The sequence below is a fragment of the Littorina saxatilis genome, linkage group LG12, assembly GCF_037325665.1.
Source record: "Littorina saxatilis isolate snail1 linkage group LG12, US_GU_Lsax_2.0, whole genome shotgun sequence".
Taxonomy (NCBI): Eukaryota; Metazoa; Mollusca; class Gastropoda; order Littorinimorpha; family Littorinidae; genus Littorina; species Littorina saxatilis.
Window position 1 is genome coordinate 14,707,955 of NC_090256.1, and position 51,784 is coordinate 14,759,738.

At 41.3% G+C, this 51,784-nt stretch overlaps 1 protein-coding gene across 1 annotated transcript; it reads left to right on the forward strand.

Moving 5' to 3' along the window:
- Positions 1 to 3,319: 3,319 nt before the first annotated feature.
- On the forward strand, positions 3,320 to 26,630 carry LOC138981315 (lanosterol 14-alpha demethylase-like). Its single transcript, XM_070354188.1, has 11 exons — positions 3,320 to 3,583; positions 4,210 to 4,311; positions 4,759 to 4,935; positions 5,537 to 5,663; positions 6,274 to 6,330; positions 7,602 to 7,719; positions 8,667 to 8,786; positions 10,265 to 10,394; positions 22,080 to 22,253; positions 23,340 to 23,449; positions 24,429 to 26,630. Exons 1-11 carry the CDS (start codon positions 3,461 to 3,463, stop codon positions 24,661 to 24,663), a joined length of 1,473 nt encoding a protein of 490 aa, XP_070210289.1. The 5' UTR covers positions 3,320 to 3,460; the 3' UTR covers positions 24,664 to 26,630.
- The last annotated feature ends 25,154 nt before the right edge of the window (positions 26,631 to 51,784 follow it).

Sequence of the window (51,784 nt, forward strand, 5' to 3'; positions counted from 1 at the left end):
CAACCATGTTGTGATAATTAAGAGAAAAAACTCTGGAAAATAAAGTCATTGGAAATGTATTTGTTTTAAATGTTCACTTTTATCTTCTTTGTTTTTTTACAAAAGGCGAGTAAAACTTTGTAAGACGGACATACGGTATACGTTGCTCTTTGTGTGGACCAATTGTAGCCGCGTAACGATCGTGGACACGCAAACATGTGTGGTGCTGTTATTCGTCATTAACTTCTTTTTTTTAATGCAAGGTAGGTAAATTAGTTAATGGAACGATTAATGAAATGCACTAATAAACATACACAAACACCTTCACCTGACGGTATTTGAAGTGAACGAACAAGATATACAAAAACAAAATAGACACATGACAAGGATAACGCCCACTGCTTCGGAAAAAAACATTATACCCTCTTTTGAAAAACTGTCGGCTGACCCTTGTGACAAATCTACACCTCGACACAATTTAAACGACCTTTTCGGCAAAAACATGTTGAACAAGAAATTCCTCCGATAGGAAAAACACCCCCGTTGGTCAAAGGGAAATAACCATTCTCACTGCTCAGGATTGAGCAATTTAGAACTTATCAAACAAACAAACACATCGACCGAAACCTATACACACCCCTATACCGGGGGTGTAATGAAACAACACGGATATAATTTGCTTAGTTGAGGTTGGTTGGTTGTTGGTTCAGTTTTAACGTGCCTTCAACCTAAACAAAACATGTTCTTGGTGTCGTTGCTTTAGTATTGGGTTTTGTTTGTTTGCTTTTGGGGTCAGCCGTTTATGCTTTATTTGAAGTTTTTTGTTTGCTTGCTTGTTTTTATTTAAATTGTGTTTAACTTAATTGGTTTAGTTTGGTTTGGTTTGTTTTATAGTTAAGTTTTCTTGCTTGTCTGTTTTTGTGTGGTATTGTTTGTCGTATGTTTTTATCGTTTTATAGTTCTTTAGTTTGCTATTGCGTATTTGTTTTCTAAGGGTTTGTGTGGGGTGGGGTTTTTTATTAGAAGGGGGGGGGGGATTTTTTTTCTTTGATAATAATGATGATAAAGGTACCTTTTCAAGAGAACACGTTATCCACAACTGAATTTGTCCGACAACAGTGAACTCCGAGCTTTTGAAAGCGTTGACACCGTGACTGAACTGATAGTGCTAGAGATCAGACGTGACTGACCTGAGTGTGTCAGTGTGTGTATGATGGGTTTGTGTGTGTGTATCACAGTGTTTGTATATGTGTATATATATAGATTCATTAGAAGTATAAATCCGCCTCTAGGGCGACCATTGTAAAAAGGGGTTTTATGGCTACCAGTACTATATCCGTTGTTTTAAAAGCAATATTAACTAAATTTTGTAATTACATTTGCTAAGTGACCTACACCCAACAGTCATGAATTGACTGTGAAAATCAATCAAGATTAAGATATAGGTGTTTAACATCGTCGCCTTAATGATGATGATATGTTTACACTCAGTTAAAAAAATATTTGTATAAGTATCGTGGTTGTCTAAAGACCCGTTTTTGCAAAGGACGGTCTGAGTCTCAAAATCGCTTATTCAATTTTGTGCTCAAACGGTAAATCCCAACTTCATGCGATTTACAAGCAAGATAGATCAAGATACGTTAGGTACTGTCTCCTCGATAGCGCATAGAGTCAATGTTGTTAGGCCAATGGAATTGGAGAAAAGCCGCCAAAACTTAGGGCGACCGACTAAATCGAAAGTGTTGTAAAATTGGGGCTTTAGGGCGACATTTGGTCGACGTCGGTTTAGGATTTGCCACGGTGTGTGTGTGTGTGTGTGTGTGTGTCAGCCTGTGTGTGTGTGTTTTACTGAGTCAGTGTCACGTGTCACTGTCATGTGTTTGCCGGTGTGTGCCGGTGTGACTGACGTTTTCATCTTCGCCGTGTTGATATTTCGCTTCTCGGCCTCGTTGATCTAGTATAAACTCTACACTGAACAAAAAAAAACACCCTTCGATAGTACTGATGAGCGACCTTGTGTACCTTACATTCATGGGGCCAAATTTGTCCAACCAATTTGTTTTATTTAACTTAGAAATTTGATTCATCCTAAAATGTTTTCCTTTTTACTCAAGGGACGTAACCACTCAGTACACGTTTTCGAAGTCGAAAAATGATTGCATTATACATGTGTTGTGTTTCGAATGAAAACAGGCACAAAAATCAAGAAAATCCGTTGTTTGCAAATAAGGTTCACTGATTTGGGCTGTGTCACAAGTCACTTACAACCAAGTTGTGCAGTGTCACCGGCGGCAGGGCTTTCCGCTGGGGGCTGCGGGCCGGGTGTCGGCCAACCTATGATTTACTAGTACTAGTCTTGAAAAAAAATGTAGTGGGCAATCTTGAACTTTAGCGTGTTAAATTCATAGCTCAGAATTCAGAGGCATTTAAGTCTCCAAATTTGTAGAACCAGCACTTGTAATCATAACAAGTCATTTTAGATCCTTTTGAAGTTACAGAATGAACTCCGATGAACTGTATCTCTGGTTTACATGGGTCAAAGAAGGAATTATCCGTGTGAGCGAACAAGGGAGACAACTCTTTCGTGTAAATGATGTCCCATAGTTGACAACGTACACCATTTTCGGTGCATTTTCGTCGATTGAACAACCAAATTAATTAATTATGCCGCAGTTTGAAGCTCAATCGGTCAATTAATTTCACGACTGACAAAGTTTGGCTTGCTTACATGGACTTGTATCAAAAATAAGTAAAGAATGTCACTGGATTCTGAGCTATGAATTTAAGACGCTAAAGTTCACAGATTGTGAATTTCACAGATTGACTTTGTGTATCTAGAAGTTGTTTCTTTTTCCATCTGTACTACACCGGGGCATTGAGTTCACGTGCGGCTGACTCGGCTGATTTCTAACAAGCATGATTGAGTTTTATTATGTACGGTAGAAAATGGTTAAGAAGTACAGACATGAACTTTATTTTGAAAAGCTGTTAAGCCATCGGTGTATATCCACCCTTTGAATGCCTACGTGCGTGCGAACACTGTTGGAGTTGTATTGGTACCAAAACTGAGTACCTTTGAATCGGCTGATTGAGTCCGAACACACAGCATATCGCCAGAGGAAGATGAACCAATGGAATTGCTTTGTTCATTTCGGCGATGCGTAGTAATATATTTTTGACGATTACTAAAGCTTTACAAATTATCTAATATTTATGTGAATTATAATTGGTTTATAATTAAGATGAAATTGATGAAACAAATATTACAACGTTTGTCCTTTTTGACAGCATTATGGAACCACCGCTGAAGAACTACTTAATGCGGAGTGTGTTCCTTCCGGCTGCGTTTAGGCACTGTCGTCTGCATGAGATAAACCGCAAATCAGGTGATGATATGTATAGATGTGTAGACGATTTTCATCGTTAATCTGGGTGATTGGGAACTGAATAATTGCAACTGAGTCTTCAATCGTAAAAGAAGATGACTTTCAAAGAAGAATCTGTTTTAGCAAGACAAGCAGGAGGCGCAACGTATGCACTAGCGAGTGCCGTTGTCATCTTGGCAGTTTCTTGGCTGATCGGCAAATGGAAGCATCGGTCAGAGGTAAAAGAAGCTTCGGGGTTCAGACATAATCTGAATTCTGAGCTATGAATTTAACACACTAATGTTCAAGATTACCATCTGTGTGTGTGTGTGTGTGTGTGTGTGTGTGTGTGTGTGTGTGTGTGTGTGTGTGTGTGTGTGTTTAAGTATGTGTGTGTCTGTCTGTCTCTGTCTCTGTCTCTCTCTCTCTCTCTCTCTCTCTCTCTCTCTATCTATCTATCTCTATCTATCTATCTATCTATCGATCTGCCGCTTTAAGAGACAGTTTTATTGTTGCGATTGAAAACAAAGTTGTAAAGGAGGGCCAGTACGATATGACGAGAATCCAAAATACTCTGAAATTGAAATCATGAAAATAGACACTATTTGTTCCTGTTTTTTTAAAAAAAAAATTTACATTTAGTCAATATTATAAATTATATCGCTTTACATACGACTTCTTTTCTTTTCTTTTGTGTGTGTGTGACTGTGAAATATGTGATGTTTTGTCATTTTGAGTTTGCAAACTGACAATGAACACAATCCATAAATTATACAAATATCAAGAAGTAACAAACTTGTACGTTGTTTTGGTTGTTGCTGTATCTCTGGTCTCTATATTTTATTTTTGTATTTGTATTTTTCAGGAGAATTTGCCACCACACATACCATCATCAATTCCATTCCTTGGCCAAGCAATCAGTTTTGGTCAAAACCCAATTGAGTTTCTGCTTGCAGCTTACCAGAAGGTTTGTTTTGATGTTAAATGGCTGACAGTTAAAATATTTTCAAGCAGACACGTATCGCAAGGGGCTAGAGTAATCAGATGCCTCATTACATTAACATCTGTTAGTTATATCTTCAAAAGCATTCAGAACAGTATCATTTTCTGAGAATGAATTTTCGCATTCTCATTGTTCAAAAGCATTGTGTTCAGAAGCATTGGATTTTGTGTATCAAACTCGTAAAGTGTTTCCTACACTGCATAAATGGAGATACTAACTACTAAGCAATTGGGAAAAAAACAAAATGTAGCAGACTGCAGAGGCATACAAACAAAATCAAAATGTGCTAATTTGTGACCTCATACACTTACAGGCTGCAGACTTGTTCACTGGTACTTGCCAAGCTGCGATGTGAGCAAAAATTACTGATGCTACAAATACATAAATCATTTTCACATTCTTTTCTTGCAGTATGGCCCTGTGTTCAGTTTTACCATGGTGGGCAAGACGTTCACGTACCTGATTGGTTCAGAATCTGCCGCACTATTCTTCAACAGCAGGAACGAGAATCTGAATGCAGAGGATGTGTACAGTCGCCTTACCACGCCTGTCTTTGGCAAAGGGGTGGCCTACGACTGCCCAAACTCTGTGAGTTTGTTGGTGTTCTGCACTAGGTTAGAGTTTGGACACTGCTGTCATAAACCATATTATTATATGTCTGCTGTGCATAACAGTTATAGGGAGCATGTCTGCTGCACACTGAAGTTATAGTGAGCATCTCAGCTGCACACGTACTATAGTCATAGTAATTTTGCTGCACACAGCAGTCATAGGGAGCATGTCAGCTGCACACTAAAGTGGTAGGGGGTATTTTTGCTGCACACTGCAGTTATAGGTAGCATGTTTGCTGCACACTACAGTTGTAGGGAGTATTTTTGCTGCACACTGCACATATACTTATAGGGAGCATGTACCTGCTGCACACTGCAGTTATAAACTTAGTTTCTGCTTGGCACTGCAGTTGCGGAAAGAGCTTTTGGCAAACGAGAGTGACTTGTCAGCAGCACCTACATGCTTAGTTATTGTAAAATCTGGAGACTGAGGAAGCATTATCTTTAAAAATATATCAGTATTTCTTCTTTTTTTGTTATCATAAAAAGGAATTGTTCCAATTATTTCAGAACTTTTTTTTTTCCATCACTTTGGCATTTGAAAATGTATTCCTGTTTTTTTCTCCCTTTTGTTTCAGTTGTTTTTGGAGCAGAAGAAAATGTTCAAAACAGGGCTGAACATTGCAAGGTTTAGAGAGCACGTGAACCTCATAGAAGAAGAGACAATCAACTACTTCAAGCGATGGGGCAAGAGTGGAGAAAAAAGTGAGTTAGCTCCCTTGTCAGTGAAATATTAAGTTGGTGAAATTCTACACAGCTGAGCTGGTGGTAAGTCAAAAGAAGCTTTACATTTTTTCAAGTTCTATTGTTCTGCTGCTGTAAATTCAGGACTGAGCTTGAAATATTTTGAAAAGTTTGTTGCTTGGGGTAAATTTAAAACACAGTTGTACACTGTATATGAACAAGCCTCAAGTAGTCTTTAACTTTAAGTGTTGATGTTTTTTTTTATCAAATTCTCAAAAATTATTTGATGCTACAATAAGATGTGCTCTGTCAAGCCTACCAGATGCCTGTACATGCAGGTGATATCAACAACATGTGTCCGGTTAAATTCAGGCTTTCCATGATAAAGTTGAATGTTGTTCGAAGAAAAATGTCTGTATTATCTTGTGTTCTAAAATCTGCCACCCATTAAGCAGAAGCAGAAGCGATTATGTATTTAAATTACTTGGAATTATCAAATGCAGTTTTGACTTCATAGTGGTAGTGATACAGTGTTTTGCACAAGCAGGAATTACATACTTCTTTTTCAGAGCGAGCGTTGCTTTGAGTTTGTTTTCATGATTTTGTTTTGTTTTGTTTTCCCTCTGAACAGATCTGTTTATGGCCATGTCAGAAGTGGTTATTCTTACCGCAAGTCGCTGTCTTCATGGTGAGTTGGGCAGTTTACATGTACTGCTATTGAGAACATTTTTCTTACGAAATGTGCTATAATGTAGAAAACTATTGCAACAAACAGCCACACACCATCAGTGAAAGAACATGAAGATTCTTCTTCTTCTTCGTCGTTCACTTAAAGAACATGAAGATAAATTGTAACAGTTGTGTGTGTGTGTCTGTGTGTTTGTGTGAGGGACACAGATTTTGTCGAACAAAGAACCACCACAGATAGGATGTTCTAACTGTTGAGTGCTATTTCTTGCTGTGAGCCATGAGATGGTGTTAATAGAAATACTTGTAGCTTGTCAGATGTGTGAATGGGATTATAAATCCAGAATCTTCAAGCTCAAAATTCTCATTTTTGACTAAACTACTAGTACTATGAATAAAATAAATAATGTGGCACTTTTCATGATCAAACTATTTTTTTTAAAGAAGGGCCCACCATGCAGCCCTGGTCCATAGTATACTCGCTTGGATAGTGTCTCTTGATGTGCGTCAGTGTGTGTCCCAACTGACCTCCCCAAGTCTCCTAAGCGGTTGAGCAAGTTATCAGCCTGATTTGCACACCATGTACCTTTAATTTCTATCTAAAGAGAGTGACGGTAAAAGATCTTATTGTGCAGTAAACAGTATGGTGACACAGTGTGCAGGAAAAGAAATCCGGGCCCAGCTGGATGAAGGCATGACAGATTAGCTTTACATATTATGCAGGGAAAGAGATCCGGGTCTAGCTGGATGAAAGCATGGCGTGATAGCTTTACATATTGTGCAGGGAAAAAGATCTGGGCCAAGCTGGATGAAAGCATGGCGTGATAGCTTTACATATTTTGCCGGAAAAGATATCCGGGTCTAGCTGGACGAAAGCATGGCATAATAGCTTTACATATTGTGCAGGGAAAGAGATCCGGGTCTAGCTGGACGAAAGCATGGCGTGATAGCTTTACATATTGTGCAGGGAAAGAGATCCGGGTCTAGCTGGATGAAAGCATGGCGTGATAGCTTTACATATTGTGCAGGGAAAGAGATTCGGGTCTAGCTGGATGAAAGCATGGCGTGATAGCTTTACATATTGTGCAGTTAAAGAGATCCGGGTCTAGCTGGACGAAAGCATGTCGTGATAGCTTTACATATTGTGCAGGGAAAGAGATCCGGGTCTAGCTGGATGAAAGCATGGCGTGATAGCTTTACATATTGTGCAGGGAAAGAGATCTGGGCCAAGCTGGATGAAAGCATGGTGTGATAGCTTTACATATTGTGCAGGGAAAGAGATCCGGGCCAAGCTGGATGAAAGCATGGCGCGCCTGTACATGGATCTTGACGGTGGGTTTACCCACGAGGCCTGGCTTCTCCCTGGATGGCTCCCCCTGCCCAGCTTCAGGTGACTTGTGACTGCATGGGACTTCATTGTGTATTTTGAAGAATTAAAAAAAAGAATGGATGTATCCTTTAATAAAAAAAATACTCAGGCCTGGGAATGATACACGTAAATACGATGAAGTCCTTTTCTAATTGTGTAAGAAAAGAGCCTCTGTGTGCCCTTAAAAATGCTTAAAACGCAACTTTTGCCCATCAGTACGCCCAAACCACTTTTACTCATTACCAGGCCCGATACTGCATTCCATTCATAAAACCTCCATGGTTAAACTGAAGGAACACACTCAAAATAAAATAAATATTGAGAGATGAACACTCAGCTTTAGTGAAGTTTGCTTCCTCCAAAAATGGCATGTGAGCAAGTGATGTCATAGTGTCAGAAATTAGGTCGCATAAGTGTCTGAGTGCATATGTTTTGTTTTGAACAGGGCAGTATCAAGTGAGTCAGCTTGGCTACTAGGGTCAGAGAAACAAATAAGTGAGGTTCTTATGCATTGTTTTCTCTCTCTCGCTTTTCAATTTTTGGAGGGTGTTGAATATGAGGCTACCGGTGGTAGTGATAGGGGGACGGTGTCGGAGGGCGGGGAGGCGGAAAGTTTGTACCTTTGGGTTATTCCTAGGATTTGATAACTAAATAGATTGGTACATGTCGCAGTGCGATCAAGTTTTGGTCAGAAAGTAGGAAATCATCGTTCTCTTGAAAATTATTCTACAAAGCTAGAGAAGCCAATATTTTGTTTTTAATTCGTATATATATATATATGTATGACAAAAGGTGAGTCATGTGAGCATTTGCTTTTCTGGTTGAATGCTTGGTTAGACAGAGTTAGACTATTTTTCTATTTTCATTGAAGACAGTTGGGTCTGACATAATGTATGATAAATCCCTTCATGTTTGGTACCTATGGTTATGTCTTGTGTTCATGATGAGTGGGATTTGCTGTGTTGCAGAAAAAGGGACAGGGCTCATCAGGAGGTGAAGCGCATTTTCTACGAGGTGATCCAGCAACGCCGCGACTCCAAGGAGCAAGAGGAAGACATGCTACAGACGCTGATTGACTCCACTTACAAGTAATGATCAGATCTAAACTTGACTCATTCCACTTACAAGTAATGATCAGATCTAAACTTGACTCATTCCATTTACAAGTAATGATCAGATCTAAACTTGACTCATTCCACTTACAAGTAATGATCAGATCTAAACTTGACTCATTCCACTTACAAGTAATGATCAGATCTAAACTTGACTCATTCCACTGACAAGTAATGATCAGATCTAAACTTGACTCATTCCACTTACAAGTAATGATCAGATCTTAACTTGACTCATTCCACTGACAAGTAATGATCAAATCTAAACTTGACTCATTCCATTTACAAGTAATGATCAGATCTAAACTTGACTCATTCCACTTACAAGTAATGATCAGATCTAAACTTGACTCATTCCACTTACAAGTAATGATCAAATCTAAACTTGACTCATTCCACTTACAAGTAATACTCAGATCTAAACTTGACTCATTCCACTTACAAGTAATGATCAGATCCAAACTTGACTCATTCCACTTACAAGTAATGATCAGATCCAAACTTGACTCATTCCACTTACAAGTAATACTCAGATCTAAACTTGACTCATTCCACTTACAAGTAATGATCAGATCCAAACTTGACTCATTCCACTTACAAGTAATGATCAGATCTAAACTGGACTCATTCCACTTACAAGTAATGATCAGATCTAAACTTGACTCATTCCGCTTACAAGTAATGATCAGATCTAAACTTGACTCATTCCGCTGACAAGTAATGATCAGATCTAAACTTGACTCATTCCACTTACAAGTAATGATCAGATCTAAACTTGACTCATTCCGCTGACAAGTAATGATCAGATCTAAACTTGACTCATTCCGCTTACAAGTAATACTCAGATCTAAACTTGACTCATTCCACTTACAAGTAATGATCAGATCTAAACTTGACTCATTCCACTTACAAGTAATGATCAGATCTAAACTTGACTCATTCCGCTGACAAGTAATGATCAGATCTAAACTTGACTCATTCCACTGACAAGTAATGATCAGATCCAAACTTGACTCATTCCACTTACAAGTAATGATCAGATCTAAACTGGACTCATTCCACTTACAAGTAATGATCAGATCTAAACTTGACTCATTCCACTTACAAGTAATGATCAGATCCAAACTGGACTCATTCCACTTACAAGTAATGATTAGATTCAAACTTGACTCATTCCACTTACAAGTAATGATCAGATCCAAACTTGGCTCATTCGACTTACAAGTAATGATCAGATCCAAACTTGACTCATTCCGCTGACAAGTAATGATCACGCAATCACTCATGCATGCACACATTCACACACACACACACACACACACACACACACACACACACACACACACACACACACACACACACACACACACACACACACACACACACACAATCTTAAGGCACTAGCTTGATGCAAGCGTCACATTCAAGGCTGTCACTGCACTGTTGTGTGGCAGGAGCGGCCGAAGCCTGACGGACGATGAGATAGCAGGGATGCTGATTGGTTTGCTGCTGGCCGGCCAGCACACCTCCTCCACCACCTCCACCTGGCTCCTTTTCTTCCTGGCTAAACACCAAGACATCCAGGTCAGTGCACGGTGTGCCATCCAGCAAAAGATACAGTGGAACCCCCCTAGTCTTCAAGAACCCCCAATTAAAAATAATATTAAAAATAATGATAATAATAACAGGACATTTTTAAGTGCCTAATCTATGGCTCTTGGCCCTTTACAAAAGAACATATACAAAATAGAACAATTAAATGTACAACCTACATAAAACAATCATACGGACAAAAATCACCACATGTACTATTCACACAATATTCATATATGCTATACACACTATATATACACACATACCCAGCGAACACTTTCAACAATTCTTCTTCTTCTTCTGCGTTCGTAGGCTGAAACTCCCAGGTACACTCGTGTTTTTGCACGAGTGGAATTTTACGTGTATGACCGTTTTTACCCCGCCATTTAGGCAGCCCTACGCCGCTTTCGGAGGAAACTTTCAACAATCATACTAACTTTAAGGGAGAGGAGTATGTGCAGACATGGAATGGAAAAGACATTAGGCCGGGTTGGTGTAATATTGTGTGAAAAAGACAAATTTCAACTGTTGTTTGAAAGAGCTGAGAGAGGTGCAGTGTCTGACAGAGAAAGGAAGAGAGCTCCCTTATAAGACCCTGTTTTCTGACTTTCTGTTCATACTCTCTGTAAATGTATCCCCCTTTTTACACCCCCGGTATAGGGGTGTGTATAGGTTTCACTCGATGTGTTTGTTTGTTTGTTTGTTTGTTTGTTTGTTTGTGTTCGCATATAGATCTCAAGAATGAACGGACCGATCGTCACCAAACTTGGTGAACAGGTTCTATACATTCCTGAGACGGTCCTTACAACTATTGGGACCAGTCAAACACACGGTTAGGGAGTTATTGGTGGATTAAGATTAAGAGTGACATATTAATGGTCAAAGGGAAATAACCATTCTCACTGCCACCAACCTCGACGTACCCTTTACGCGAATAAACATTCTGACTTCTGACTTCTGGCTTCTGACTTCTGACTTCTGACTTCTGACTTCAGACTTCAGACTTCTGACTTCAGACTTCTGACTTCTGACTTCAGACTTCAGACTTCTGACTTCTGACTTCTGACTTCTGGCTTCTGACTGTCTCTCTGTGTCTGTCTCTGTCTCTGTCTCTGTCTGTCTCTCTCTCTCTCTCTCTCTCTCTCTCTCTCTCTCTCTCTCTCTCTCTCTCTCTCTCTCTCTCTCCGCATGTAATAAAGTTCTGAGTTCTCTGACGGGGGTGTTTTTCCTACCTCGGAGGAATTTCTTGTTAAGACTATTTTTCAAGGCCTGATTTTCTCAGATTTGTGGAGGTCTTAAAAAAGGGGTTCCAGTGCAGTACACAGCATGTTTTTCTTGCTGCCAAATTTATATTAATGAAACTTATCATAAAGCAAAGATAACCATCTAAAACCTTGTTTATGTTGCCTTCAAAGTGTGTATAATTCAGAATGATTAGTCATTGTGTGTTGATCTGGGGGAGTTGGAACAAGGTTTGGGTCAAAATCAAGTCAGAAAATTACCACAGCGCTCTCTTCTCTCTTTGCAGTCTCTGAATTCTATATTAAAGATAGAGAAAATTAAAAAAACTCTGTATGATCAACAACATCCAAAACATCAATGAGACTAAAAATTTCATCAAAACACATGAGAACTTTTGTTCTGTGACTTTATGATGCGTCTCAAACGAATACAGTGAAGTGCACAAGTGTGCCATCTTTATCAGTGTGTGTGTGTGAAAATGTGTGTGTATGTGTGCATGCGGGTGTAAGTATGTGTACACGTGTGTTTGTGTGTGTGTTTATGATTGTGTATGCGCATGCATACGTGGGATTCATCGGCCAACCATCACATTTTCTTTCCCTTTTAACTTCCCTCACCACCCATCACACCCACAACCCTTTTCAAACACACACACACACACACACACACTCACCATCATCTTTACCCCTACTCCCCCCGGCCCTCCCCCCCCCCCCCCCCCTCCTCCCATTTTTAACATAAATGTTTTAACATAGAGGGGGAATCGAGACGAGGGTCGTGGTGTATGTGTGTGTGTGTGTCTGTCTATCTGTCTGTCTGTGCATGTGTGTGTGCAGAGCGCTTCGCAGTAAACTACTGGACCGATCTTTATGAAATTTTACATGAGAGTTCCTGGGTATGATATCCCCAGACTTTTTTTTCATTTTTTGGATAAATGTCTTTGATGACGTCATATCCGGCTTTTTGTAAAAGTTGAGGCGGCACTGTCACACCCTCATTTTTCAATAAAAATTGATTGAAATTTTGGCCAAGCAATCTTCGACGAAGGCCGGTATTGCATTTCAGCTTGGAGGTTTAGACTTTCTCTTAGACCGTCCACAGGTAGTCAAGGTGAACGGTTCATACTCTTGCTCAGCCACGCTGAACACAGGGGCACCCCAGGGGTGTGTGCTTTCTCCACTTTTATTCACACTTTTCACGAACGACTGTGTATCATCAGATCCATCTGTGCTGGTTCTGAAGTTTTCAGATGACACGACAGTTGAGGGGCTGATTTCCAACGATGATGAAAGTGTGTATAGAGAGGAGGTGGAACAGTTGGTTGGCTGGTGCTCTGACAACAACTTAGAGCTCAATGTCTCTAAAACCAAAGAAATGATTGTAGATTTTAGTAAGAACAAACTCGCACTCACCCCTTTAGAGATCAACGGTGTAAGTGTTGACCAGGTCGACTCCTTTAGATTTTTAGGCACAATCATCTCGAGCGACCTCACATGGGACAAAAACACAGAGCCCATTATCAAGAAGTGTCAGCAGAGGCTTCACTTCCTTAGACAGCTGAAGAAATTTAGACTGAACCAAGCCATCCAAAAGCAGTTCTATAGGGCCACTGTAGAAAGCATTCTGTGTTTTTCAGTCACCGTGTGGTTTAGCGGTTCCAGTGCTAGGAACAAGGAAGAGCTGGAGCGCATTGTCAGACAAGCGTCTCGTATTGTGGGTTGCGAACTTCCGTCAGTCGCCTCACTGTACAGCTCACGTTTAGCAAAGAGAGTTAGGGGTATAGTGGCAGACTCATCTCACCCAGCCAGCCATCTGTTCGAGCTCCTCCCGTCAGGCAAGCGCTTCCGCGCTCTGAAGAGCAGGACTTCTCGTTTCAGAAACAGTTTCTTTCCTGAGGCAGTCCTTGCGGCCTCAATGGTGGATCGTTCTTAATCTGTTAGATCTGTGATATGTGTCAGTTAAAGTTTTGAAATGGATCGAGTATCCTTAAATGAAATATCTTAATAGATGTAAGGGTTGTGTCCTGTGATTAACTGTGTTAGCATGTACTCGGATTTATTATATTGATGACTATATTTTTAGATATGATTTTTAGGGAATTCATTTATCTTTATCCATGCAACCTGGGATTGCTCCTGTCAAATTGGTGCTGGAAGAACAACCAGTCCGTTTTGAACTGTCTGGTTGGTGTGCGCACGTAGTAGGCTCAGTGGAATTGAACACTTTATCTGTACATAGTTGTTATGATATATGCGTGTGGAAGGAGTGTGAAGTTTTATGCATACACCATAACAAAATCCTGTGCTTTGCATTTGGTAAATAAACTGTTTGACTTGACTTGACTTGAAAAATTAATCAATGACTTTGGTCATTAAAAATCTGAAAATTGTAATTAAAATTATTTTTTTTATAAAATGATCCAAACTTACGTTCATCTTATTCTTCATCATTTTCTGATTCCAAAAACATATAAATATGTTATATTCGGATTAAAAAAGAGCTCTGAAAATTAAAAATATAAAAATTATTATTAAAATAAAATTTCCGAAATCGATTTAAAAACAATTTCATCTTATTCCTTGTCGGTTCCTGATTCCAAAAACATATAAATATGATATGTTTGGATTAAAAACACGCTCAGAAAGTTAAAACGAAGAGAGGCACAGAAAAGCGTGCTATGCAGCACAGCGCAACCACTACCGCGCTAAACAGGCTCGTTAATTTCACTGCCTTTTGCACGAGCGGCGGACTACGGTCATTGTGAAAAAATGCAGTGCGTTCAGTTTCATTCTGTGAGTTCCACAGCTTGACTAAATGTAGTAATTTTGTCTTACGCGACTTGTTTTATTTCCAGTTTTTGAACACACAATTTATTCTTATCTTATGTTCTTGCCTTGTCTGTCCTTAATTAATCTTTATTTTATTGTAAAATCAACCTTGTATTCACTGTGACCAAGATCCACTTCGATTATGTTTCATTCTATGATTCTATGATTCCTTTCCTTTGTTTGTTAATGTCTTCTGTTCCCAGAACAGCCTCCCTTGCTCATCTTTCCGTTTGTTTTGGTTGGTGAATAGTTAAATCTGTAGTTCTTCTTTCTGTTATGTTGTCTGTCTTCTGTTTTTTGTGTTTGTGTATGTGCCTGAAGAACTCTAGGGTTGAAACGTTGCTGTTATTAGTGCCGTATTCTTCGTTCACACGTGACGTGAGTACAGTATTTTTTTTGTCTTTTTATTTCATATATTTGCAATATGCTCAGCCACACCCCATCCCCACAATATTTCTCGCAAAAATCCAACTAATTTTGTAGATCTTCCCCATGCAGCATCCCGAGCCTGACTTAACCCTGAGCCCACCCCCTCAAATAATAATGTAGTGCGGGAGTGCGTGAGTGTGTGTGTGTGTGTGTGTGTGTGTGTGTTAAATTGTATGTTGTTAGTCTTAAACTGTCTTGATGTTGTTGCTTTTGCATATGTATTTTGCTTGTCGATTTTTTCTCCGTTGTTTTCCCTTCTACAGTTCCCCGTATCGTTCGCCAAACCAAATATCATATTGCTTTTTAAGAGCACGTCTATAAGCTTTGCTTGTTGTGCTCCATTTATTAATTGATTGGATGCGGCTTTGTTGTATGTAATTTTGCTGAATAAAATTGTTTAAACCAAATAATAATAAGGGGAAGGAAAAAGCTGACAGCTGAGGGGAGAGGATGTTAACCGTAAAAGACACAGTCCTTCTTGTGATAATAGTTTGATTCACCATCTCAGATCTTGTCAGGCTTTTACATAGAATATGGCCATCCCTCCACTTGCTCACATACAACAAATCAACATCCTTGGTTCTCTCTGTGCAGAGTGACATTTGGTTGATGAATCTGTTTCACAGATTGCCACCAGTTTTAGTTAGGAAATCAGTCCGTACAAAATTCCCACTCTGCACACACAGCACCGAAGTTGTGGATATTGTTTATACGTGTCCGGGTGGAAGGATGTTCTTATCCCACGTAAATAGCCTGGCCAGTTCTGAGATGATGAGTCCAACTGTCATCCCGAGAAGGACTGTGTCTTAATGGTTAACCTTGACGCCAAAGACCGGCCACGTACTTAGTCCAATATACGTCAAAATCATAACCAGTTATCATTTTTTCCATCAGCACAGACATGACAATCATAACTACACTTATCATTTCTTGTCACCTGCCAGCCATACACCACAGCCAGCACAACATACGTACGTACAAAACACCATTTCTTGTCACCTGCCAGGCTTACACCACAACCAGCACCACATACGCACGTACAAAACATCATTTCAGTTCTGAGATTGTGAGCCGAACTTTTGTCCCGAGAAGGACTGTGCCTTTTACTGTTATATTACGCAAGAACCATTGAAACACTGACGTCGTTGAAGTTGTGCGGGCATCACAAGCATTTCAAGAACATTAGCCTCATGCTGTCGTAGCTTATCTGATGATTCGCGGTTATTCTATCTCTGAAGGCAACAAGCAAGCGATTTGGATGAGTGGCCCCGTGGTTAGCAACGTACATACCGCAAAGTGGTCTTTGTCCAGAGCAATTACGATTGCAATCAATGTCTGAGTTTAGGGCAGCTTAGCCTTACCTGCTAATAATACATGCGTACGTTAACGTGCGGTGTCCGGGATGTAAAACTGTGCAAACAAGTTTAAACAACTTTCGCCTTGATGGAAGTGTCCATAAATGCGGGCACCTGTAATCAGTGTCATTTGGACTGGCTGCTACCTGTTGTCATTTGGACTGGCTGCTACCTGTTGTCATTTGGACTGGCTGCTACCTGTTGTCATTTGGACTGGCTGCTACCTGTTGTCATTTGGACTGGCTGCTACCTGTTGTGATTGGCTTTGTTTCTTCTTGGTGGCCAAACACATTATTGCGACAACGTTCGAACCCCAACTTCAAACATTCATTCCCGCGTCGACGGGCGAAGTGGCGCAGTGGTAAGACGTCGGCCTCCTAATCGGGAGGTCGTGAGTTCGAATCCCGGTCGCTGCCGCCTGGTGGGTGGAGATTTTTCAGATCTCCCAGGTCAACTTATGTGCAGACCTGCTTGTGACTTAACCCCCTTCGTGTGTACACGCAAGCACAAGACCAAGTGCGCACAGAAAAGATCCTGTAATCCATGTCGGAGTTCGGTGGGTTATGAAAACACGAAAAAACAGCATGCCTACCCAACGAAAGCGGAGTGAAGCTGACTATGCTCTCAGAGTATAGTGTGGGGAACCCAAATGGGCAAACGAGCTCACACGTCACCAGAATTTCTGGAACGCTGAAGAAGAATTCCCGCGTCATTGTATTCAAACTCTCTATGCTATCTAAGGAATTTGACTTGACCATCCGGCACATTTTTAGGATCAAGATTGTTTCTACAATGGTCACGTGATCGCCGCTCAAATAAGGGTTACCAATTAAAAAATCGACGAAAATTCAGAAGAGACACAACTAAGAAATGTGTACATACGAGGAGAAAATAATGATCTATTCGGAACAGCGTGTTTTGTTTAGTTATCTTGCGTATTTCTTGTGTTATGCCATTCCTTCTGATGCAGGTGTCGATCGCATGAATGGTCAAAAACGGGAAGTTTTTTTCGTCGATTTTGAGGGGTACCATGAAAAAAGCGCTGTATTTCAGCAAGGACTGGGTTGATTGCTCTGAAACTTTCAGGGTCTTATGCCTACATACGAGACTTACTTCAGGTAAAATGTTTTGCACAGTTTGGTTAACTAGACGATGTCGGGGGCTGTGGCCACCACGTGAACACTTCTATTAAGGCCGCACAAGAAACGTGCTAATCGGCGCTAAGTATAGCGTTAACCGTGCAGTGTGCGTGATGAAGTAAAACCAGACAATCTCGGGGATTGTGTCCATAAATAGCAGAACAATTGTTAGAGCAGTGAACTTGTGATCCTCGGGTCACAGGTTAGAATCCAGGCCAGGGCGGACACTGTCATGTGACACAATTTGATGTGATGACTCAAAGACGGTATCCATTTCCCACTCTGTGTCAACCAGGGCTGGACCAGTGGGGTTTCGGGTTCCTGAACCCCCCCCCCTCCACCCCCACCGTGGACGAACAAATTAACTTAGAAGTTTTCTCGAATGTTCTTGAAGATAGACCTTTAAAACTTACAGTTCAGGGTTTGATGATCTTGATCCCGACATGACGCACTGACATCTGGCGTCGTCAAATTTAAAGATGACAGCAAGGTCATGTTCGTGTAAAAATATGGAAAATGGTCAATTTCTTGAACGTTTTTAAAGCTAAAGCTTTGAAATTTCAAGTACTTTTTGGGTTTGATGACCTCGAAATATTACCTAAGTCCGGTTGACCTGCCATAAGTTTCAACGTCACAATGGGCTAACATTTCGATCAACAACAACACTTGAAAGTCTTGAACGTTTGTGAAGCTAGATATCTTTGGGACTTCCACGCTTCTAGGGGTGAATTCTGGACAAGTTTGGAACAGGAAAGCTCCTCAAAATTAGTGTTTGAGTCCACTGTCTCAGAATCTCTTCTCTGACCTTACGTTGGTGTTCACGGCACATCTTCTTTCTGTCTGTCAGACTCGTGTATGCCAGTCCTGTCGCTGTCTCTAGTCCTGCCATTAAACATTCTGTTTAGGTAACTTTCTTTCATATGAGAGAAGAATATATTTTCACGGCGCTTGATATATGTAAGAGAGGCTTAACGGTGGCTTCCTCTTCGTCTAGACTACCACGAACACTACCGCAGATCAAATTTCAAGGTCAAAGATGGGTCATGTTCGAGCAAGTAAAAACTACTAAATGAAATTGCCACGTTCTTCAACGTTTATGAAGCGAGAGCTTTGAAACTTCACACAGCCCTATGGTGTGGTGGCTCGCAGGCATGACCCAAATGTGGTTGACCCTTGTCCGTTTATTCGTACTGAGCATGTTTGTGCAAATCGTCGTGGCATTACGAACGGTAATTCTGAATTATACACTAAGGCGGTAATGCTGACCCAAGCTGCTGCTACTGAGCACGACAAGCACATCTTATTCACATGTAAGTCCAAACACATTATTTTCTCGGAGTGACCCCGATAATTACCACCATGCCGTTGAATAATGACCAGGCTCCGTTGTGCTTAGAACACCCACCAGGACTTGGCCTTCTTTTGTTGGCTGCTCACTGCGAACGTTGCTGGAATTATGCGGTCTTTTCATTGAAGTATTAAGACATGGCGTTGATGAGATAGCGATGCCGGAGCTTGCCGTGGTTATTATCCACTAGGTTATATATAGCATGGTATTATCACGTTGGCCGCCTCTCTCAGCTGAGTGGCCGGGAGACCATCCCCTCTGTGTTCGCACAGACTCCCAGCTGACTGTTATCAACCTTGACGCTTTTACCTCTCCTGACTAGCAGCGGGGAACCTTTTTTTTCGTTGCTGTCTGTCATTCCATCCGCACATCGGATGTTCATTTTGTCTAAAGATTGTCCAACTACATGAATGGGAGCTTTTGTTATGCAAGTATCATTGTGTGTGGCTTGTGCCTATAGAAATTACGTTTCTACGGTCAAGAATCATATCTAGAACAAAAAAGTTAGTTTAAAGACATATGACACCGATTGACCCCAAAACCCCCCGCGAGTTCGGGGGAAGAATTTACCCGATGCTCCCCAGCATGTCGTAAGAGGCGACTAACGGATTCTGTTTCTCCTTTTACCCTTGTTAAGTGTTTCTTGTATAGAATATAGTCAATGTTTGTAAAGATTTTAGTCAAGCAGTATGTAAGAAATGTTAAGTCCTTTGTACTGGAAACTTGCATTCTCCCAGTAAGGTAATATATTGTACTACGTTGCAAGCCCCTGGAGCAATTTTTTGATTAGTGCTTTTGTGAACAAGAAACAATTAACAAGTGGCTCTATCCCATCTCCCCCCTTTCCCCGTCGCGATATAACCTTCGTGGTTGAAAACGACGTTTAAACACCAAATAAAGAAAGAATTGACCCCAAAAATCGACTGCGCTAATAATAGATTGCCTGTGATATTTTCAGAGTGTGTTGAAACAAGTGTAAAATAAATGAGAGAAATCTATTTTATGGTGACATGCCAAGCATCCTGTAAACGAGGGTTTGGTTGTTGGATTGGGTATCTGACCAATTAATTACAATACCAGAACCTGTTTTTTAAGTGATGTAAAACCTGGTATGCGTTTGTTATAATGACGTGTTTTTATTTGAATTACTGTCTCGTGTCTTTCCGATACGGCTGATAACAGCAAGAATACATGACGTTTTTGTAGACTAAAATTAGATCCCTTTCTCAATTTACAAAAACATACTTCCTTAATTAACTGCACGATTTACAACAACAAAAATGGACACTATGCAAAGCAGAGTCTACACAATTACCTATTGAACGAAGATGTTTTTAAATTAACCGCACATGTTTGCATCTGTAAGAAACACGTGCCAATTGCCCCGTTTTGAAATAATGGCATCAGAAATGGTAAACGTGATCGTACTCTGACAAATAGGCATGTTGAGTGATAAGTAAGCGCTGTTTCAAAGAGTTCACAATCCCCGATTGTCAAAAAATAGATATTAATGTACCTTTATAAAGTAAAAACTATGGTACTATGGTGAAACTAAAGTTGGCCAAAAAATTATTGCAACAATTTTCGCACGCTAAGAAAAGCATTAAAACGCAATTTATTTTAGTTCAACTTTATATGCCCATAAAGGTAATTATGTCAGCTGTACTTTCTTTCATTCATCACTTTCATTACTTTATTGTCCCATCGCTGGGAAATTCGGGTCGCTTCCTCCCAGTGGAAAGCTAGCAGCAACGGAGTCGCGCTACCCAGGTGTCTGCGTATTTAGGTGTATTCAGCCACCTGCACTTATGGCAGAATGACCAAGGTCTTTTACGTGCCATTGTGATGACACGGGGGTGGGACATGGCTTCCGTCTCTGGGTCTGCACATAAAGTTGACCCGTGTCCGTCCCGGCCCGAATTCGAACCTGCGACCTTCCGATCACAAGTCCAGTGCTCTACCATCTGAGCTACCGGGCCCCCTATACATATCATTTGTCCGATTGATGGTACTTTGTATAGGCATCCCGTGACAGCCTGTCAAACAAGGTCACCCCTAAAATCGACCTGACAAAAACCATAGCCCCGTATTTCAAAATCTGCAAAAAATCAGAATATGCACAAACCAAACACTTCTAACAACCATTGGAAAGGCCGTTCAAATTGCTGTTCAGAACATTTTGTTTTGTATCTGACTGCTTTAGTCTTTATGTAGACTTTTGTAAAAGGCGGTAGGTGTCAACCGTTTCAGAGGCCAAACAAGGCACGTTTTGCGGCCATTTTTGAGGGGGTCCTCCGGCCAAAGAGCCATATCTGCTCAAGTTCTCAATGATTTCCTTTGGAAATTTCAGAAGTTATTACCAATAGGCTGACCAAAATTTGTGTTGCTTTTTGCGAATGTTTATACTTAGCGTGTTGTATTAAGTAACTTTTCCGAAAGAACTAAACAAATATTCATATTAATTCAGGGTTTTAGGTTAAAAAATCGTGACTTTGCATGCTAAGCAAAAACTGGATGAGGCAATAGGTGCCAAAGTTTGAGGCAGATCCGAGTGCTGGTTTACATTTGCTGGAGATGGGAACACGCATGTAAAAATTATCGATCACTGTCAGTGGTACTGAGTACACTACCCATGGAGACTAACAGTCCTGGGCCTGTGCTTACCAGCCTGTCTCGGATCTCTGTGGTCTCGGATCGCTGTGCTCGCTGTGTTGCGCTTTTGTGACCCGCAGCGAAGGAAGCACAGGCCAAGGACAGTTTATCTCCACAGCTACTGTACGCATTACCAAGGACGGTGATCGATACATTTTCTTGCGCGTTCCCATCTCCACCTTTTCGAGCATATAAAGTTCAACTAAAATGAATTGCGTTTTAATGCTTTTCTTAGCGTTCGAAAATTGTTGCAATAATATTTTGGCCAAGATTATTTGCACGAGGACGTAAACGTGCGCGCGTGTGTGTGTGTACATGTACTAAAACACATAAAACACGTGTGTGTCTCTCTCTCTTTCTCTCCACAGATTTGAATCGCACAAAGAGCTACAGAGTTCGGTTTGGGGGTTGAATAGATGACAATACACACGAGGAATGCCTTAGAAATAGTGATAGAGAGTTCTATTTTTCAAATGTAAATGCTGTGTTGGGTATTCGTTCGTAAAAGACCTCGGTCATTCTGCCATAAATGCATGTGGCTGATTACACCTAAACACGCACACACCTGGGTAGCGCGACTCTGTTGCTGCTAGCTTTCTACTGGGAGGAAGCGACCCGAATTTCCCAAGCATTGGGTACAGTAAATGAAATGTGTTGTTGCACGTGCTGTCTGTGTGTTGCAGGAGGCGGTGGTGGCGGAGCAGCGCCGTGTGTGCGGGGTCAGCGAGGGCGAGGAGTGGCCGGAGCTGGACTACGACGCGGTCAAGGACATGCAGCTGCTTGACCGCTGTCTGAAGGAGACGCTGCGCCTGCGACCCCCCATCATGACCATGATGCGCATGTGCAAAACCCCTCAGGTCAGTTGAAGTCAGTGTGTTTTGTTGTCATTACAAAGTAGTCCTACCACTGTTGACCGTGATAACTGGACAGCTGAATTTCAGTTCAGCTAGTTAAACACGCAAACTATGTTATTTCTTATGTGTTATTTAATTATTTATGGTTGCTTTACGACTGTGTTATGGTTGCTGTTTGTTATTACGTGTTATAACTTCTGTGTGTTATGACGTTTTATAACTGCTGTGTGTTATGGCGCTTTATAAATGCTGAGTGTTATGGCGTTTTATAACTGCTGTGTGTTATGACGTTTTATAACTGCTGTGTGTTATGACGTTTTATAACTGCTGTGTGTTATGACGTTTTATAACTGCTGTGTGTTATGACGTTTTATAACTGCTGTGTGTTATGACATTTTATGACTGCTGAGTGTTATGTCGTTTTATAACTGCTGTGTGTTATGACGTTTTATAACTGCTGTGTGTTATGACGTTTTATAACTGCTGTGTGTTATGACGTTTTATAACTGCTGTGTGTTATGACGTTTTATAACTGCTGAGTGTTATGACGTTTTATGACTGCTGTGTGTTGTGATGTTTTATGACGGCTTTGTTTCATGATTGCTGTGTGTGTTATGATTGCTGTGTGTGTAACGATTGCTTTGCGTTATGACGTTTTATAACTGGTGTGCGTTATGACGTGTTATGACTGGTGTGCGTTATATGACGTGTTATAACTGGTGTGCGTTAGGGGGCCCGGGTAGCGCAGGTGGTAGAGCACTGGACTTGTGATCGAAAGGTCGCTGGTTCGAATCCGGGCCGGGACGGACACGGGTCAACTTTATGTGCAGACCCAGAGACGGTATCCATCTCCCACCCCCGTGTCACCACAATGGCACGTTAAAGATCTTGGTCATTCTACCATAAGTGCAGATGGCTGATACCACCTAAACACGCATACATCAAAAGCCGTGAGGGCGTAAAAACTCGAATCGTATAAACCAATTCATGTCCAATATAGGCAATTAGGACCTGACGAACAATAAGCCCCTTAAAATTTACTTTTTACGTGTTATTACTGATGTCCGTTATGACGTGTGTATGCAACAGACGCTGATGGGCTACACCATCCCCCCCGGTCACCAGGTGTGCGTGTCCCCCACCACCAACCATCGCCTGCCCGACACGTGGAAAGACATCCACACCTTTATGCCAGATAGGTAAGGGGCGCGCTTTGCCTGTGTCTGCGGTGTTTCAAGCTCTCTCTCTCTCTCTCTCTCTCTCTCTCTCTCTCTCTCTCTCTCTCTCTCTCTCTCTCCTCTCACTCCTCTCTCTCTCTCTCTCTCTCTCTCTCTCTCTCTCTCTCTCTCTCTCTCTCTCTTTCTCTCTCTCTCTCTCTCATATCTACACATCCCATACTGTGAGTTGTTCCAACATATTTGCCAGACGGTCCCTCGGGGATTTATCTCTTGTCACTTTCCCTGGACGAAGACTCTTTTTACATTCGGTCAAGTAATGACTGAAACTTTAAAGAGAGCAAGGTATACCGATGTACGTCTGTCTGTCTCTCATTTCTCAAAAAACGGATTGTTATGAAACTTGGTACAGACATTTTTGAGAGTATTTGCATGAAACGTTTTTCGCCGATTGTTGATAAGGCTATTGGATGACGTCATATTTAACCGTTTGCAAAAGTTGAAGCGGTACTATCACGGCTACATTTTGTCATCAATGTGTTTGCATTTTTCGTTGCATGATTTTTGACTTAGTGCAAACTATGGGATTGTATTTCAGCTTGGTATCCTTAAAAGATCGTTTATGAAATGTTCACTCAAAATATGGGTTAGGGTTAGCCGATTTTGTCGATTTCCTAAACGTCGATATTTGAATCACAAAGTTGATATCGTTGTATTCTGTATTGCCTCATGTATCCAACAATATATAGTTGTGTTGTGTTCGATTGAAAAATGGGCGTAAAATGAAGAAAACCGTTAAATAATGATTTTCTTTATTGTTGGAAGAAGACACATAAAATTATCATTTCTCTTTTCATTATCATTTGCTGATTCCAAAAATATATATATTTTATGGTGTTTGGCGATGAAAATGTCCTTTAAATGCAGAGCATGACGATGTTAAGAGTGTGACAATAACGTGTAACGCAAAACGTAACAATAACATGTGATTATGGCTGTGCAGGTTTCTGGATGGCGACGTGGCCAACAGCGAGAAGTTTGCCTACGTGCCGTTCGGGGCTGGGCGCCACCGGTGTATCGGCGAGTCGTTCGCTTACGTGCAGATCAAGACTCTGGTATCCACTCTGCTCAGGTCCTACCGCCTGGACCTCGTGGACGGCTACTTCCCCGAGGTGGACTTCACCACCATGATACACACGCCCAAACGGCCCATCATCAGATACTCCCCGAGGACCTAAAACTGTCGCTAATACGCTGCACTTCCAAAATAATGGCCCATACAACTACACTCTCACATAGAACTACACTCACAAACGGCCTGTAAAGCTACACTCCCTAACGTTTTATAGAACTACAGTCCCAAACGTCCCATTGAGCTATGCTGACTAACGTTCCATAGAACTACATTCTCTAACGTCCCATACAACTACTCTCTCTAAAGTTCCATACAGCTACACTGACTGACGTCCCATACAAATACACTCCCAAACTTCCCATACAACTACACCCAAACGTCCCAAACAACTTCACTCCCAAACGTCCCATACAACATCACTCCAACACGTACCATACACATATCAAATCAGTGGAGCCGAGTTTCCTTCTTTGGCCCATGCATTAGGATTCAGCAAGCTGTATATATACAAGATGTCAACAACCACCACTGATATAGCAGTATCCCTTCCTTATTAGCCCTCAAGCAATCCATTTAGGGAAAGCTGATGACAAGCCCTCTGCTGCCTTTCCGAGCTCTAAAACATCGCAGAACACAACCCTTGGCAGGAGTGTTTATGTTATCGCTCGGCCAGGAAAGAACAAATTTGCAAGCAAGACAAGGAAGAGAAATGAATTTCTGGCTGAAAATGTGCACAGTTAAGAAGTCACACACTGAGTCAGTTTAGTAGAAAGAGACATAGTCAGTACTATCAGGGCTGCTTAATAATAATACACACATTTTAAATCATCAGAATACACTCTCTGCAATCTTCTATACTGATTGCACAAAGAAACATTCAATGCGGAAGAAATCAGTTAAATACTGCTGTTTCCTACATGTCGAACCGGTACATAAGAATCACATTACACCGCCAACCGAAAGACCAAACTTGTCAAAGTTTTGTAAGTGAACACTACATCTTACAAGCAACAAAATATGCATGTTAGTGCATTTACACCTCCAGCATACATACAGATTAAACTTATTACGCTTAAAACAATATTTATGCTGTTTTCAAGAAAAAAAAGTGAGTGTGGTTTAAGCTTTTTGAATATTCCGCGCAAATTTCGATGCTCCGCCTTGCAAGGTCACGGCGGCCGCTAGCTGCTGAAATCTGTGGCACCATGCATAGGCGGTAAAGGCGCCTTCCTGTAACATTTACGTGGTTTTAAGTGTGTTTAACATTTCTCAGTTCCTGGAGCCCTTGCAATGATTATAATGATGACAAGAAGCAGAAGTTTCAAAGTAGTGTTACAAAATGTGGTTGTCTTGAAACAATTAACACAGGGTTTTTTCCATGTTGAGTGCAGCTGAGAATAGTTCTGTGTGAACTCAGTTATGCTGGTCCGCAGTAACCGAGCCGCTACTGTCGGAACTCGCGATAAAAGATAGGCCTAACCACAAAAAACACAATCGGCACTTTCTTGAAAAATCTTCCTTAATCTATTGGTATATATATGATATTACACTGACTAACCTTTTCATCTAAACCCTAGTTCGTCTTTACAAATGAATGTATTTTCTACTTTTGACGAGAAAAAAATAAAATGTATTCAGCTAGAGCCTATGCTTTCTTACTGCTGGGTCGGTGTCTGTAGCAGACGATACTTTGCCGCTCTGACAGAGAAACTGAATACAAGTCTAGAGTAAAGATAATGCAATGAACTTCGATATTTATCAACAGAGACAAAAGGTTCCTTTGGATATGCTTTCAAATAGAGATATTATATTCAGCAAGTATTTGTGTTGTTGAGTCAGTAGTGCATGATAACAGAGATATAATATAGCCTACATTGATCAGTCATCTAAGTTATGTCTGATCACTGATGATAAGTTGGAACTCCATTTTGACAATTTTAACACAGATGCATATATTTTCGGGAAAGTGGGTGAAACACTGTACACTTTTCTTGGCAGTGCGGCGGATCTATCCAATTATAATTAAATTCCAATCTTTAATCCCCCCCCCCCCCCCCCCCGGGCCTCTCTCCGGCTGCTGTTTCTAAAATCATCTTCTTTTATTTTGTTAATCTGTTTGGGGGGCTGGGGAGGAGGGGGGGGGATTGTGTGCTTAACAGATTGCTATTTAACCTGTGTTACGGCCACTTCAGTGAATGCAACTCGGTTCATCCATACTGTGGCATACATAATCCCGTTTATTTAAGACGGAAGCACGTGACCATCCTGGCAATACTCTCTAGATAGATAAAAGAAAGTGTTAGCAGATTATATTTCACAGTTTTGGTTTTAATCAATAAGTGCTTGAAGCGATTTTAAATTAGCATAATGATTGACCTTGCTAAAATGTGCAACTGAGATACTTTATCGAAGTTTTTAATACAACATTTTGATGCAGTCATGGCAACGCGTATGCTTCAAAATGTCGTCTGCAAAACCCCCACATACATAGCAAAAAAGCTCTGGTCTTCGCTTTGCAGACTTCTCCAAGAGTTTTTACTGAGACTCGGTTCCGAGATTCTGAATTATAAACAGTGGCCACCAGAGATAAACAACGCCAACTCGCCTGCAGGCTAGCGGCGAAAGACAAACCGTTTAACGCTTGACGAGCAGGGGCTAGTGTTTTGTCAGCACACGCTAAACAAAACAAGGCAGCTATAACACAGGACTGTGAGCTCTAATACTGAATTCGCCTCCACTGTTTTGATATGAATACACTCCCAAACTTCCCATTCAACTGCACTATCTAATGTCCCATAGAGCTACACCCAAACGTCCCATACAACTACACTCCCAAACGTCCCATACAAGTACACTCCCAAACGTCCCATACAAGTACACTCCCGAACGTCCCATACAAGTACACCCACACGTCCCATACAACTACACCCAAACGTCCCATACAACATCACTCCCAAACGTCCCATACAACTTCACTCCCAAACGTCCCATACAACTTCACTCCCAAACGTCCCATACAACATCACTCCCAAACGTCCCATACAACTTCACTCCCAAACGTCCCATACAACATCACACCCAAACGTCCCATACAACTACACTCCCAAACGTCCCATACAACATCACTCCCAAACTTCCCATACAACTACACCCAAACGTCCCATACAACTTCACTCCCAAACGTCCCATACAAGTACACCCAAACGTCCCATACAACTACACCCAAACGTCCCATACAACTACACCGCCCAAACGTCCCATACAACTACACCCAAACGTCCCATACAACTACACCCAAACGTCCCATACAACTACACCCAAACGTCCCATACAACTACACTCCCAGACGTCTAATAGATCTACACTCTCTATAAGTACTCCCCAAGGACTTCAAACCGCCCTCGTGACGTCCCATTATCAAATAGTCGTTGTTAATGATAAAAATCATACACTCCAAAAAGGCCCCCCCTCAGAAACTCGCTCTGGCCCAAAGAGCACTGCTCTTCACAATTATCTTGTCGTCACACATCATCTGATCAGGACCTCATTCAATCCTCGCATCAGCCACCTCTTACCCCCTCATTGCACAACACAAGACGTGTGTGTGTGTGTGTGTGTGTGTGTGTGTGTGTGTGTGTGCCTCTGTGTGTGTTCATCTGTGTGTGTGCCTCTGTGTGTGTGTGTGTGTGTGTGCCTCTGTGTGTGTGTGTGTGTGTGTGTGTGTGTGTGCCTCTGTGTGTGTGATGAAAGAAGAGACAAAAAGGTATTATTCGCACAGTTGTCAACTTAAAACATATACAACTGATGATTGATGTTGTGTTTATCGTAACGTGTTCTAAGTCTCGTTTGTCAAACGCTATTGCATTTAGAGGCGCTCCAAACTGATCATACAATCAAAATCTTGGTGGTTTTTTTTATCCAGTTGAAATGGACGAGTTCAAATTTGTTGACAGATTGATTTTTGTATTTTATCTTTTTACATTTAGTCAAGTTTTGACTAAATGTTTTAACATAGAGGGGGAATCGAAACGAGGGTCGTGGTGTGTGTGTGTGTGTGTGTGTGTGTGCGTGCGTGCGTGCGTGCGTGCGTGCGTGCGTGCGTGCGTGTAGAGCGATTCAGACTAAACTACTGGACCGATCTTTATGAAATTTTACATGAGAGTTCCTGGGATTGATATCCCCGAACGTTTTTTTTCTTTTTTTCGATAAATGTCTTTGATGACGTCATATCCGGCTTTTCGTGAAAGTTGAGGCGGCACTGTCACGCTCTCATTTTTCAACCAAATTGGTTGAAATTTTGGTCAAGTAGTCTTCGACGAAGCCCGGACTTCGGTATTGCATTTCAGCGTGGTGGCTTAAAAATTAATTACAGTACTCCCCGGTTAACGTCACTACCGTTTAAGGTCACACCTCTGATAACATCAATCAGGGTGTTGGTCCCGACCTAAAGCCTTCTTTGTTTGACTAAGAAAACCTCGCTTAGCGTGACCTCGGATACGGGAACACCTCTTTTTAGGTGACCCCCGTAAATGCAGAAGACCACCGCTTGAGATCAAGCGAAACTGAAACGGAAAAAAATCTCCCAATTTTGCGGCCTTGACAGAGGTTTTTTTTTCTCCATATGACGTCAAAAGAGAAGTGACGCACAAATGTAAACGTCATCAGATTATTTGGCCCGATTATTTAACCCCAAAGAGAAGGATGAGGAAATCTTTCGCAAATAAAACTTGGAAAATAGTTCCCACCAAAAAAGTCGCTGAACCAATCAAATTGCCAACGGAAACCACTTTGACAGAGCATAGATATCTATGGACAGAGTGAGACCCGTGGATGATGACAGATGTAAAAATTGTAACTGCAGTGTGCCCGCTCCCCTTCTGCAGAGGCATGAGGCTAGAATTGACCTGTAATTCATGTCATAAACGATATTTGAGTAGTGCCAATTTTAGGCCAAAATAAAAGACATTGTTGAAGATTTGAGATATTTGGAAGCTCTCTCTCTCTCTCTCTCTTTTTCAAATCAAGCCTTCTTTATTCAGGTGCGGTCCTATGGAACTCACTGCCTATTTTTCTTAAGCATAAAACAAACACAGACAGCTTAAAAAAAAGTATATGTCGCACATAATGCAACTAAACATGTGCTGAATGGTTCATCAATTCATGTAAAATGTATACATGTGCATGTTAAACAAAATTATAATGATATGCAGATCTAAGTTAAGTTATGTTAAAAATTGACACTTGGAAATTGTACTTAAAATGCAGCATGAAAATTTATTTTTTAAATTTGTATCTGTATATTATACAGTTATAATGTATTAAGTTTGATGTGATAGTTCTTTGATTATATTGTTTTCTGTTCTTGTTGACCCTATATTAGGGCGAGGGCTGGATGTAAAAAAGCAATATTCTTGCTTATCTATTACCCTCGATAATAAAGATTTTGTCTTGTCTTGTCTTGTCTCTCTCGAGTCTCTTTCGTTCCCCCTCTCTCTCTTCTCTCATGGTCTCTGTTTCTGTCTGTCTGTCTCTCTCTCACTCTCAGTCTCCGACCCCTCTCCTCTCTCTCTTTCTCTCTATATTTGCCCCTCTGGCCATCTCTCTCTCTCTTCTATTATGTCTCTTTCTCTCTCAGCCTCCAATCTCTCTCTCTCTCTCTCTCTCTCTCTCTCTCTCTCTCTCTCTCTCTCTCTCTCTCTCTCTCTCTCTCTCTTCCTTTCAATTCCTCCCCCCCCCTACTCTCTCTCTCTCGATCTCCCTCTTTTTAACTCTATGTCTCTCTCTCCGTCTCCTCTCGTTATCTCTGTCTGTCATGATCAGTTTGTCTGTGTCTCTCCTCTCTTTCTATGTCTGTCTGTCTTACCTCACCTCCTCTCTCCCGTCGCGATATAACCTTGAATGGTTGAAAACGACGTTAAACACCAAAGAAAGAAAGAAAGAACCTCCTCTCTCTCTCTCTCTCTCTCTCTCTCTCTCTCTCTCTCTCTCTCTCTCTCTCTCTCTCTCTCTCTCTCTCTCTCTCTCTCTCTCTCTCTCTAATGCAGCTGATGGTCTCTGTGTCAGTGTCAGTATGTATGTCATTGTGTGTCTCTCTCTGGATCTGCCCATTATCACGTCATTGACTTTCAATTGGCGGGAAGTCTTTTATGGGGTCTCAAACTAAACTCTGATCTCCTCGGATAAGATCAATTTTTTCTACTGAAATTGATCTTATCCGAGGATTGGTTAACGTGTCCCTCGGATAAGATCACGAATTTTTTTGGTCCCAAGGGGGGTCACCTTATCCGAGGAGTACTGTAATGACTTTGGTCATTAAAAATCTGAAAATTGTAAAAAAAAAATTAAGAAAATTATAAAACGATCCAAATTTACGTTTATTTTATTCTCCATCATTTTCTGATTCCAAAAACATATAAATATGTTATATTTGGATTAAAAACAAGCTCTGAAAATTAAAAATATAAAAATTATTATCAAAATTAAATTTTCGAAATCAATTTAAAAACACTTTCATCTTATTCCTTGTCGGTTCCTGATTCCAAAAACATATAGATATGATATGTTTGGATTAAAAACACGCTCAGAGAGCAGGGCCGGACCAAATGAGTTGTAAGGGGGGGGGTTCCTCCTTTTTGGGGGGGGGGGCAAATCAGCGAAGTGGCGAAGCCACAAGTGCGCGCCTGCAAAGCAGGCGCGCGAACTAGGGGGGTCCGGGGGCATGCTCCCTCGGAAAATTTTTGAAAAACGGTTAAAATCTGTGCAATCTGGTGCATTCTGGGCCTTGTTTTGAGGGTTAAGAGCAGCATTGTGGGGGGGGGGGGGGGGGTACCTTTTTCTCATCGGATTTCACATTGAATAAAATTTGTTAGAGACACACACAAAATTTATTTAAAAAAAAACAAAAAAAACACTCAAAGCAAGGTACATGCTTTTTCCAGGGGTGGGGTTCCGGAACCCCTGGAACCCCCCCCTGGGTCCGGCCCTGGAGAGTTAAAACGAAGAGGCGTGCTATCCTTCTCAGCGCAACTACTAAACCGCTCTTCTTGTCAATTTCACTGCCTTTGCCATGAGCATGAGCGGTGGACTGACGATGCCACGAGTATACGGTCATTGCGTTCAGTTTCATTCTGTGAGTTCGACAGCTACTTGACTAAATGTTGTATTTTCGCCTTACGCGACTTGTTTATCTTTTATTTGTATTGAAATGGCGAGTTTTTATATTTAGTCAAGTTTTGACTAAATATTTTAACGTAGAGGGGGGAATCGAGACGAGGGTCGTGGTGTGTGTGTCTGTCTGTCTGTCTGTCTGTCTGTCTCTGAGTGTGTGTAGAGCGATTCAGACCAAACTACTGGACCGATCTTTATGAAATTTTACATGAGAGTTCCTGGGATTGATATCCCCGAACGTTTTTTTCTTTTTTTTGGATAAATGTCTTTGATGACGTTATATCCGGCTTTTCGTGAAAGTTGAGGCGGCACTGTCACGCTCTCATTTTTCAACCAAATTGGTTGAAATTTTGGTCAAGTAATCTTCGACGAAGCCCGGACTTCGGTATTGCATTTCAGCTTGGTGGCTTAAAAATTAATTAATGACTTTGGTCATTAAAAACCTGAAAATTGTAAAAAAAAAATAAAAATTTATAAAACGATCCAAATTTACGTTCATCTTATTCTCCATCATTTTCTGATTCCAAAAACATATAAATATGTTATATTCGGATTAAAAACAAGCTCTGAAAATTAAATATATAAAAATTATTATCAAAATTAAATTGTCGAAATCAATTTAAAAACACTTTCATCTTATTCCTTGTCGGTTCCTGATTCCAAAAACATATAGATATGATATGTTTGGATTAAAAACACGCTCAGAAAGTTAAAACAAAGAGAGGTACAGAAAAGCGTGCTATCCTTCTTAGCGCAACTACTACCCCGCTCTTCTTGTCAATTTCACTGCCTTTGCCATGAGCGGTGGACTGACGATGCTACGAGTATACGGTCTTGCTGAAAAATGGCATTGCGTTCAGTTTCATTCTGTGAGTTCGACAGCTACTTGACTAAATGTTGTATTATCGCCTTACGCGACTTGTAAGTATTCTTGCCGGAGCATTGTTTTGTGTGTGCTGCCGTGTGTTTCGCTCGATGATTGTAAGTCAAGTTTGTAAGTTTTGTGATTTTTGCTCAGTTGCATGTATCATATTTTGTGTTGCGTGAGAAGTCGAAAATGAACTTAGAATGGAAATTGCACGTGTACGTGGGTGTGTAAGCTCAATGTTGGTGTGTGTGTGTGTGTGTGTGTGTGCGCGCGCTCGCGCGAAGGCATATTTAAACGTTACGGTTTATATATTCACTCGCTACAATTCGAAAAATTAATGTGGAACGTAGAGCTCAAAGACAGCACAACACACCCACACACTCTCTCTTTCTCTCCCTCACACACACGTACACACACACATTCACACACACACACTCTCTCCCCCACACACACGTACACACACACATTCACTCACACACACTCTCTCTCTTTCTCTCCCTCACACGCACGTACACGCACACACATTCACTCACTCACACACAAACACACACACACTTGAAAAATGGATGCAACACTTTGTGGCAGCAGCTCCGGCAACGTCACAGTTTCTGTCAGCATTGTATCATCTATACATATAATAAAAGAGAGTGTCTGTCTGTCTGTCTGTCTGTCTGTCTGTCTGTGGTCGCCATACCTCTGAGATGGCAAGAGGCAGGAACAAGAGTGTGCACGTACACTCCCTAGGTGCCGCAGATGTGCACCTGGGTTTTAGTTTCTTGATTCACTGTTTCCTTTCTCAGAATATGGACCTCCCATTTATTGAATACAGCCTATATGGTGCAAGACCAGTTCAGTGCGTACTGTTCACCTGTAGGAAGCACATCATGCCAGTGATATTAGAGACTCGCTGTTGCTCCTATGAGGGGAAGAACTTAATGAAGAAAAATTAACTGGACAGTTCCGGAAATTTCTAGAAGGTAAGGGAGATAACTGTTCACCTGTAGCAAGCACATCATGCCAGTGATATTAGAGACTTGCTATTGCTCCAATGAGGGGAAGAAATGAAGAATGAAAAATTAACTGGACAGTTCCGGAAATTTCTAGAAGATAAGGGAGATAACTCTTTTTTGTCTGTGGTCGCCATACCTCTGAGATGGCAAGAGGCAGGAACAAGATAGTAGCACGTACACTCCCTAGGTGCTGCAGATGTGCACCTGGGTTTTAGTTTCTTGATTCATTGTTTCCTTTCTCAGATTATGGACCTCCCATTTATTGAATACAGCCTATATGGTGCAAGACCAGTTCAGTGCCTACTGTTCACCTGTAGCAAGCACATCATGCCAGTGATATTAGAGACTCGCTGTTGCTCCTATGAGGGGAAGAAATGAAGAATGAAAAATTAACTGGACAGTTCCGGAAATTTCTAGAAGGTAAGGGAGATAACTCTTTTTTGTCTGTGGTCGCCATACCTCTGAGATGGCAAGAGGCAGGAACAAGATAGTGTGCACGAAAACTCCCTAGGTGCCGCAGATGTGCACCTGGGTTTTAGTTTCTTGATTCATTGTTTCCTTTCTCAGATTATGGACCTCCCATTTATTGAATACAGCCTATATGGTGCAAGACCAGTTCAGTGCCTACCGCTGTTCACCTGTAGCAAGCACATTATGCCAGTGATATTAGAGACTCGCTATTGCTCCTATGAGGGGAAGAAATGAAGAAAGAAAAATTAACTGGACAGTTCCGGAAATTTCTAGAAGGTAAGGGAGATAACTCTTTTTTTCTATCCAAACAAAGGAGGTAAAGCTAATGATAATGGGATAGCGAGCGTCTTAAATTGCTACAGGGCTCCGCTTACTCCCGGGCGAAGCCGGGCTTAACTGCTAGTGCTGTTATAAAAGTATCCATCCTACAGTAACTTATAAACATCCCCTTGATAATAGCTTCCTACCAGCCGAGTTGCCTGCTTGCTCCAGCCCAGGTTGATGACGAAGGACGTTGGTTTTGTTTCTTGCAGCGTGGGGCTGCTATACATTACCTGACACTGACAACTGAAGAAAACCGGAATGAAGTCTTTGTTGCTAAACATGTTTAGACACAATACCCGGCTTGTTTGTTTCCTGTGATGTGGGCTGCGTACTGAGAATGGTTCATTAGTTAGGCTACCACAAGGGGAATCTCAGTGTGTCGATCCATAGTTTCCCTCCCACCACACGCAGCCCCGCCTCAGTCTTCCGCCTTATTAGCCCTTTCTAATCATCGGTGCTGAAGACCTGGCGAAGAGACAACCTTGACTTTTGCAACGATGCTGCGATTACTTCCCTTTGTTTCTTAGATCCTAAAATAGAACTAGCCGGTTCAGGTCGACTGCCCTTCTTTTTTACACTTAGTCACGTTTTGACTAAATGTTTTAACATAGACGGGGAATCGAGATGAGGGTCGTGGTGTATGTGTGTGTGTGTGTAGAGCGATTCAGAGAAAACTACCTGACCGATCTTCACAAAACTTCACATGAGAGGTCCTGAGTATGATATCCCCGGACGTTTGTTTTTATTTTTTCGATAAATATCTTTGATGACGTTATATCCGGCTTTTTGTGAAAGTTGAGGCAGCACTGCCACGCCCTCATTTTTCAATCAAATTGATTGAAATGTTGGTCAAGCAATGTTTGACGACGTCTGGACTATGGGATTGAATTTCAGCTCTGCAGCGTCAAAATTAGTTAATTAGTTTGCTCATTAAAGTTGTCATTAAAATTGAATTTTCACAAACAGATTTAAAAATGAGTGCATCGTATTCTTAAATTTCTCCTGAATTCAAAAACATATACATATGTCATGTCTACTCTAAAAATGTGCTAAGAATTACAAGAAATAGGTATTCGCAAGCTACGGGCGGAAACAAGCGTGACCCGTCTCGGTCTTTGGGGTTGGTTAGTCGAGACTGTCTGAATATAGTCTCGGCGATTACTTTTCATGCCGACAAATTTACTAAATGTTTTTATATCGCTTCACGCGACTTGTTTTCTTTTTTGTGTGCGGTGTGGTGGGAATCAGCTTTTCTCCTGAGATATTAGGGCTTACAAACGGAGATGTCTTATTTTACAATCTGAAAATAACAACAACAACTTATTCATAATATATCTATATCGTGTAAAATAAATACAATAATCAATCAATCAATCAATCAATACTTAAAGGCACACACAGCCTCCCGTAAACCATCCGTTTCAGGTCACAGACACTGTCAGGCTTTTACACACAGTACAAACACCATTTCGTTTAAACAGAGACATACATCTATGTCTCTGGTTTAAAGACTCACCGCTTGAGAACATCCTAGGCGCCCTCCGTAAAGAGCGAGCATTTTTCAAAGAATTTATTTTTGCGTGGCCAGCCGGATTGTCTAGTACCACAATCGGACGCCTCGCTTTGGCGCTAGAACTAACTTTTAAAATCTAAATAATAAATTGACAGCTTGTTACACAAATATTCTTAATCATACAAGAATTCTTTTTTCATCAAGACGAGATCAGTACAATTCGAAGTTTGAAAAAAGGGAGACCGGAATCAGGTGTCGGGCAAGGTCGTGTTGCCCAAGCAGACGAAGTTTCTGCATAGCGCGCTTCTTTGAAGCAAACCGCCGCCTATATAAGGTCGTGTGACTCGCAGTCGTTTGTTGCATTTTAGGTTCAGAGGTACACAATAACGTCACTGATATTGCAGATACAGCGAATCGCATTGAAATCACGAACTGACCACTACATTGTGAAACAAAAGGAAAGTGGATCACACGGGTGTACGATGGCTCAAGGGTAAAACAAACCACGAAAATTAATCTGGTGTGTGGTTTACGTAAGCTAAATGGCCATTCAAACGAATTGTGTCATTGAATGCTATTAAATGCTATTGCATGTGTGTTCCGTAAGGTTAGAACTACTTTTTATATTTAGTCAAGTTTTGACTAAATATTTTAACATCGAGGGGGAATCGAAACGAGGGTCGTGGTGTATGTGCGTGTCTGTGTGTGTGTCTGTGTGTGTGTGTGTGTGTAGAGCGATTCAGACTAAACTACTGGACCGATCTTTATGAAATTTGACATGAGAGTTCCTGGGTATGAAATCCCCGAACGTTTTTTTCATTTTTTTGATAAATGTCTTTGATGACGTCATATCCGGCTTTTCGTGAAAGTTGAGGCGGCACTGTCACGCCCTCATTTTTCAACCAAATTGGTTGAAATTTTGGTCAAGTACTCTTCGACGAAGCCCGGGGTTCGGTATTGCATTTCAGCTTGGTGGCTTAAAAATTAATTAATGACTTTGGTCATTAAAAATCTGAAAATTGTAAAAAAAAATAAAAATTTATAAAACGATCCAAATTTACGTTTATCTTATTCTCCATCATTTGCTGATTCCAAAAACATATCAATATGTTATATTTGGATTAAAAACAAGCTCTGAAAATTAAATATATAAAAATTATTATCAAATTTTTTTTTTCGAAATCAATTTAAAAACACTTTCATCGTATTCCTTGTCGGTTCCTGATTCCAAAAATATATAGATATGATATGTTTGGATTAAAAACACGCTCAGAAAGTTAAAACGAAGAGAGGTACAGAAAAGCGTGCTATCCTTCTTAGCGCAACTACTACCCCGCTCTTCTTGTCAATTCCACGGGCACTGCCTTTGCCACGGGCGGTGGAGTGACGATGCTACGAGTATACGGTCTTGCTGCGTTCAGTTTCATTCTGTGAGTTCGACAGCTACTTGACTAAATATTGTATTTTCGCCTTACGCGACTTGTTATATTTAGTCAAGTTTTGACTAAATATTTTAACATCGAGGGGGTCGTGGTGTATGTGCGTGTGTGTGTGCGTGTGTGCGTGTGTGTGTGTGTGTGTAGAGCGATTCAGACTAAACTACTGGACCGATCTTTATGAAATTTGACATGAGAGTTCCTGGGTATGAAATCCCCATACGTTTTTTTCATTTTTTTGATAAATGTCTTTGATGACGTCATATCCGGCTTTTCGTGAAAGTTGAGGCGGCACTGTCACGCCCTCATTTTTCAACCAAATTGGTTGAAATTTTGGTCAAGTAATCTTCGACGAAGCCCGGGGTTCGGTATTGCATTTCAGCTTGGTGGCTTAAAAATTAATTAATGACTTTGGTCATTAAAAATCTGAAAATTGTAAAAAAAAATAAAAATTTATAAAACGATCCAAATTTACGTTTATCTTATTCTCCATCATTTGCTGATTCCAAAAACATATAAATATGTTATATTCGGATTAAAAACAAGCTCTGAAAATTAAATATATAAAAATTATTATCAAAATTAAATTGTCCAAATCAATTTAAAAACACTTTCATCTTATTCCTTGTCAGTTCCTGATTCCAAAAACATATAGATATGATATGTTTGGATTAAAAACACGCTCAGAAAGTTAAAACAAAGAGAGGTACAGAAAAGCGTGCTATCCTTCTAAGCGCAACTACTACCCCGCTCTTCTTGTCAATTTCACTGCCTTTGCCATGAGCGGTGGACTGACGATGCTACGAGTATCCGGTCTTGCTGAAAAATGGCAGCTTAAATATTGTATTTTCGCCTTACGCGACTTGTTTCGTGACTCGAGAAGACTTAACTCGTTCTGTAAACCATTTGAGGCAGACTGGGACTTTAAACAAATAGATAGGTATGTTAATTCATAAACAAAGAAATAAAAATAAAATGAATATAAAAAAAATGTAAAAACACAAATATAGCGGACGATACAACTCCTTATTTGGATGGCAGTAAGGAATCGTTTGTCGAATGTGTTAAAACTTTACAGAGATTTTCTAAATTTTCCGGATTAAGATAAATAATGAAAAAAATCAAATTGTCTGGATCGGAAGAATGCGAAATTCACAAGAAATATATGAGGGATATGAACTTTTGTCAGGAACCTGGGCTTTTTAAAGTATTGGGAGTCAAATTTTCGACAAACACCAGCAACAATTTGGAAATTAATTATGAAGGAAAATTAAAAGAGATTAAAAGAATTTTAAACGATTGGAGCCGAAGACAGTTAACTCTATTCGGTAGAATTATAATGTTGAAAACCTTGGTCCTTTCAAAATTGGTTTATTTATTAACTGTTTTGCCAGACCCACCCGAAGATTTTTTACGAGAAGTTAATGCAGCCTTTTATTCCTTCCTGTGGAATGGTAAACATGCAAAGATTCGGCGAAATGTCGATTGCAGACCTTATTGCCATTGTGGTTTGAATATGATTGACATTTATACTTTTGTGGCATCGGTAAACATAAATTGTATTCGCAGGTTCAAGATGTTGGAATTTGATGCAAAAACGATTATTTTTGATAGGATACCTGGAATGAAAGACATATTTAAAGTGGGTGCCGAGTAGGTAAATGTGTTAATGAAACGATGTGGTAACCCTTTTTGGAAGGATGTTTTGAAACATTATAAGAAAAACTGTTCCTTATGCGAGGTAAACCGGCACGGTTGGCCTAGTGGTAAGGCGTCCGCCCCGTGATCGGGAGGTCGTGGGTTCGAACCGGCCCCGGCCGGGTCATACCTAAGACTTTAAAATTGGCAATCTAGTGGCTGCTCCGCCTGGCGTCTGGCATTATGGGGTTAGTGCTAGGACTGGTTGGTCAGTCCGGTGTCAGAATAATGTGACTGGGTGAGACATGAAGCCTGTGCTGCGACTTCTGTCTTGTGTGTGGCGCACGTTATATGTCAAAGCAGCATCGCCCTGATATGGCCCTTCGTGGTCGGCTGGGCGTTAAGCAAACAAACAAACAAACAAAATGCGAGGTAACTGATATGAATGATTTTGTTTCCGAATGTATACATTACTTCTTCTTCTTCACAATTTGAACATTATACGAGATCACGGGGCAATTGTAAATAAGGAATGGATTGAAAATGATGTATTGTTTGTCCATCAGTTGTTACATTTTAAATAGAACTTCACCGCACAAATGTTCTTTTTACAGAAGAATTTATTTTGTTTGGTTGTATGAAAAATGTTAACGTAGATGTGGTTTTGGATTTTATTATTTTGTTTGCAAAGTTTTATATTTATAACAGTAAGTTACAAGAGACAAAGCCACTGTTAGAAATATATTTCAGGAATTTGAAATAATTATAGATTTGCAATAGAAAAATATTCCAGTTTCAATGCTGTAACATTAAAAAAAATTCAGAATTATGGTCTTCATAAAATTATGAAGAGTTGGTCAGGTAATAAACTAGATTGTGCAGAGATGTGATGATTTTGTGTGTATGTCTTTGTTTGTTTTTGTTTTTTGTTGTTCTTTGACTGTAAACTTATTGTCTTTTTAAGCAGATAGAACGTTCATAATGTCCATATTGTTGTTCTTGTTGAATGTTTTTTTTTAAATAGATGAACAAATGCGCCTACAAAATAAATCAAACGTTAACCTTAACACCTATTTTATCAAAAACTATTTCTGATATGTTTTATTTTCCCGTAACAATTATTTCTCAATCTAATACACACCGAAATTTTCCTTTTTTAATTTTTTTTTATCTTAATTTTTTAAAATTATTACTTTATCATCTTTTATACATCACAATTATATATTTTTGAGTCACTTGAGAAAAAGTGACTCTATGTAATTGGTCAGTGTTAGTCTGTCCGGCCGGCCGTCCGGCCGGCCGGCCGTCCGTAGACACCACCTTAACGTTGGACTTTTCTCGGAAACTATCAAAGCGATCGGGCTCATATTTTGTTTAGTCGTGACCTCCAATGACCTCTACACTTTAACGATGGTTTCGTTGACCTTTGACCTTTTTCAAGGTCACAGGTCAGCGTCAAAGGAAAAATTAGACATTTTATATCTTTGACAAAGTTCATCGGATGTGATTGAAACTTTGTAGGATTATTCTTTACATCAAAGTATTTACATCTGTAGCCTTTTACGAACGTTATCAGAAAAACAAGGGAGATAACTAGCCTTTTCTGTTCGGCAACACACAACTTAACGTTGGGCTTTTCTCGGAAACTATAAAAGTGACCGGGCTCAAATTTTATGTGAACGTGACTCATTGTGTTGTGAATAGCAATTTCTTCCTGTCCATCTGATGCCTCATATAATATTCAGAACTGCGAAAGTGACTCGATCGAGCGTTTGCTCTTCTTGTTAAAAACAAAACGTCACAACATTTTATTAAATTAACAAAAAAATGTAATACAAGGACCACTATTTCCACTTTGGGATGAAGAGATGTCAAACCAGCAACGACCAAAAAACAAAAACAAAAAACAACCGGGGACAAAAACAGGATTATTTTCACCTATCACTCAAGACTAATCCTGCTACCTGGGTAAACCACGACCGGCACAATCGGCACCTCTCATCTCATAACTAGCTTAAATAATGAAAACTGGACATGTGTAACGGTTTGGTCGTGTGCAAGTTATCTAGAGACGGTAGCATAAATGCGGCGAACGGAATAAAAAAAATATATATAAATAAACACCCACGCCGGGGTAACAGTTGCGATGAACAAGACAGATAAGAAGACTATCCTTTATTGTCTTTCCACCAATAGCGAGCGAGGAGGGGCGGGGCCCGTGCACAGACCGCAGTGAGTGCGTGTCTTGCTGTCAACTCACGAGCGGCGCGTGCCTGAATGCACTGACAAAGCGACTGACGGACGTCTTGCTCCGCTGGCCTTGCGGGACTGCGCCAGGTGTGGTGTATAAAACACCCCGACATCTTCCACGAGCTGTCTGTTAGCGAATAACCATTGCAGTTCCCAAATAGGCAAAGAACCATCATCATTGTCATCACAAGCTGTCACGTCGCTTGTCGCCGTCCACTTACCCTTTTTGGAACTACGTTCTTTATTTTCAGTCAGTGACGTCGTCGGACTTCGATTTTCAGTCACATTGCCGGACTAGATTTTTAATCACGTTGCCGGACTTCGATTTTCAGTCACATTGCAGGACTCGATTTTCAGTCACGTTGCCGGACTCGATTTTCAGTGACGTTTCCGGACTCGATTTTCAGTCACATTGCCGGACTCGATTTTCAGTGACGTTGCCGGACTCGATTTTCAGTCACATTGCAGGACTCGATTTTCAGTCACGTTGCCGGACTCGATTTTCAGTCACGTTGCTGGACTTCGTTGCTCTTGTGCAGAGGATTACTTCTTGGAAGACACTCAGTGACAACATGCTGGTGTGCGCTGCTTGAAAAGCAACGATAGGAGCTTGTCTCAACAAACTTTCAAACTGGCTTTCTCCCTGTAGCTTTTCGCTTAATAAACGTGTCACTTTTACTCGAAGAAAATCCATGAAATGTGTCCACAAAATCTGCATTTTGACAGTACCGAATGAGGCATCAGCAAGGACAATTGATACGCCGTTTGAGCAGTGAACGAATAACAGAAAAACAAATAAAGCAAGCAGAATAAAGAAGGAAAAAAAAGAAAAGGTTCACAAAATCATACAGATTTGTATGAATGAGGCTAGCAAGCAGACGCGTGTTCTGTGTGACAATGAGCGTTGTGAACGTGCAGTGGCTGATGTTCTGTGTCTGCCTCGTGGCCCTGGTCGACACCATCACTGTGACAGCGAGCACGCCCCTATCTCCCCGACCGTCACAGGTGCCTGTGCAAAGGTCACATGACAAAGAATACCAAAGTCATTTTGCGCATCATTCGCAACAACGTACTGGTCGAGAAATACAACTCAACAGACTCAGATTATTCAGGACTGAAGAAAAGACGTCTACTGTCGATGAGCAAAAAAATCCTGAATCTGTGGCAACAAGAGCAAAAGTGCCTGAAAGTGTTACGTGGCTTGACTTTTTAAAATATGAGTACGCCATGCGCAGAACTGCCGTTGGGCGTGTCGCAATTCCACCCCGTGACGCAATATCGGTGAATTTGTTTCCGAGAAAAAGTCAAACCACAACTATATTAAATGAAGTGAAAAAGACCTTTCGCACTAAATCCTTACAGTTCCCGAAGTCGGTACCTTCTCTACTGGAATCAAAAATCAATACTGACAAACAGACGATCTCAGTGGTCAAACCCATAGACAGAAATGACGTCACTCCACAGGACGAGAGAAACGTCAAGCTGAATATGACGTCATCGCAAGGCCTTGATGACACGGGACACGCGGAGTGGTCGATGCAGCAGGGGCAGCCGTGGTGGGCCAGTGAGTGGAAAGTCGCGAGCAGTCTGCCTTCTCTGCCTGCCCGATCGCCCCACGCCATTGCCGTCAACACAACGACCACCGTCTTCCACCTTACCCATCAATCACCGGACACAATCCATGATCGGGAGCAGGCCGCCGCAACAGTTTCTGCGTGGTCATCAAAGACTGCGAGAAGCGAAGGTCTTCATCAGGCCGAGGCAAAAACGGTCACCTCCTTGTCCTTCTCCACATGGGGGAGTCGTGCAGGGCGAGAACTAAACACCTTCACCGCAAGCGGCTCTGCGGAGCCAACACTCAACAACACCAGAGTTGGCAGCTCTACGGGGCGAACACTCAACACCTCCACAGCGAGCGGCTGTAAGGGGCGAACAATCAACACCTCTACAGCGAGCGGCTCTACGGGGCGAACACTCAACACCTCCACAGCGAGCGGCTCTACGAGGCGAACACTCAACACCTCCAGCTCTACGAGGCGAACACTCAACACCTCCAGCTCTACGGGGCGAACACTCAACACCTCCAGCTCTACGGGGCGAACACTCAACAACTCCAGCTCTACGGGGCGAACACTCAACACCCCCAAAGCGGGAGGCTCTGGGGGGCAGGAAACGTGGGGTGACGAGTGGAGCCGGGTGCGGCGCGGGACGGGCTCCATGACCCAGGCGGGGCGAGGAGAGTGGTTCTCGGCGAGCGAGACGTGCCAGCAGCTAGAGGTGGTCAAGGTGCTGCAGCCTCCAGACTGTGTCCGGCGCGTGGTCCGCAGCCAGTCGTGCCAGGGCACGTGCCACTCACGCTCCGTGCCGCAGTGGGACGTGGAGCGCCAGGAGCTGAGGCGCGTGGCCTACTGCACGTGCTGCAAGCCGCACAGCATGACCTACCGGCGCATCAGGTTCCGCTGCCCGGGCCGCGACAAGAACCTCGTCATCCACGTCGGGGTGGCCACCCAGTGCGCCTGTCGCCCGTGCTCTGACGGCACTGCCAGTCTCCGCCAGCCCTACGACTATTGATCACAAACGACGTCGACTGAACAAACTTTTTCAAAGACTTTTCTTCTTGACCCTGTATTCCAAAGTGACATCTCTGACGTCATAAGCGACTGAGAAAAGGTGGAGAAGACGTGACAATGCGAAGCATTACGTCACGTAAAACATTGTGTCACACCTTGCAGGAACTGACAGAGAATTTTGAAAAAGAAGTCTGTCTCGGTGACTTCGTCATATTAGCAGAAGAAAATCAATGGTAAGGTCACCGCTAGGCTGTGCATGTGTCGGTGTTGGGTCTCATTAAATGGAGCCCGAGTTTTGGCGGTGACAATACAAGCTTCGGCCCATCGGCTATTTCTGTAAGTAAGGCCCAAAAAAAAAAAAAAATTAGGTGTGGTTACGGTAACATAGCCAAAAAAAATAGGGTAGGTAGGTAGGCAATAACTATTTTTTTTTTTTTACTTTTTTTTTCTAATGTGTACAAATTAAACCTACTTGACAGGGAAATAAGTGTGCGATACGGGCGCTTTTGCTTTCATTGCGTTTTTTGCACTGTTTTTTTTTTTGTTTTTTGTTTTTTGACAAATGTAATAAAAAGTTATAGGATCGGCCCCTAAAAATAGGGTAGGTCGGGTTACCGTAACCACACCTATTTTTTTTTAGGCCCAAGAAAAGAGGTCCAATTGAACAATTAGAATGAACTTTCCATGGAGTGACATACAGAAAGTACTGTGACCTAGCGGCCAGTGAACAACGCTCGATCCATGACAGCCTTGGGCATCAGTTGCTGTTCAGTTAAAGATGGACATGACCGTGCCAATATCAATTTTACAATGGACCGTTAACTCCCATATCACTATTTTTTTCTGTCTGCCAAACTGCTTTCTGTTGACATAACCAAGCTAAGGAAAGGTCACTCTCGCGGAATATCGGTAATCCCCCAAACAGGGAGACAAAATAACACGCTTTCACCTTCTGCAGTTAGGCAGTTCGAACGTGTCTTTTGCGTTGTTCGGTTGGTGTTAAAAACTGACCTACGATTAAAGAACAGACATCGGCCTCGAGGTGCACCGCAATTTTGAAGAATTCGTAGCCTTTTTTTGTTGAATATCTTTTCTTAAAAAAATACTCACGATCATTGAGACTTGAAAAATAGTGTGCCCCCTGCTGATAATACGATTTCTTGGTGGTTCTTTCGTTAATCTTACCGTTCTGATCACTTACATTAGCACCAGAGTGTTTGTTTGTTTGTTTGCTTAACGCCCAGCCGACCGCCACGAAGGGCCATATCAGGGCGGTGCTGCTTTGACATATAACGTGCGCCACACACAAGACAGAAGTCGCAGCACAGGCTTCATGTCTCACCCAGTCACATTATTCTGACACCGGACCAACCAGTCCTAGCACTAACCCCATAATGCCAGACGCCAGGCGGAGCAGCCACTAGATTGCCAATTTTAAAGTCTTAGGTATGACCCGGCCGGGGTTCGAACCCACGACCTCCCGATCACGGGGCGGACGCCTTACCACTAGGCCAACCGTGCCGGTCACCAGAGTGAGCGAAAGACTCCAAAATGCAGATCAAACACACCAACCTCGCAACTTCGCAGCCATTTTGAACGATCTCGGTCACCAACAATTTTTCGAGCAAATGCTTACGTAAACTCATGCCGTCAGAGGATGGTCGAATTTGTTTTGCAACAATGTTTATCAAGTGGATTTACAAACAATAAAACCACTGTAATCCGGAAAATGTCTTACTTCGCTGAATAACAATGGATTCTTTCATACGTTAGATTGGGAAAGCCATATCTAGCATCATACAGAATTTTCCATAAACCTAAAAAGCGTAAAAGCGTATCATTCCTGTGGCCTTAGCTCCAGTCACCAACTCATGTCCCAAATAGAAATAGTTTCTGAGAGGACGTAAACTCCCCCCTTCTAGTTCATTCCTGTGAGGACGTTAAGGACCCCTAGATTCAGCAGTCCGTTTCAAAAACTGTAGTCTGTTTCAAAGATTTTCTGCAATTTTCAACATTATAGGGGAAGGGCTCCTAATATGGACCACTTTTTGTTTATTGCTGATAACTAGCTTGTTTTCTTGCGAAGAAGTTTCATTTTGTGGTTGGTAGTCCTTCTCTCTTAGTTGAACAGTTGGGCCTAATTAGAGCGAAATAGCTTTGATAGACCTTCAGCAAAAATTAAATACAGAAAAAGTCACAAATGGTCCATATTAGGAGCCTGGGCGCCCAATAAGGACCAGTGAAGCGGCCTTCACGAATCACTGTAAAAAGCCCCCTATACTTCAAAATAACATGATACAACTTAGTGTGCAAGTCAGACTAATTCAAATATGCTTTAGATTTAGCTGTTTCGGGTTGATGAGAGCATTATTTGAAGCACACCAGGAAACTGAAGAAGCTTATCAAAAACAGAGTGAAAATAAGTGAAATTATCAACTTCCACCAAAAAAAGACTATTTGTTATATTTTTTTTAAATCTCGAGGGCTAGTTATAGGTTATTTTCAGCAAGCTTCTTAATGAATTAATTAAAATTGCCTTTAGTTTTTACTTTCTTCGATTTGTTGAAGGTGGTCCATATTAGGGGACTCACACATACTTTGAGGTTTTGCTATTATTTTTTGTTTGCAGTAGAAACTCGGGGTACACACTGTTAAAATGTAAACAAATACTGCCTTAGCTGTCATATATAGCCATTTTTGTGTTATGAAAGCTTTGGCTGTGGACAGAAACGAGTCCGTTTTAAGCGGCAAATTTAGAGTGAACGCTGCCAAAAGTGAAAAAAAGCGAAAAAGCCTAACGGTTTTGAGGTTTGTGTTTCTGCAACTGTTTTGACATGTGCAACTCATCCAAAGAGGGTGAATAAAGCGAATGAAATTGTTTTGAGTGCTCTAGCGTCGTTAGTTTGTCAGAACAGGAGGTGGTCCATATTAGGAGCCGGTCCATATTCCCCTAAATCGAGAAAACTAGACACATCGAAGGAAATTTGGTGCAAAAAACAGTTTTCCTGATCACAAATCATTGTGTAAAACTTTCTTTACAACTTTCTTTCATAAAGTGTACGTATTTTTCCAGCAAAAGGCGTGTCCCCTGTTTCGAGTGAACACTGTTTTCGTGGTGCAGTGCCTGTGCTTAAAAAATACACAGTGGCCATAATTTCTCTTTATTTGAATGAATTTCAACTTCACAAAGATTGTTTTCGAGTGCAGATTATTAAAAAAAATCAATGCATGCAGAATTTGAAAAAAACAGTTGGTTGTACACGTCTACTTTCTGTCCTTATTTCATCTCCGTTTCTGTCATTTGTCTTCCTACCTGTTTTTTCGTCTTCCCTCCCGCCCGTCTGCCTGTGTGTGCGATTATGTGCGTGTGTGTGCGTGCGTGTGTGCCTATGTGTGCTGCCTACAAAGTACATTCTGACCTGTGTGCACACAAACAAAAATCATTGCGATATGTTTCGTACCTAAACTAAAACATTCATTCGCTTCCGAGTCTACAATCGCGAGAGAAGATGACTTTCAAAGAAGAATCTGTTTTAACAAGACAATCGGGAGGCACGCAGGCACCAGCGAGAGCCGTTGTCATCTTGTCAGTTTCTTTGCTGATCAGCAAATGGAAGCATCGGTCAGAGATAAACGAAGCTTCGGGGCTCACACATAATCTGCGTGTGTGTGTGTGTGTGTGTGTGTGTGTGTGTGTGTGTGTGTGTGTGTGTGACAGAGAGAGAGAGAGTTCGTGTTTGTGAGTGCCTGTGTGTGTGTGTGACAGAGAGAGAGAGAAAGAGAGAGAGAGAGAGTTCGTGTTTGTGAGTGCCTGTGTGTGTGTGTGAGAGAGAGAGAGAGAGAGAGAGAGAGAGAGAGAGAGAGAGAGAGAGAGAGAGAGAGAGAGAGAGAGAGAGAGAGAGTTCGTGTTTGTGAGTGCCTGTGTTTGTGTGTGACAGAAAGAGACTGAGAGAGAAAGAGAGAGAGAGAGAGTTCGTGTTTGTGAGTGCCTGTGTGTGTGTGTGACAGAGAGAGACTGAGAGAGAAAGAGAGAGAGAGAGAGAGAGTTCGTGTTTGTGAGTGCCTGTGTGTGTGTGTGACAGAGAGAGACAGAGAGAAAGAGAGAGAGAGAGAGAGTTCGTGTTTGTGAGTGCCTGTGTGTGTGTGTGACAGAGAGAGACTGAGAGAGAAAGAGAGAGAGAGAGAGAGTTCGTGTTTGTGAGTGCCTGTGTGTGTGTGTGACAGAGAGAGACTGAGAGAGAAAGAGAGAGAGAGAGAGAGTGTTCGTGTTTGTGAGTGCCTGTGTGTGTGTGTGACAGAGAGAGACTGAGAGAGAAAGAGAGAGAGAGAGAGAGTTCGTGTTTGTGAGTGCCTGTGTGTGTGTGTGACAGAGAGAGACTGAGAGAGAAAGAGAGAGAGAGAGAGTTCGTGTTTGTGAGTGCCTGTGCGAGTGCGTGTTAAGATGGACAAGAAAATTGGTTGATTAAAATCAACATGGCCGAAGCAATGTTTTCATAAAAGAAACGGTATTGTACGGGCACATGTTGTATTTGGGTTACATGTGTTGCAGAGTATTTGAAAATACGTAGGCATACACACATGCAAAGAAGAGTGATAAGTCCTGTTGTGAACATAGTCAAGTGGATAAATTGATTACTTATGTATCACACTAGTTTTACTGCTACAGCAGTCCCTCTCATGAACGGACACCCTAGGGCCAGTGCAAACCTGTCCGCACATTGCAGGTGGCCGGTCACGGGAGAGGTCCCCCCCCCCCCCCCCCCCCCCCCCCCCCCCCATCACACACACTCAGAAACACTGACGGACTGAGTGAGTCTTTGCTACTGGTGAACGAGCTGTACTTGAACTAAAACAATAAGGTCAAACTACTACAACTTACAACAACACGAAACAAAACAACAAAGAAGAGACAAAGAGACTGAACACCTGACTCATTGCCATAGTTCTTTATTAAGTGTGCATAGTACACATATTTCTCGTATATACAACCATAATTTAAATAGCTCGAGAAAAACAGACTTGTTATTTCTCTCGTAAAAACAATTCATACTTGAAACACAGGGGCGGATCAGTTGCTTTGTAAGGGGGGGGGGGGGGGGGGGGGGGCACTTTGAATCGAAAGTGAATGTGATGGGCGCGAAGCGCCCGAATTTGCTAGGGGAGTCCGGGGGCATGTCCCCCCGGAAAAAATGTTGCCCAAAGAAGCAAAATGGTGCCATCTGGTGCCATTTGAACTTAGAAATGGTCATAGAATCAGCATAGAAAAATCTTTTTTTTTCTTCTTCTTTTTTTTTCGGGGGGGGGGGGGGGGGGGCACGTGCCCCCTGTGCCCCCTCCCCCCCCCCCCCCTCGTCCGCCCCTGGAAACAGCTGGAGAAACTGAAAGAAAACATTTTTTTAATAGTAAATACAACAAACATTGAAATAGCTGGAGATAAAAAAAACTAAACTATTTTCTTCCGTAAAAACAACAAACATTGAACTAGCTGGAGAAACAAAACACCTTTTTCTCGTAAATACAACAAACATTGAAATAGCTGGAGAACAACTGACTGCTGAAATAGCTGGAGAAACTGAAGCAAACATTGAAAAAAAGGTTAAATAAATATTGAAATAGCCAGAGAAACTGAAACGAACATTGAAATAGCCAGAGAAACTGAAACGAACATTGAAATAGCCAGAGAAACTGAAACGAACATTGAAATAGCCAGAGAAACTGAAACGAACATTGAAATAGCCAGAGAAACTGGAACAAACATTGAAATAGCCAGAGAAACTGGAACAAACATTGAAATAGCCAGAGAAACTGGAACAAACATTGAAATAGCCAGAGAAACTGGAACAAACATTTAAATAGACGGAGAAACTGAAACAAACATTGAAATAGTTCGGAAATTTAATTTTGATCATAATTTTTATATTTTTAATTTTCAGAGCTTGTTTTTAATCCAAATATAACATATTTATATGTTTTGGGAATCAGGAAATGATGTAGAATAAGATGAACGTAAATTTGGATCGTTTTATATTAAAAAAAAAATTATTACAATTTTCAGATTTTTAATGACCAAAGTCATTAATTAATTTTTAAGCCGCCAAGCGGAAATGCAATACCAAAGTCTGGCCTTCGTCGAAGATTGTTTTACAAAAATTTCAATCAATTTGATTGAAAAATGAGGGTGTGACAGTGCCGCCTCAACTTTTACAAAAAGCCGGATATGACGTCATTATTATTATTATTATTATTATGGAAAGCTTATATAGCGCGAACCACAACTGTGCTCTCCGCGCTTTACATATTAATTTCTGCCGTTTGAAATGGAATTTTTTTACAGACAGACAGACAAACACACATTTTTTTGGTACACACAAAAATAACGCATTCACATCGACCAGCAAACTTCAAGCCTATTAGGCGAACATTCACCTTTCACGGCCTATTATTCCAAGTCAAACGGGTATTTGGTGGACATTTTTATCTATGCCTATACAATTTTGCCAGGAAATTTTGCTCATCAAAAGTATTTATCGAAAAAAAGAAAAACTCGTCCGGGGATATCATTCCCAGCAGAGACATGTATGTCTCTGTTCCCAGGAACTCTCATGTCAAATTTCATAAAGATCGGTCCAGTAGTTTGGTCTGAATCGCTCTACACACACACACACACGCACACACGCACAGACAGACACACAGACACACACACACACATACACCACGACCCTCGTCTCGATTCCCCCTCTATGTTAAAACATTTAGTCAAAACTTGACTAAATGTAAAAATGACACAAAAAGACAAATTAAACAAATTATTAGACTCGTAAATTTGACAAAACAAAAAGGGGACTTTTTCATACCCGTGTTACAAATGACATAACGGGTACACTTTTGTTAATGAAGTGAATCTGTCTTTTCACTGTCGACACTTGTTGAAACTGAAACTTGTTTGTCCAACTGAAATAGCAGAAGCAGTGTAACTTTATGTGTATTTTGTGTAGAGGGAAAATCATCCTCTAATTTCCTGTCGTTGAAGAAAGTGTCACGCACGAAACACCTTTCACTAAAAACAGCCCTTTGTGCACTTCGTTATCACAGGAGCTTGTATCAAATCGCCGGTCGATCATTATTTACATTCTACTACTACCATATACTACTTACTACTATATACTAGTATATAGTAGTAGTATATGGTAGTAGTAGAATGTAAATAATGATCGACCGGCGATTTGATACAAGCTCCTGTGTTCGTTATCAGCTTCTTGGCATGCCCTGTGTTTGCAGAAGGCAATATCAAATAATTGAAGTGACTTTTCACATCCATGTTGGTCTGAATAGTTTGGGCATGATCAGATTGTCAGTAGGCACGACCTTTTGTCGCCGTCTCATTCGACGAATTCCGGAAATAACTCTGTCGGGTTTGCATGGGTTGTGAAAGAGTGAGCACCCTTTCTTTCTTTCTTTCTTTATTTGGTGTTTAACGTCGTTTTCAACCGTTCAAGGTTATATCGCGACGGAGGGAAGGGGGGGTGATGGGATAGAGCCACTTGTCAATTGTTTCTTCTTCACAAAAGCACTAATCAAAAATTTGCTCCAGGGGCTTGCAACGTAGTACAATGAATTACCTTACTGGGAGAATGCACGTTTCCAGTACAAAGGACTTAACATTTCTTACATACTGCTTGACTAAAATCTTTTCCCATGATTTTACTCGGACATTACAGGCCAGTCACTAGCGAGGGTGTGTGTCTCAAACACGCGTACAGGAAGCACATGTCAATATTTGTCAGTGCATAAGCAAGGGCGGGGTACTCACTCTTTCACAACCCATACAAACCCCGACAGAGTTTTTTTCCCAAAGGGAGCAACTTGTGTTTGGGGACTCTGCCTCTCAACTCATCTTGATATGATATGATATGATATGTTGACAGATTGGTACTTAGGCTGTTGAGCCTTTGTCTGATCTTTTGATCAGTTGCTATC

Coding starts and splice junctions, on each gene's coding strand:
- LOC138981315 (XM_070354188.1), top strand. CDS start 3,461: ATGACTTTCAAAGAAGAATCTGTTTTAGCAAGACAAGCAGGAGGCGCA. Junction 3,584..4,209: donor AATGGAAGCATCGGTCAGAG/GTAAAAGAAGCT, acceptor TGTATTTTTCAG/GAGAATTTGCCACCACACAT. Junction 5,664..6,273: donor GGGCAAGAGTGGAGAAAAAA/GTGAGTTAGCTC, acceptor CCCTCTGAACAG/ATCTGTTTATGGCCATGTCA.